The sequence below is a fragment of the Passer domesticus genome, chromosome 1 (assembly GCF_036417665.1).
Source record: "Passer domesticus isolate bPasDom1 chromosome 1, bPasDom1.hap1, whole genome shotgun sequence".
NCBI lineage: Eukaryota > Metazoa > Chordata > Aves > Passeriformes > Passeridae > Passer > Passer domesticus.
This window is the reverse complement of record NC_087474.1, coordinates 151,225,536-151,297,624: the sequence shown is the minus strand read 5'-3', so window position 1 is coordinate 151,297,624 and position 72,089 is coordinate 151,225,536. Positions and strand designations below refer to the sequence as shown.

At 41.3% G+C, this 72,089-nt stretch overlaps 1 long non-coding RNA gene across 5 annotated transcripts; it reads left to right on the top strand.

Moving 5' to 3' along the window:
* The first annotated feature begins 15,860 nt into the window (after positions 1-15,860).
* On the top strand, positions 15,861-49,956 carry LOC135284962 (uncharacterized). 5 transcript variants are annotated; one of them, XR_010350019.1, is made up of 6 exons: positions 15,861-16,318; positions 16,490-16,580; positions 19,418-19,577; positions 19,946-20,093; positions 21,228-21,316; positions 21,923-22,049. It is a non-coding gene; the product is annotated as an uncharacterized LOC135284962 (long non-coding RNA). The 5 variants fall into 5 exon arrangements; XR_010350024.1 differs by lacking the exons at positions 21,228-21,316; positions 21,923-22,049 and adding an exon at positions 48,652-49,956; XR_010350023.1 differs by lacking the exons at positions 21,228-21,316; positions 21,923-22,049 and adding an exon at positions 42,821-44,170.
* The last annotated feature ends 22,133 nt before the right edge of the window (positions 49,957-72,089 follow it).

Sequence of the window (72,089 nt, the reverse complement as noted above, 5' to 3'; positions counted from 1 at the left end):
CCTGAGACCCACACTTTGGTGAAGATTTGGAGCCAGAGGCCAGATGGCCTTTGCTCAGCTCCAGGAGCTCTCATCCTCTTGCTTGCTATTGACTATATGGATTTCTGCTGGAATGCAGATCACATAATTAGTGCCATACGAATGGAGAAGGGATTCATCATGACCATTCCTGAACCCGACAGGGTCTTCAAAACGTTTCTGAAAGAAAACAGGAAGCTGCCAAAAAGAAGTGGACATCTCTGGTCCAACAGTTGGGTCCTTTGTTTGAAACCAAGAAAAGCACCATTCAGGACTCTAATTGATTAAAACTGAGTGCAATTGCCAGAGCACCAATAATTGCTGGAAGAGGGCAACGGTCACTCTAACGCGTTGTCACTTCAGAGGAAGTTGAACACTAACAACCGATCAAGCAGCATTAGTTAAAAGTAACCTTTTAATGACCCCTGATTTCTCCTTGAGGAAATACTTCCTACAGAATTTGCATTATGGTTTGCAATGCTAGTGCATTTGTCTTTGAATACCTTATTTATTTTAAATTTTAAAATATGCAGAACTCTTCACTGCTCCATTCTGGCTGTGCACTCTACATGCCTTCTGTCGTGATCTTAGGATGAACCCCAGGAATTTTGCAGCTCGTCTAAATTTGTCCCATCCTTCCTGCTTGCTCACAATAAAGCCACTTCTTTTGCTAACTTTTCTGCAGCTGCCATTTCTTCTGCTTGTCTTGTTTTGCTTGATTACTTACCCACAATTAACTCACTAACTTTTTTATAGCTTTTTTATTCACTGACTTATGTGTAACATACACATCTCCTTGTCCACAATGTTATGTTCAACACTGCAAGAATGTTACTGATAGTCCCATAAACTACGTTTTCCTTCCAGCCTGAAGCTTGGATTAACATGTAAACCCAGGAATCACCACTCTTATTTACAGAAGGAAAAAAAAAAACAACCCCATATTGCATTTCAGGCTTTTTCAGTAAAGATATAAAATTTAACACTATTTCAGAAAACCTGTTACAAGGAAAACACACTCAAAATATTTCATTGAAAAAAATTACCATTTTAAAAAGAATTTTAAGTTCTGTGGAAACATATCTACCTTTCAGGTCATCTGGATTTTTTGGTTTTTAATTAATTAATTTTTCAGTTTTGCTAGAATCTATGAAATTTTGATACTAGCTTTGTTTTATTTTTCTTCAGTGACACATTTCTTACATTCCATTATTCTGCTAGGTGATGTATGCATATTAAAATACTTCTTTCAAAACCTCCAATCTTTATTACAAAGAAGATTCAAACCAAGAAAACATATAACAACATCTTGGTGTACCAACATCTTGAATACCAACATCTCTATATTCTCATATTTTTCTACTTCAGATTGTGCCTTGGCCTTCTTTTATGGCTTACAGTGTTGTCTAAAAATATACAGCACGCATTTAAAACTCTTTTATATGTTGCCAATCACCAGACACCTCCAGGAGACTGTGTAAATATCAAAGTATTAATAACTAAACATTAATTAAAATATCAATTAATAAAACCTCTTTTTACAAGTGAAAAGTGGAATTATAGGAAGTAATCTCACTCTGTCAAGACAGAATAAAAAAAATTAATGAAAAGGCCTGTAATTAAGTAGAAATATCTGGAAACCCAGGGAAACCTTGTGAAGAAGGGAAGCATTTTAAGTGCATTTAAAGAAACTGAATAACCAAATTAGAGAGGCTTCAGCCATGAGTAGAAGTACTTCACCTCTGCCCTTCCCTATACCAAGACCAACTCACAAAGCAGAGGTGATCCCAGAGCAAAAATGGGACAAATATTCTTCCCCTACAAGCAGGAAGGACGGGAAGGAGACAAAATATGAATTACTAAGTAGGCTGGAGGTAACTGACATCAGAAGAGATTGGATGACACATCTCAGAGCTTTGGGAGAGAAGAAAACAAATAACCTCCATGAGAGAGGTGTGATTCAATGAAGGATGAACAAAAGCATCTATATTTGGGGGATTGTGTACTTGTCCAGGAGTAGGCAAACTTGTCCACATTATCATTTTGCCCTGAACATCCTCCATGGTGGACAAGAGGCTGTGCCCCAGCCTGACCAGGTAAGGTATTTCAACACAACCAAACTGAAATAAGAGCCAAAGGTCCCTGGGAAGTATGAAGGATAAGGAGATTTTTTGCTACATTCAAGCATCTCTGTGCCTAGAACTAGGAGAAGGAAGGATTTTTTTACTTTAAAAATAGACTTTCATGTTGGGCACTGCTGTCACCAATGCATGTGTGCAGGAGTGCTTGTCTACACTAAAACTTTATCTTCTGCCTGCATCCAGGTGTGTTGCTTTTTCCTTGAAAAGATTTTTCAAAGTGCAAAAATACTACTTTTGTCATAAAAAAAACCTTGTTTCCCTGTTCCAAGTTGACCAGAAAACCTTGCAAATTCTCTCCTTTTCTCTCTGATCGTAAAATAATATTGGACACTTGTGCCTGTCTTTCGTCAGCATCAAAGTGGCACATCCCCTCTCTTCAGGACTCTATGTTTTAGCTCCTTTTCTTAGTTGAGGTAGATGATGTATTTGAGATTCATTTGTAACCTTCAAAAGCTTTTAGATAACACATCTGTTTTGTAAGAGTAGCACAAACTATCCTTAAGTGTTGGGGAAGGAAGGGAATATTGGGCTGTTGCAGACTCTCTATAAAGGGGAAGCAGTCATTCCTCTGGGGTCAGAGTCCAGAGGGTTTGCACTTTGTTCATTCTCTCCTGCCTGCAAACAGGGAATCAGGAAACATAAATACCTACAAGATAAAAGCAAAACCTAAACCTAGAGAAACAAGCAGTGTTAATCTAACTCTGGATTAGACCCTTGCAACATGCACTGGAGTCTGCCATCAGCTACTGTGGGTCACACTACAATGAAGGAAGGGACCTATTATGTTGAGAATTACCTTTGCAGCCAAGACACTAAAAATCAGTCACAAATCAGACACAAGGAAGGGTATGGGATAACAAAACAATGCTATTTGACTGTGAGAGGAGCAAGAATCTTTATATGAAGGGTGTAGCAGAGAACGTCAGGTATGTACATAAAATAAAAGGTTGTTGCAACAAACCCAGAATATTTTGCTAATCTTCACTGAGAAATCAGCTTGAAAAATTCATTCTTGCAAAGTCAGTTGGCCCTGTCTTGTCTGTTGCCCAATCTATTTGACTCAAACCACGATAAAGAGAAAGGTAAAAAGGATACTGATTTCTGATGGACTTCCCTTGAGAACTTGTTGCCCGAGGGGAAAGGTCTGGCTCAGCAGACAGTTTGCAGAGCTCTGCAGCTTGGTGTCCATGGGTTGCACACGGGGAATGAAGACATCTACCGTTCTCCCTCTGCAAGTTTCTCTCAGCCTTTATTCTCTTCCTCATCCATTGCTTTGTAGGCCTGGTCTGTTGGCCTTTGGCCCCATTTAGTCAAAGCTCTTGTAGTGATCTGGCTTATCATAAACCTAGTCATTCTAAATTTGTCTGTTCCATCTCCTACCAGCATCACATTGGTGTCACTGAGTTCAGATATTTACTAGCTCTGTAAGCCTTGATGTTCATCTCCATTTCTCTGGGTGTTTAAAGGAAAAACTCATCCAGGCTGGAATAGGGAAGAAAAAATCTGAAAAGTCAGGAACAAAAAAAGAAAATCAAAAATGGACCAAATAATGAGTCTTGAGAACTCAAAGATGAAATTCAAGCAATGAACTCCATTTGCCCTTCAGATTGGCCTTCACTTGATTATATGACACCATGCTTCAGCCTCTCTTCTGCTCTGTGACTCATTTGTCAGGTCCTGGTTTGCCTGGGGACAAGTAGGAGAGATGCTGTGGCATTGGGCTGCAGCCCCTGTTCCTGGGGCCCTCAAAGCCACCTCCTCTACTGCACCTTGTGCCAGCTCCATGCTGAGGCACACCCCAGATGTGCAGTCTGCTTTGAGACTGGATAAATTTGAGAAGTCAGAGGGCAGAATGAGCATGAAGGACAGTAGGTAGATCCTTACATAAACATCATCTGCCAGAGAAGAAAATGGTGTCTTCTGCTTTCAAAGAAAGCAGCTGGAATCAAGCCCAGAAATTTTCTGCAGCTATCATCACTCAGCTACACTGCACAGAAACTTGAAGACACAGAAATGATACAGTTTGAAAGTGATAGAAGTGCTCCAGTTTGGCTTAAAATTGCACTGGGAGTTGGAATTGTGCATTTCTGAGCTATGTGTATGCTTCAGCTCACAGACACCACATATTTATAGCGACTTCCTACAGATAAGGTTGTTAGAAAAGGTTCAGCAAAGTGGTAACATGCATGAGCTCTCTCTCCAAGAGCAAGATCTTGTGAAAGTATAGGCTTCCCACTGGCTTTATGGAGAATTTTTCTTTTGGATCCTTTGACAGCCTGCAGCTCCTAACCCTGTCAACTGGCTGTTCTGACAGCAGTTTGTATTTTAATATATGATGCAGAATCACTCTATCTTAAGTCCTTATGCTGCCTGCTGTCTTAAAGAGCTGCTGTTTGTTTTCTCTGAGAGGATGCATTTCAGTGTCAAGAGAATAGATTCCAGTACAGCACAGGCAGAACTCTCCACTGCTCTCTGCTTTTCTGTAAGCAGCTGCATTCCTGCAAGGTGGGTGTGGAAGGCTGCCAGCTCCTAGTGGCTGTCTTTCAGCCCTCATTATGTGTGTTATTACAGTAGTTTGAAGGCAATGACGCTATCAGATGTATATATCAGCTTAGGGCTGTATGCATACTTCAGGAACCAGTTTAACAATAGCTGGTGCTTATGCATTTGATTAGGAGCTCAAACACAAGCATGGAAAGAAAAGGAAATGCAAGACAGTCATGAGTAGTTGCTCTTACGAGTGGCTGTGATATTGCTCACCAGGGCAGTGCTGGGTCAATTTACACAGGTGATCTGGCTCTGGGAGCTGGTGGCTCGAGGAATGGTATGAAACAGTTATATTGATGTTATCTCTCCAACAATATTTTAGAGACAAAAGACGAAAGGCCAGAAAGTCTTTAAGAAGCTGCTTTATCAGCATGGTATCAGACTATTGCAATCTACAACTGGGGTACCAGAATATGCTTGGTAAGCATATTTTTGCCTTTTTAGGGTGGTCAAAGATCATTTGCTTCTTGCAGTAACTTACTGAAAAGAATGTAGAAGCACAGAATACTAAATTATCAGTATAGTACAAAGTTATGTATTATTTACAAGCACAGTGTGAGCTGTCAGGTCAGTTAAATCAATTATTCACCATTTGTTCAATTTAGCTTTGTGTAAATCTTCATTTTCTCACTCAGCAAATTCCAAATTTACTACAAAGCCTTATGCCATGTCTGTAATGAGAACAGACTGAAAAGTAGAAAAAGGCAGACAGCTTACTAAATTTATAAGCAATTGCTTGAAAAAAAGAATGATCAATGTCTACAATTTGCTTTATTTTATCTAGAGTGTGATTTTTGTGTGTAAATCATATATGATATATATATATATAAATTTACATTTTGAGATAGAAGTATTAAATTCCATCCATTTCTTGTCTGTTACCTACAGCAAGAGATTAAGACATTCCTGTAAGTACTGAGAGATTGATTAGAAGAGGGATTCATGGACTTTTAAAGCTAGAAAGGTCCATTATGGACTGTGACATCTTGGATCACATAGACCATAAACTTCACATAGGAATTACTGTAACAAGCCCATGTCTTCTGATTGGACTAGACTGTATCAGAATAACTTTTTCTATTTAATTTGGCCATAATGTGAGCTTCACATCAGTGGAAATATTTATATAGACCAAGGTAAAAAAGAAAAATTTGCTTATTTGGGTAACCAGAGAACCAGCAGTCAGGCTAGATCTAAAATCTGATCTGCTATATGATGTACAACCAGAATGCATTGCTTGGAGAAGTTATTTACATTAGAGATTTGAGTGCAGTATTTTTCAAGTAGTGTAGAAACAGTGAGATTATGTATCTTACATACAGACCTCTACTTTGCCCAAGAAAAAACGCTCAGCTGAGAAGATAATTCAATCTCTGTCTTTTCCATGCCTAGCTTTTCTTGAGAGGACCCTGGCTATGTCAGTGTATTGGGAAAAGGGAAAATAATAATGCACGAAAACAACGGATTTTTAAAATTATTGATTAAAGTTTACCATTCGTTAGCTGAGCAACGGGAGCTGGCCATATATACATTTAGTGTGGCTCACTTGTGAACGAAAATGAGCTGGGTCAAACCACAGAAAAGCTCATATCTAAGGCTAGTCTGCTTTTCTACAGTGGTCATTACTCATTGATTTCTGTAGTGGTCACTGTTGTACTCACTGAAATGATGTATAATCAGGTCTGGTGTAGTAAATAAGATTTTTTTCTCTCTATACTCCTCTCTTGAGAAAAAAAATATTTAATGAGGAAATACTAAATCATGCCTGTCTTTTTTCTATGTGCAAAATTTGAGTTGAACAGAATTCTTCAAATTTGAAGTGAGTGCTCATAAGAAGGTTCAGGCTCTGCATTTGTTTACCATGTTGTAGGAGGTAGTTCTAGCCCCAGCTCCTTCACACAAAAGTTTCCAGTTCTATGCACACTGAATTAGGCCTCTGTAGCTGAGTCGTCTTTACGGAGCACAGCCGTCCTCATGACCTGTCCTTGTCACCAAGTGCTTTGAAAGTGAGTTGTGGTACTTTGAGTAGAAAATGGAAGAGGAACTAGCACTGAGCACATGAATTATAACCCATGGAAGACATCCCCAGAATAGCAGGAAGAAACAGTTGAAATCCACAGGGTCAAAACTCTTGTATTTCATTCACAGTGTCATTCTATTAATTACAGGAGTTTAGAGACAATGAAACAAGTAAACTATGCAATCTCTTTGGTCATCTGGGTTTAAATTTAGATTAAAAAGGGCATAAAACTTGCCAAAAAAGGCAATATGAGTTTAGTTGAAAGATAGATATATACATCCAAAGTGCTTCCATTTCTGATTGTCATAATTTCTATTGCTCCCCAAGGCCTCTCACTACCCAAAATGATAGTTTTTGGAGCAATGGGGATTTTGTTTCTGTGTAATGAGGTGGGAACACCTGGGGATCACCTGAACAGAAGCAACACAGTTCAGCTGGTCTATAATGCATAGCAGATAGATACTGCAAAAGTGTGAGACGGGCTGTTTGCTTTTGAGAGACCAAAACACAGGAGAGGTTTTCTGTGCTCCATGGTGAAAGAATACTGAGAGGTGAGTGGTAAAGCTGTTTTTCTATTGCAGGTGTTTTTCTGAATTGTCAGCCTGTCATTGTGTTTGACTGGACCAAAAAGCACCAAACGGGACAAGTCATTCACTGCTGCAGAACAAGCTGCTCTCTGTGTCTCAGCTACCACCTCACTGTGGGGCAGAGTGAAACCTGGGTAAACAGCCTAAGTTACAGATGGGCACTTGGAAAATATAAATAATACAATCTCAGATCTTTCCTTGGACAGAAGGACTTGGAGAGGTCTTTTAGAAGAGGTGATGTACATCAAAAATTGAGTGCCTCTACATTTTCTAAAGGAGTTTGATATGGAGAGAGAGGTGTTCAACTTAAAGCATGACAGATGTCCTGTATTATACTGTAATTGACTTCCCATTCCTGAGTAGCCACTTACATTTTTGTGCCTTTTGTTTCCTTGCCAACAAGGACAAAGGGTGTCTCTGAAAAGTAAGGAAATATTATGTGCAACTCTGAAATAGCATTTAAAATTTGTACATTTATTTGTTTCTAATTTTGGAGTATTTGGAAGGAAAAAAAAATAAACCATTAGGCATCCCAACAAAATATCAAAAGTCTGCCTCAGAAAAAATATGATAATGAAATCATTAACTATTTAAAAGTCCATCATCTTAGTTAGTGAAGAGACTTGCTCCAGAGAGTGTCCTGCAAGACGTTTTAGCCCATAGAATTTAGCATGCCAAAATATGTTGCAAGTATAACATTTTTTTCTTGTCTATCCATGCAAGGTTGTAATCGAAGAAAAAACTAAATTAAACATTCATGACAGAAGCTGTTTGAAAGCTGCCATAAGAACTAACACTAATGTGTCAGCTTTCCAGTCTGGTACCCTGCAGACAAGCTTTGTCCCTGACTAGTCTGCCTATGTTTCTCAGCTATTTAAAAAGTATTATTATTGAGAGAACACTCCCTGTTACTTAGCTAGGAATTGATTTCTTCCCTGACACTTCTAAAAATGAGAGATTTTTTTTTTTATTACAAAATCTGCCTATGTTGAAGTATGTATATACACAGTGTTGTGTAGCCAAAGGAGAAACTGGCCCATAGCCTCAAAAAGACTACAACCAGTCCCTCAAAATCCTCTTAAAAACAAGAGCATCATAGAATCACAGAATGGGCTGGGTTGGAAGGGACCTTTACAACTCACCTAGTCCAACCACCCTACCAGGGCCAGGGACACCTTCCACTAGACTAGGTTGCTCAGGGCCTCGTCCAACCTGTCCTTGAACCTCTCTAGAGATGAGGTTCAGAGCCTCATCCAACCTGACCTTGAAGGTGGGGCACCTACCTTCTCTTTAGGCAACCTGTGCCAGTCTGTCAACCTCAGAGTAAAAAATTTCTTTCTCATATCTAATCTAAATCAACCCTTTTTCAGTTTAAAGCCATTATCTCCTGCTATCTCAACAGGCCCTGCTAAAACATCCATCCCCATCTTTCTTATGAGCTCCCTTTAAATATTGAGAGGTCACAACTAGGTGTTCTTGAAGCCCTCTGTTCTCCAAACTGAACAACCCCTACTCTCTCAGCCTTTTCACACAGGACAGATGTTCCAGTCCTCTCATCATTTTTTTTGGCCCTCTAGATTCCTTCTGTTTTTTTCTTCTACTAAGGACTCAAGAGCTGGATTCAGTGCTCCAGGCGGGCCTCACCAGAGTAGAGTACAGGGGGAGAATCACCTCCCCTGATCTGCTGTTCATACTTCTTTGGATGAGCCCAGGGCATGTTGGCTTTCTGGGCCATGAGCACACACTGCTGGCTCATGTCCAGCTTTTCTTCCATCACCATTGCCAAGTCCTCCTTCACAGGGCTGCTCTCAATCCTTCATCCCAGCCTGTATTGACAACAGGGATTAACACAGCCCACGGGCAGGACTTGCACTTGGTCCTTTACCTTGTGAGGTACAATGCTTCCCTTTTTCCAGTCACCAGAGCCTACACTTGACTTCAAACATCATGGAGACTGGCTTGGCAGCTACATCAGCCAGCTCCCTTAGCACCAAGTGTCTTGTCAGGTCACACAGACTCATGTATGTTTGGGTTTCTCTGGTGGTCACAAACCTGATCTGGTCTTATTGTGGGAAGAACTTTGCTCACCCAGTCCCTGCCTTGTGGCCCATCCACTTACCTGGCAGAGCACCTGCCTTGTGAAATATACTGCTGTCTTTCAGCAGTTTCTCTGGGAAAATATTAGTAAAACTACATGCATTTGGCACTTGCCATTCATTGAGTTACTTGGTGCAAGTTGCAAGGAAAAGTTAAAAAACAGCTGCTGGTTCTCACTGGGAGAAATATTCCAGGAACAATGCTTCCCAAAAATAACAATATAGTCCTGGATACTGTTTCAGCCTAGGTTTCTATAGGGTCAAGCATCTGAAGCTATTCAAAAAAGAGGATCAACTCCATGACCCAATGCAAACATTGTCACACTACACTGCCTGGATTCTTAAAAATCCTGCTTTGTTAACAGGCAGGTTGGACTTGTTGCAAGTCCCTAGGAGGGAGAAAAGGGGAAAGGATATTTACGTCAGTGCTCCCACTTGAAAGACAGCTTATGGTTTTCTGCAGATTTGGTGGATATAACCTTGATGGAGATGAAAAAAGCTTTTGGCTTTTTGGGCTCTGACCATTAGGAAGGGCTGGAATCAAAAGGCTTTCCAAGCAAAGGCTTGACAAGCAGACATTGACATACTGTCATCTTCTCATAATTTGATGAAGAAGGGGTATCTCTGAGGAGTGATTTTACACCAAAAAAAAAAAAAATTGAAAGAAATTAGAGCAATACAAAAATTAAAAGAAAGAGCGGCTCTGAAACCTGAATCATCAGGAGAAATGAACAAATCACTTTTAGTGTGGGTGGTCACTGCTTAACATCTACAACACAGTTCAGGAAATGGACCACTGTCCAATACATCGTGTTCTTCCTGAGCCATAGAAAGGTTTTTATTATTCTAGTTAGTTTTCTATTCCTGTGTTCTCTGTCACCTCTATTAAGGCAAACCCATGTTGTGGAGGATATTTTTCCATGAACCACCTTTCTCCTCTAAAGGATCCTCTCAGGGCATCTGTAACTCATCCTGCAAAGGCTAAATATATAAGCGCTGATGTAAGAGTGTATTTACAGAAGTGTTTAGCAACAGAAAATCATATGAAGATGCTATGCAAGAGTAATAAGTTGATAACATTTTCCAAATCAATCCACTCAGGACAAAAACAACTTCCCTTTTTTTTGGTAATGTCAAACTAAAGGATGAGTGTTGCATCAGCAGACTTTCACAACATATTAAAAATCCCAGAGTAACAATGCATCACACATGAAGAGCTTCCTACCAGATTCATGCAGCTAATGAAATTCTACACAACTTCTTCCAGGAAAATGGCTTGCATACTCTGAAGCTATATCCAGGATTTTTACAAACTGTTCTGCATGATTCATTCAGTGCTCAGTAGATTAGATGTTACTGAATTCACATGAGTTCAGGTTAAATAAATAAAATGAAACACAGCAGCTGGGGCTACTCATCACTCAAGCACATGACACCTATTGCCAAACCCAAGAGAGACTCAGTGGTGTTGTAATTACCAGGCTGGGTCAGTGGTGAAGTAGAAAGTGGGAATGTTATAATAACAACTCCATGGATTATCTGTGATCAGAAAAAAAATATCAGAGAGGTCTGTAGTATATGGCAAACAGCAGTGTTCCAGGAACCATTACAGAGAGGGGCAGCATTTCATTCTGTAAAATTCCATTACATGGAAAAGGGTGAGTTGGAACAGTCCTGTCCCATATATTATAGTGAATTGAATGGCCTGTGTAAGTGCCACACATGCAGAAACCCAGCAGAGATTAGGAAGCACAGGTTTCTCTTCCCATGGTTTCTGCCCAAATGGCTGTTCACAGCTCTGTGCTTGCTCTGTGTTTTGACAGGACCAGGCACAGGAGCAGAAGCAGAGGAAATTTAAAAAAAGGAGGTATGTGAGTATAGAACAAGTGTCTGTCAGGGAAGGACAAAGGCTTGAAATCAGCATGGCCAGGCACAAGCAGGACTGATTTCACACTACAGGAAAGAAGGAAAGAAGGAGATGACAGCTCTGGACAGTTCAGGGCTGTTTTATTCATGTTAGGTCAGGCTCCACAACAAAGGTCTCAAGCCTCTATCCAGTGCAGGCTAGAAACATTAATGTACACCAAGTGGAGTTAGGGGAACAATGTGACTAGCACAGCATCTGGCTTGTTTGAACTTTTCTACCCTGCAAGAGCAGGAACAGCTGGAGAGAAGAAGAGAGTGGCCTTTGGCTGCAAGACTCAGAATTTCCATTCTACAGCAGGACACCTTCACCACTCAGCACCCCACCCCTGGCGTGTGCACACTCATTCTTTGTTTTGATAAGCAAATCAGGACATACTTTAATGTATTTTACCTGGGGGAATTCGACTCAGTATGTTGAGCTGATGTTCCAAGAGAACGCAGTTATTTTTGACGCCACTAATTTGCTTTTTGTTTCTCTTCCAAATAGGACAAGAAGAAAAAACAACAACAACAATATAAAAAAAATCTAGCACTGGATTTTTGCCTGGTTTCCATTCTAAATCACCATTTATCCCCTTGCTCAGCTGATGCCACTGGAAACATCAGAAAATCTTTATCTTGCAAACTATCATAAAGAATAGAGAATCATAGAAAACAAAAATAACTTAAGTTGATATAGCACCTTTGTCACGGCATTCTGTAATGCTCACAAATTTGACCCCTGGAATGGCAAATTGCCCTGCCTCACAACCACCTAAGGATGCACATGCCTGGATTCCACCTAGGATCCAATTCACAGGTTGCAGTACACACCCTCTGCTCACCCTTATCTGCCTGGCAGCATCTATAATTCTGCATGTGACTCAATTTTCACCTAGGGAGTCACCTAAAATCCACCTTTGTACATATGCACTTTTCCTTCAAGAGATAAGCAATGAGAAGTCATTAAAAAAAATTAAAGGCTTTGGAAATTAGTTAATCCTCACTTAAATGAGAAAATAATCTCATTTAGAAATGTGAACCATGCCCAGAATGAAGGATCAGCCACACATTCCTACAAGACTCACTCCTGTGGGATGCTGAACTGGGGCATTGATGATTGTAACAGTGAATTACAGGAGAGTGACAATGTCACCATAAGCCGTCTCTCTAACATGCTCCAATTGAAATAGTCCATCATAAGAGTTCAAGTCAGTAACTGACTGTTGATACTAGCAGCCATACAGAAACACCCAGAGCCGTTTTCCCCCTGCTCAGACTCTGTCTTCAAATGTTTCTTAATTTCTCTGCTATTGTAGTACAGGCTTGAGACAACTCTCATTTCTGATTTCCAGTTATTCATCCCCTAAGAACACAACGCCAAAGATGGGAGACTTTATCAGGCTCTTTTAAGCAAAACTTTAGAAATTTTGATGGCAAGGAAACGTGGGGATCTAGATTTCAAGTGTAACCTATTATAGCTTTCATGGAGAGCTATTTTTAAGGCAACCAACTCAGTTGGAAGGAGTGGAACAGAGCCACAGAAAGGAAAGGACCCTCCTAGAGCTGAGTCTGTCACTTTATACAGCCATGCTGGGTCAAGGAAGAGGGAGAGGGACCCTCCCCAAATAGTAAATGTCTCACAGTTTAAAAATCACTGCAAGCCTTTCATTTGAAACAACTAAAACAAGGGTACTGAGAAGGCTGAAACTTTGAATATCCCTTGTTCAGCAAGCTGTCTCACTGGGCTGGAAACCTGTTGGAGCTTGCAGTCCTGGAGTTTAACATGCTCCCTCTGTTTGTTTATTCACTCTTCCATGATCTTATAGCTGCTTCATAGAAGAAGCACACAGCACCTTACACTGCTGGCTGTGTGTAGAAGATTTTAGCTGCCACTCTAAAGTGTAGCTCGGCTGGTACTTTTTAAAAAGCTGCAATATTCTCTTTTCAGTTTTCATTATCCCTCTAGGGTATTTCTGGCATTTTGAGGCAAAAGATATGCAGAGCATCCAGATAAAGCAATTTTGAGTGCTTTTGCGTTTTTACAGGAGAAAAGTGAACCACACCCTGGAAGATTTTCACTAGAGCCAAGCACTGTCCTCAGATATGTCATACACAGGCAGTATTCAGCTCCCCCACAAGACCTGCCAAGACTCATGTGCCAAAAGTGAGATTCACACAGCCAAATCCTCCTCCTCCAGATACTACTCATTCCTGGCACCTCCTCCTGTGCCTCCTGCATTCACAGCACAGCCCCTCTATTCCACTGCCTCCCTCCTGCTTCGGGACCTGGTTGGTGACTGTGGATTACCCAGTCTGCTCCATCTCAACAGTGCAGCCCCAGTCCTTGAGTGCATGTGCTGCAGGGATTTATTTCTTTTTTCTCACTCAGGTCAGTCATTCACTCTTCAGTGAGTCTTTCCCTGTGATTTGACAGCAGATAGCACTGCCTTCTGCCTCTAAGACGAGGTCTGCATTCAGTTGCTGGCGATGATGGGTATGACAGCCTTTTCCATCTGTGCTGTTACTAATCCCATTTTATTCAGGTCAATATGTGGTCAATTTTGTCAACTCCATCTCTCCTGGCAGTAAGCACAAGCCAAGTGACCAGTACTAAGGTGTACAAGGGCCTCAGAGCTCTTTTAACGAAGCCTCTGCAAATTTAAGGCCAGAGGGGTGTCTCTGGCTATCAGATCTGACCTGAATGATGCAAGACACAGGAATTCATGTGGTCATTTCCTCATTCAGCACTGTCATGGGTCATCTGTCTGTGCAAGAAGTGAAAAGGGAACCATATAAATCAGATGATTTGACCACGGGGAGGTATCAACACGGCAGGGAATAGGGAGATCCATTGCTCCAGCTTCTACCCTCTGAGACTACAGTTAATTAAGTTTAATGCCCATGGATATAAGCAGCTGCTGCAAGACACATTCCCCCAGCTCTCAGAGTCCAAGGGGGAAATTCAGGATGGCTCCTGTGTGATCCTGCTTTTGGCAGCCACTTCTGATAGACTAGAGGGTGGGAGCAGATGAGGAAGCAAGGGTAGGCTGGACTACTGCCCAGGGGCAAAGGAGTTCATTCCTTCATGTTGTTATAAGCACAAGTGGTAATTACAGGATAATTTGGGTTGACTTTCAAACTGCACTAAAGCCCCTTTATGCAGCTTTGGCAACATAAGGTGACCTTGCCGAGGGGACAGAAACAGCTCAAGAAGATGGCGTGGCAAGGGCATGGGTGAGGAAGAACAAGCTGGCCCTCTCGATGCCACTCTAAAGGGCAGGGTCAGGACAAAATATATCCAAGTTCTGCTGGCTGCTGGTCTCTCCCTGAAGCAAAAGAGGTTTGCTGTTTGGTCTGGGATGATAGGTTGAGTTGTGGCCACTGGTGAGCAGAATGTGCCAGTGACAGAAGAAGGGGATGAAGTGCAGCAAACACGTCCCAGTGCAGGTCCAGCCTAGCACAGTGCTCCTGTTGCAGGGAGCAAAGTGACCCAGAACAGAGCTGATGTTGGATAGCTTTGCCCCACTTTGGCTGGGAAAGCCTAGAGGAAGGCTGGAGGTGGAGGAAGCTGCAACTGCAGCCCAGAGTGCTCTGGCTAATCTCTTCTCAAAGCTGCTCTGAGATCTGGACAGCCCCAGGCTGCCTAGGAGCAAGGGGAAGGGGAAAGGTTAAAGAAAGGCCTGTCTGTCCTCTTTTTTCTCTCTTGCCCCAAGCATAAGAAGCAGACTTGGGCCTGCTGGGTTTCTACAAGTATGACATGTTTCTTTAGCAGCTCTAGCTCTCTGCTCCATAGAATCATAGAGTTGTTTATGTTAGAAAAGTCTTCATAGCACAGTTTGGAAGAAAATGCATATTTTCTCGTGCCTGAAGGGTGGGTGTGTCAGGATCCCCCACACCCAGAGCTTGGTCAGGGGCTGCCAGTTATGGGGAAGCAGCCACAGGAGACACCCTGGGGATGCTTTAGGGGTGCAGTGACCGAAGATCTGCTAAACACTGGCTCTGTTGTGTCACGGTACTTACCACTGAGTACTTCAAAAATAAATAAATAAATTAAGAAGAAGGGAAAAAAATAAAAAAGAAGAAGAAGAAGAAAAAAAAGGAAAACATAAAACTAGAGCAATTTTATTTTCATTCTGCTTTTAAGGAGGACTTTGGCGAAGGAAAACGCTAACTTGCGCCTTGCCCGCGCACTCCCCTCCTCCCGCCGCCCTCTGTGAGGGGCGCTGCGGGCGGGGCCCGGCGGGGCCGGCGGTCCCTGGCGGGGCCATGCTGCCATCCAGCGGCCTCCCCGCCATCCAGCGGCCTCCCGGCCATCCAGCGGCCTCCCCGCCATCCAGCGGCCTCCCGGCCATCCAGCGGCCTCCCCGCCACCGCCACAGCCCCCGGCCTGCTCGGGCCGGCAGAGGATGGAGCCCCTCAGCCGATGGAGGTGCGGGGGCTGTCCCCGCTGCCCCCGCAGCACCTCGGGCAGGCAGCGTGGAGAGGCGGTGCCCTCCAGCTCCCGGGCCCTTGGTGCCCCCTTCACCCTCCTGCCCAGCTTCCCTCCAGCCAAGGGCTCCCCAGAAGGGAAAGGGGAGCAGGACTTCCCTGCTTAGGTCCCTTTGCTGTTTCTTTTTCCTCCTCCCCCTCTCTTTGGAAAGGATAGGGAAGGACTTGATTTGTAAAGATTTATAAGAATTTTGAAAGCTCTTTAAGTAATGCCATTACCCAATTTATCTCTCCTTTTTGAAACTAGTGATCCTCCCAAATCAGTTAGAGTTTACAGCTGTGGAGATGAAAGTCAAGGCAAGTTGATGCATTTAAATAAATGCCTGGAATGCCTAAAACGTTCATCCACAACCACTCTCCCTATTTATCTCTCAAGCTGAATCTTAGAATGGCTTGGGTTGGAATGGAGCATTTTAGATCGTCTAATCCACCCTTCCTGCCATGTGCAGAGGGACATCTCTCACAGATCAGGCTGCTCAGAGCTTTGTCCAACCTGACCTTGAATATTTCCAGGTATGGAGCACCTACCATGTCTCCACTAACCTCTACCTGTGTTTTACCATCCTCATTGTGTAAAACTTCTTTCTAACTAACCTAACATATCCCTCCTTCAGTTTAAAACCATTGTCCCTTGTCCTGTCACAACAGGCCCTGCTGAAAAGTTTGTCCCCATCTTTCTTATAGAGTGGAAGTCACTATGCAAGACAAGCCTGCTAGAACCTGACACCATGGTGTGACACACATCCCACCACTGGAGCTGGGGATACCAACCCAGGTATTCCTGCCCCATCCACTGCTCAATCAGCCCTTGCTGCTTTATGTCAGTTTGACCCCTAGTTCTGTCAATCTTTTTAAATTTCAAATGGGTTTCTTCCTGTATCCAAGTCACCAGGTAACTGCTAGAGACACCAGCTTGATTGAAGAGGTCATAAGATATATCAGGGCAGGAACTAAACTGCATCCTGAGCCATATGGTGTCCGCTACATGGGCTAATGTTGGAGCTTGCAGTGAGGTACAGGATGGTTTCTACTACAGGGCTCCTAAATACAAGGATCTTTAAAGTGTCAGATTTCCAGAGCAGCTGAGTACCTTGAGCTGTCTACAACTTACAAACCAGCTTTCTGTCTTGCACATGAATTAAGGTGACACCTCCCACCTTCCCAGCAGTGTAAGGCAACAGTCAAATGGATATTTGTGTGCACCTCATGAAACCTGACAGTCCCGCATGACACAATGGGTGTCAGCTTTACCTGTGACTGTAAATACACACATGAACACTCATTACTGATGGGTCAAGATCTTAAACAGAAGACTGTGGGCAACTGAGGTCAGGGATTGTCTATGACTAAGGAATATAGAAAAGGGTTTTGGGTTTTTTTCCTCTCAATCTGTGAACTTTGAATAGTTTTTAACAGCAAGACTGGACCTGGAGAGAGTGTGACAAGTTATAATTCCAAACTCCATCTGATATGCTGACAAATTCCATCCTGCTTATCATGTATGAATGTAGATCAGGGATGAAATGTAGGTCTCTCTCAGCCAGACCAGCCAACACACTAACTAACAAACCCAACTCAACATGAAGGGAAGGATGCCTCCATTATGGGGAGTAAGAGAGAAGATGGAACAGGGACGTTTGAGGCCATCAGTGGTGCTGTGGGACCCACTGGTGTGTAATGGAGTAGAATTTGCTGGATGTGATCTCTGCTCATTACAAATTTCAGATGAGTGTCTTGTAGCCCTGCATGGGACTGCAGCAGATTATACCTCGTTTTTCAAACCCTCCATCAGGAGGGCACCTTGACTGATGCTTCTAAAGGACTCTCTTGTCCAAACACTGGGTTTCTCTGCACTAAAACTTATCAAGCTGCAGTCTGAGATGTTTTTTTTGTTCTACACTTTCCTTTGCTTGCCAGTGTCTGTGATGAGGGACTTTGCGGTCTAGAACTGGGGACTCCCACGCAGTTCAAAATCCGACATAAATTCATAGGGAGAGTTTTCAGCTAAGTTGAATTATATTTTGCACTTATTTTCATGGGAACCCTCAAAATTGTTGCCTTTCTCTTCAGTGTCTCTGGGGGTTTAAATACAGTGTGGTGCATTGTTATTTTGGACTGCCAAATGAGTGGGGAAGATTGAGGCCACTGAAGACTATGTTCATAATTAGGCTTATCCTCCTACAGTAATTCTCCTGTGTGCACTGTCCTCCCACTTTCAGAGAGGAAGTAGGGAACACCTTGAAGCAAGCAGAGATCTAATGGGATCACTCCTCTTCACAGACAGTGTCAATGGGAATGAAGGAACAAAGGTTTAAATGTCTCCTCACCATCTGATCCCATCTGATCCTGGGAGATAACCACACATACATGGAGAATTCAAAAGGAAGAGTGAGGGCTCTGGGATTTCAGGAGCATACAGACAGATAACTATTGTCTTTTTATTTCTGTTCATTTTCAAATGCATGTATCTAAAATTCTGCTGATCCCAGTTCTGAGATTTCTGTCTGAGAAATTACACTGTCACATTTGGGAACGGGAGAACAGGACACTTGACACCACCTCAAATGGGCTAAGGGAGGGGGCTGTTTCACCACCAATTTTCTCTCCTACAACCACTTTAACTGAGGTTCTCAAGGGCCTGGTGATCAAAACATAAGTTAATTCTGTGGGTTTATGTCAAAAATTGCCCCTCTCTGCAGTATCATTCCTTCTGCCTCTCCCCACCTCTTCTGTGCATTTGAATCTGTTCTCAAGCCCTTTACACCCCACTTAATCCCCCCTCCTCATGGTAAAATCAGTCCTCCACACCAGGCTTCAGCTGTTTCTTGGAGCTTGTCTACTCACATCACTGAGCAAGGGATGAAGTAATGAAAATTACAAGCTGTGGAAATTTGATCTCTCTATTCTGTAATTACTGCTCTCTGAAATCTGAGAATATATATTTACTTTAATATTCTTGCAGAGGAGGGAGGTATCCCCAAGGCATAAAGGAGAGAGACAGAGAACTAGGAAGAAGGAATAGCACGAAACCATTTGTACTTGATTAAATGTTATATAGAGTAGTGAGTGGATCTTTCCTTTAAGGCTGACACAAAATCACAGCATTGAACTCATCTTGGTATTTAGAAGCAGTTAGCACTTCCTCTTTGCAATGTACATTTATATATAGTCATTTGAGAGTGAGGAGTTGTCATCTTCTGCTTTCCTAACACATAATTACCAGTGTTTGCTGTTTCATGATGATATGTTGGCATTTTGCTGAAGAGTGTAGATCCTGGAGTCTTGTAAAATGCAGTAAGAATCATAGTTGTCAGTCATAAAATAAAGTGAAAGAAACTCAATTTATTTGTCTTAAAAAAACTAGAAAATATGATTAGACTAAACCCTAAAGGGTCAAAATCTTAAATTAATTAAAACATCTGCTAGATTTTGTTTTGAACTTGTATAGAACTTCTAAAAATGACATGATTTGGGGAAAACAAATTGGCACATGCTATGTCAAAACTACTATTGCTGTTGCAATAATATCTAATTTGGTAGTTTCTATATAAAACAAAGTCAGTCTCTGCCATGAAAAGCTTAGACTCTATCTTCTATCTTTTTACTGTTCAGATAAAACCATAGAATAAACATGAATGATGAGCTGGGTATCAAGTTGACCAGGACTAAAGGACTAAGGAAACTCTGGCCTTCACTAGTGTAAATCTTCAATGTTTTGCTTTGCTGACCCTCCAAAACCTGTGAAGGAAAATGTTCTACAAATGTCTTTCTGGTATTGTGTGCTTTTTCTTTCTTATAACATTCTTCCACATATGTGTTCATTGTGTCCATTGTCTTCCTGGCTCTATTGTCCCTTGGATTTCTTTAATGAAGAAAAAATAATTTAAAAATTGCATAACCAAAATATACTGCTAAAAACAGCCTTGTGTTTCAGAGCTATCTGAATGAAAAGACCTTATTTTTCTGTTCTGATCCAATCTAGTTCAAGAGTCATTGCCTTCATCTGCTTCACCTACAATAAATATAATCCTCGCTGAAATATCAGTTGAGTAACAGTGAAAGTCTGGCAGCTGACTTGCTTGCAGAAAGGCAGCCAGATCAACCTCCCAAGATTTTCTCTACTTCTTTTTTCCTCTCCAGGAAAATTATGCCTTGAAGTAGTGCATCTTGAGGCATTTCAGAACTGTGTTGTTTGAACCCTCTTGTTTCTGGTAGCTTGGTATCACAAAGGCATGAGAACCAAAACAGGGAATATTCTGGAACACAAAGAAGAAGCTTCTGACTGCCGGTGAGTAATGGCTGATGTATTTCAGGGGGGAGCCCATTGTTCAAGCTATTCTGTGTTACTTACCCTTGTGCTCGGCACACCATGAGGAGTAGGGGCCTCAGTGGATGCTGTGTGTCCTGTGTCACCCCCTCAATGCTCTGTAGGTGCTACAAAGACTTCACTAAGAAGTGTTGCTGCAGAAAATATTTTTCATATGTTTCTATTTTTTCTCTTGGTTTATTAATTATATGAAAGGAGAATATGTTATCTCTTTTCCAGTTTCCTTTCTCTCAATGTTCTCAGGACATTCATTGATCTAGCCAAGTAATTAACACATGCAGTTGATTTAATTTCATGTTTGTCTGCTACCTGCTACAAATTTACCCTGTAAGCACTGGGCCATCCCTTGAGAGTAAAGCTTTTGTTATAGCTTTTGCTTTTATAACTTTCTGCTGGTATTTAGAAGATTTTTAAGTTATTGAAAAGTCTTACAGACCAAGAGTTAAGTCTAAGTGATATTTGAATTCTGCCTAAGTTAGGCCTGGGCCCACAAATTGTTGCAGGGAATTTAGCCAAAGTACTAAACTCAAAATCTAAAATGAAGTGATTTTTTTCATTATCTAGTCAGCAATGCTGTGAGAAGTTTTGGGTTTTCTAATATTCTGCCTTACATATTTTTGAAAGTTATCTGAAATTTGCATGAAGTTTTTTATAGCTTTGGGCTAAAACATATTTCTTGTCCCTGTCTTTCACCAAAGAATGAGAAGCAAATTATTTTAAATGCAATCTGCTTCTGTCTGCTTGTAGAGTTGTCTCTTTAGTTTGAATTATGAAAATCTATCATTCACTTTTTAATGAAGGGCAAAAACCAGATATCTACTCTCCCTCTGTCATAAGTGCAGAGGATACAGACATTTCCAGAGAGTTTCTGGTCACCAGCCGTAGCTACCTGCATCCCAAGGCATGTAGGGAGTCTAGATGAGAAAAAAAATTGGATGCTGAACTTGCAGATTGCTTAAAATAGGTGAGATGAGTCATATCACAAGATTCTTAGAGTATGTACAGCTCATACCCACTTCTACACAGCCAGACTGTTCAAATAATTGGTCCTTTTAGGAGTAATACAAGACACTATTTGTACCTATTTGCATTTAGAATTTTTCTTCATCTGTGGGCTGATGGAAATAAAACCATTTGTGGGATCTTTCCTAGAGCTTTCACCTGCTTCTGAAGTGATGACAACAGTAAGTCAATAAAATCCAGAGCACCCCAAAGGCCCTAAGGATTTTGATTTCACTGTCTAATCCACGGTTAGAATGTCTAAAATAACACAGTGAAGAACAAGTTTGTTATAAATGGCTTACTACATCCTCCTGCCACTCCAGCCAGAGCCCACATCTGAGATAAACCTGAGAGATACAAGGGCCAAACTGCCACAGGTCACTTTTCCACCCCCTAGCCCGTCTCATTTCTGACAGAAGGCACTTGACAAGGCAAGTTAAAGCCAACAACACTGGAAGTTGCCTCCCTGCTTTAGGGAATTGGATAAGCTTCTTTTGCAGCTGTTCTGGTCCATCAGAGCAGAACAGAACAATTAGGGTCTGTATCTGATGGATCCCTGTGCAGGAAATGTCACAGTTAATAGAATCCTTTTTGCACATAAGACTCAATATTTACTCCTGGCCTTATTTATATTAGTCCAACAACCAATAGTGCTTCTACCTACAGTAAAGCTGTAACTGGTTTTAACCCACAAAAGTGATCTCAGAGTCATTGAAATCAGATGTAAAAAAACACTGAATAAATCACTTTCCTGACTAACCAGAATTACTCTTTACTCTATATTCCAGTGCCCAGGCTGAATACCTCTCCTCCACAAAGATTCTGTGTAAATTAAGAGCTCAAGAGAAGCCATTCCAATCTATTGGATCAATGGCACGGCAACTAAAACTACATTAAGTAGGGCCTTGATACAATAAACTATGACAACTAGGAAAGGAGTTGTTTGACTTTATTGGAACATTGATTTGTGAACTAAAGTTTCCCTAAGTTATGTACTGTAACAGATTGCAACACCTACTTTAGAAACATTGCAAAGCTCTTCTGGGTCAGTGATCTAAAAAAGTATTTCTAAGCTGTAACCTTGAAAGAATCTTCTTTAGTCACACAGACGCAGCAAAACATACATTTAGTGGACTACCTTTAGTTGTAATTGTTACTTTGCATAAACTTACATGTGTTCCACTTAAATAGGTTGCTGACCTTTCCTGATATTGAATATTGGATAATCATTGAATGTTTTGGGTTGGAATGGACCTTAAAGATCCAAACCCCCTGGCATGGGCAGGGAACCTTCCACTACATCACATTGCTCAGAGCCCCATCCAGTCTGGTCTTGAACTTGTCCAGGGATAGGGCCTCCAAAAGCTCTCTGGGCAACCTGTTCCAGTGCCCCACTACCCTCACAATAAAGAATTTCTTCCTAATATCTAATCTAAACTTGCTTTTCTTTAACTTAAGGCCATTCTCCCTTGTCCTACCACTACATTGTGAAAAGTCCCTCTCCAGCCTTCTTGTAGGCCTACTTTCAGGTACAGGAAGGTTCTATAAGGTCTCCCCAGAGCCTTCCCTTCTCCAGTTTGAACAGCCCCAACTCTTTCATTCTGTTATGAGAGGCACTCCTGTCCTATGATCGACTTAGTGTTCCTCCTCTGGGAACAAGTTCCATGTCTTTCTTGGAATAGCGGCCCAGGAGGTGGGTGCAGGACCCCAGGGTGTCACAAGGGCAGAGTAGAGGGGCAGAATCGCCCCTCTTGACCTGCTGGGCATACTTTTTTTTGATGCAGCCCAAAGTGCAATATTGAGTCCTCTTGAGTTTTTTGCCAACCAGCACGCCCAAGCCCTTTTCCCCAGGGCTGCTCTCAGTCCATTCTCCACCTACCTGGGGATTGCCATGGCCCAGGTGCTGGACGTTGCACTTGGTGTTGAACTTCATGGGATTCACACAGCCCCACCCTCCAACCTGTCTAGATCCCTCTGGATGGCATCCTGTCCCTGTAGTGACTTGACACATCTTGGTGGGGTCAGAAAATTTGCCATGTTGACAACAATAAATTCAATATTCTTTAAATAAAATCCAGTATTATTTTTATTATCCTTCTTCATGAAATCTAATACCTTAAAGCTGGTTGTCTAATTAAAAAAAGCTAATTGTCAAGGTTCCCACTATTTTAAAGACAATGTGAGGAACATCTGCAGTGTGATTTATTTCACCATCCTTAATCAAGATGGGCTGAATTGCTTTATTGAAGTAGCTTTCCATAGGAAAAGTGTTATCTTGGAATGACTGACTTTATATCTTCTGTTGCTTTTTATCTCTTTATAGTCCTTCAATATATTAACTCAGCCTCAGCACTAACTCTGGGCCATGAGTCATTGTCCTGTTATTGCCCCCAGGTGTTAGGGTGTTGTAAACCATTGAGTTGCCTTCGAGTTTGGTACAGTATCTTTCCTGTGCACTCTGATGTACCCCAGAAAATCAGAATCCGTAATGGTTGATGAGACACGTAGTATATTCATTAAATTATAGATCTGTTTTCTTAGCTAGCAACTTCATGCACATAGTGAGGGATTTCACCTGAATGGCCAGGACAGGTTTTGCCAGCCAGTTTACACTCCATGGTGACCAGGAGTTGGGCACCAACTGAAGAGCAATTCCTCAGATGATAAACCACAGCTCCCTGATATGCACTCAGGTCTGCTTAGGTGTTAAAATCAAATGAGTCAAAGTGGAGGACCTGTGTTTTGTCACAGTTTCACAAGAAAGTGAGGGAAGGCTGGGCAGAGAAGTCTGGAGTTACACTTGGCTTTCTTCCCCTTCTCCTACAAACACTAGAACTATCCCTTGCTTGTGGGTGGTGGCACATTCTCATAGGTGTGTAATGTGTGGACCGGTAAAAGAAATAATACAGTGTGTGTTCAGAAAACACCTGTACTTATTCACCAGTGGGCACCAGAGAAATGGAGAGAAGACAGTTAAATGCCAGAGGAATGTTCACCCAGGGGCTCTGCTGATGCGTGTTCCAGGCAATGAGTTATAAGGCCTCTGAATTAAAAGTCCACCTTATGGGAGCAGATGGACTTTAAAAAAGTGAATAAGATTTGCTGTGTATGTTACAACATGATCATTTTTGCAGCAGTTATTTTTCATCCTAATTTGTATAGGGCATTCAGAAACAAGGTATGGAAGACTTACAGGAAGGGAAAATTGTCATATAGATGGTTAAAATAGCACAAATGTTTCCTACAGATCAGCTAACACAGTTCTCACCTTGTGACTCCATGATGATAAATCCTCACTTGTTTACATAAAATATGGAGGGTGATAATATCCTCAGATGAATATCCATCCATTGGATATCCACTTACTTCATTGGTTTTGACAAAAAAAAGGCAGAACTTTTCCAGTCATTTAATTGTTCTATCAATCCCCTGAAAAAAGAGATGCTTTCTGATAAAGGAACCTGCAACTCAAGTAGAATCTAAATATGCAGTAAGTGATAACATCTAATCATTTCCCAGGTAATCCAAAAATCTCTGTAGGAAATGATACATAAAATGCTAAGAAAATTTAACAAAGTAAGCTGGAAAAGAACAGGTGAATTTCTAGACACAAAGAAGATGACGTAGGATTCATAACTGAATTCTTCTCTTATCTCTGATAACAAAAATAAAACAATCTAGGCAAATTCCAATCAAATACTACAAACTGTAACAAACTGAGTTATCTTACTGTTGTGTACACAGGACCCAGAGTGCCTGCAGGTTTCACTTTTAATACTGAGAGTGTCTTGGTGAGAGACTTATTCTTGTGCCTCCAGCTGGAGGACAATATTACAATTGTAGGTGGATACACTGCAATTGTCTCAGAAGAAAGATTGAAACAGAAAGGCTTTATCTGTTGATGGGGGAATTTAATCATGGTGCATCAAAATGGCTTGTGCAAACATTCCTCTAGTATTCTGCTTCTCTGCCTCAAATTCAAGTTAGAAATTGGAGCATGCACAGAAAAAGAGCAGCTGGAAAACCCATATCCATGTAGCTAGTACTGTTATAGATAATATTATTTTATTATTGCTATGCTATTGCAGGAGTGCCTATATATTTCCTCTGAGATTTGTCTACAGCTGTGTTAGCTGCTGTATAAATAGGATAAGGTGGTCCCTGCTGAAGTCAACAGAAAAATCCTTTGGTAGAATTTAGATCAAGCCACAGATGTTCCGAAGTTCCCAAAAGGTAGCTATTCATAACTCCTCTCTGTCTGTCTAAATTCACAGGGGGGAACTGACAAACAAAAATATCAATACAAGGTTTAACATGATGCAAAAAATCTGTTAGAAGAGATGGTAGAAGAAGGAGGATAAAGGCAGGTGTATCCTGGAAAGAGTGATATTAAACCAGATGCTGCACTTCAGTTTAATGTATTTAACAGCCTGTGGAGCATCCACTTAGCCAGCAAGGTCATTTCATCTTTGAACTCATGTCAGCTCAGACTTGGGAGTTTTGCTTGGTTAAATTTCCATGTTCTCTTGTACTAGTAGTGTAAACATTCTCCACCCCCGAAACAGCCCCCAATGTTTGTCTTTATCATCTTCATATAAATGTCAAATGCTATTTGCCTGCATTTGCATGCAGCCTCTCTGCTTGTCACTATGATTACAGAACTGGTATCACAGCTGCACAGCACAACCTGAGGGGAAAGAAGGAAGAGTCAGTCTTCTCCTCTCAGGCAGAAAATATTGTGGAACTGTTGGCATGTTGGGTAGGTGCACTTGTTCTGGGGAAAGAAGGGAAAATGTGTTCATCAGAATCAGTAACAGAAACAAGTGAAATGATAAACTACTTGTTCCCTAGGGGGAGGAATCTGCACGTCCTTTTCTTCTCTCTCCCATTGACTGATTTTGTAATTAAACATTAATCATTTTGTTCTCTTGCCCAGTGTTTCTCCTTCCACAATTTGTTTCAATCTGTTTAGATCTTGATGTCTTCAAAGAAAAGTTTCCCTCCTATTCTATTTTTATACTGCACCTAGCACAAAGTAGCAGCAGCCATTGTTTCAGTGTCTATTTGCTGAAATCTAGAAGGTTATTAAAAAAAGGAAGTTAAGACGCTTGTGGGAATAGGTAGTAATTAGGAAGGATGTGAACACTTTATACAAAGAACAGAATATAGATATTTCAGATCCCTTTGAATTGCTGGTTAAGGTCATTGAGTAGCAAAGGAAAGCTTATTCTCAAGCCTGTTATGCCTTGCTTTTGTCTGGAAGAACTCAGAGGAACAGTACTTGCACAGCCCAAGAACAGCTGATCTGGCACCAGCCAGTGTTGTGACAGTCTGCATTTTTTGCAAATATCTTTATGTAGTGCACTTGTCAGTAAACTTCAAGTTCCTCCCCTTCACTGCTCAATACCTGAATACCCTGAGGCTCAGACAGCTGGAGTGCAACTTGGGATGACTCCATTTGCCCCAGCCTGGAGGGTGAAAAGGCTGTGCTGGTAAGGGGCGCTGAGTTGGAGGTGGTGAGCTAACAGCAAACTACAACAGCATGCATGGATGAGAGTCTGTGCTACAGTTGTTAGGCAATACAGCCACACATGTAGCTGACTCTGTCCCTAAATAAATCCCTCTTTAACCTGGAGCATGACAGCTTGATATCTCAATGAAAACTCTTGTGCTCTCTAGCAGAATCGTCAATCATCTCATGTTAAATAATTTTAGACTGGTATTTTTGAACATGGGTGTAAAAATTCCAGCTGATGCAAATTCCTGAGCATGAATTCTGGTGCATAATTTCAAGAACACAGATTTAAGAAAAGATCTATTTATGTATGTATTTGTTTTAATTTTGTTAGGGTTGATGCTGTCACATGATGCTGACACTCTCTCTGTAGCATTCATTACAACACTAAATTTTTCTTTTCTCATCTGTATACTGTTGGCTGATAATAATGGTAAGAAATAGCACCCATTTTCATGTTATTTCATATACTTTTTGCCTATATGTTATTCCGACATCCTCCTTTCTCCAAGGGTCTCTATGTGCTCCTTCAAACTCTACAGGAAGTTGTTTTATGAAATCCTTTGTAAATCCATCCCTCCAAAACATGTGGGTTTTCCATTCCTGTGATAATTTCTGAAATCAACCTCTGCCTCTTCCCACCTCCATTTTTGCCACTACTGCTGGATGCAGGCTTCCAGGTAAGGAAGTAATATTTTCTGTAGTATTTTCTGCTCTTTTCCATGTCCATGCTTGCTTCTGGATTGATTTTCAGCTACCAGCCCAAGGAAGGAAAGCAGCATACCAGCAAGCCAAGGCTGCTTCCTTTAGTTTAACAGAATCTGATCATGTGCTTTCAGCATCCTCAAAGTGCCTCTGGGTTTTGCTTTTGGCCAGGATAGAGTTCATTGTCTTTGTAGTACCTGGCATGGGGTTGTACTTTGGATTTGTGCTGGAAACAGTTTGATAACATTGGGATGTGTCTGCTACTGCCCAGCAGTGCTGACACAGAGTCAAGGCCTTTTCTGCTCCTCACCCACCCCACCAGTGATGAGACTGGGGGTGCACAAGGAGTTGGGAGGTGACACAGTTGGGATAGTGTCCTGACCCAAGGGATATTCCATAATGTACATCATCATATAAAGCTGGGAAGGAAGAAATAAGGAGAGCATTTTTGGAGTGATTTTCAGAGCATCTTTTTCCCAGAACACTGTTATGCATGATAGATTCCTGCTTTCTCTAAGGGTGGGTGAACACTGGCCTGCCCGTGGGAAGGAGTGAATCAATTCCTTGTTTTGTGCATACTGTTTTTGCTTTACCCATAAAGCTGTCTTTATCTCAACTCATGAGTTCTCTCACTTTTTTGATTCTCTACCCCATTCCACTGAGGGGGAAGTGAGAGAGTAGCTGTGTGAGGCTGAGTTTCCAACTGGGTTTAAACCACAAAACTCTGTCTTCTGGTTTATCCACAGGACTTTAAAGAAAAGGAATCAACCATGATGCCTTTTCAAAGCAATTGAGCTACCAAACACAGTAAAAACTTTAACTTCCTGGGGAATTTCAAGTTACTTCAGGGAAGAACTGTGTGTAAATTTTCTGGTTTTCACTACTATATTTTTGTGCTAGCTCTGATTTACATAATGTAATTCAGGGCTCTCCATTGGCTGTTTCTATCTTGCACTTCGTTCTGGACATCCAGCCCCAGCTGCTCTCTGATAGCTGGTTGAGATTTGTGCATTTTGTCTTGCACCAGAGTGGTCCAGTTTTGCTTTCAAACACTGTGCCAGGAATGTGCTTCTGTGGAACTCCTTTAGAGAAAATTAAAGTGCTCTATGGCAGGCCATCACTTCTTGCCAGAGTTTAAATCTGTGACTGAACACAAATCTGACAGCACTGTGGCTGCTGTGGGGCTGTGGCTTCTGCCTACCAATTATCTCATGACACCAAATCAGCCTCCACAATAATTGATGGCAGCTTTATCCACCTAAAACTAACTCTCTAGTCTCAGCTGACCCATTATGTTCTTTTGACAGTCAGCAGAAAGCTTTCAGTGGTTTATTCAGCCTATTCATCTTCAGCACCAAGATTACATGTACATATAACTAAATATTCCCTGGTCTCTGTACTGTTGAGGCCAACTGACACATAAGAGGCCTCATGCCAACTCTCACAAGTCCAGAACAGAGTAGCTGCATAAAAACCATGCTTAGGACCAGTGTGGAGATTCAAGTCCCAGTATCTGGGTACATGACTTGGCTTTCATACATGAATTCATGTTCACGGTGCCCTGGAGTCCAGAAGGACCTTGGATGTATTGTAGCTGTGCAGCTTGGCCTTCAAGATGAAGTGCCACCAGAGAAAAAGTTCTCCTCATCCTAGTTTTTATGGCATAGTTTTTCTTAGGACAACAGATCCCTGTTGGCCTCACACTCACAATTATTCTGGAGATGACATATTATTCATCCTTCCTGTTAAAGCTGGCCCACTGTATGGAAGAGAATTCGAGAATTTTGAGTGAGGTAAAGGATGCAAAAATAAGTCTGGCTCCACAGCCTTGTGAGATTGCTCACTTGGCTGAGGAGTCAGAGTTCCAGCCCTTTCTTCTGGTCTGCTTTGGACTACTCCTTCTCCATGCACTAATCACTTTGCAAAGCATTGCAAGGCCTAAGTCTCCTTTAGGGTCCAGTCTGCACTTTTTATTATGTAGGAAGCCTTTTAATTACTGGATAAACAGAATCACCCATTCACCAAAGAAGATGCTTGAACAGAAGGACCCACCCCATAGGCCTCATGCTAACAGACTATTTGGGTCCTGGGCAACTTCTCATGCCCAGCTGTCTCAGCATCCAGCCCTTGTGTGCCTCTTGCTGCCTGAAGTAAAGGCACTGTCATCCTCCTGTGAAGGATTTGTCTCTGACAAATCAAGAGAAGATGGTCCCCAACACAATCTGCCCAACTGCTGGAACTGTCAGTCCAGCAAAATTCTACTCCAATAAGGTCATTGTAGCCTATTAGAAAATAATTTTTGGCAGCTTCTCATGGTTGTGAATACTAATCATTTGCTAATTGTCTGTTTCTTTGATGGAATGCTGGACTCTGCCAAGAGGCATTGCTCTAGGCACTGCTTTCTACTTAATATGAGAACTCAAGGCCAAAACTGCTCCTGATAGATTCCCCATGGAAACTCATCAGCTTTAATGAGATTGTGCTATTTGTGAACCGGGAAGTAGTTTGGCACCAAGATTCTGATTGTATTGATTCATAAGCTAATAACTACAAAGGACCATTAAGGCATTCTAGACATTAGCAATTACTCTGGAAAGAAAATAGACTTCCTGAAAGTGATGATGTTGATCCAAATAGTCTTTAAAAAGATGTGCCAGTTCAAGAGAAATGGATTTGCATAGAGTGCTTTCCAAAGCCCTACTTGTAAGAGGCTCTGAGCAAACTCACTGCAGTGGGCTTGTGGCAAATTGGGCTTTAGCACGGGCTTGTGGAACCCAAGTCATAGAGGAAGACATCTGGCTTGCCCTGCTAGCAGCAGGGCCCACCAGTTCTGGCTTAGCCACACTGCAGTGACACAGAGTCTACCTGTTGCTAACGTGCTAAATTAATTACCTTTGCCTCATGCTGTTCCTGTGCCTTAGCATCTCCGTTCCAGTTGGCCATGCAATGTTCCTTCTCCAGATGTGTTTCCCTCTCCCAGTTTTTCCTTTAAAAGCAGAGGCTGGAGTTGTGTGTGTGTCTGAACATACAGCTTCACCTTTCTAATTGAGGATCAGCTGAAGGCTGATAATTTCCTTTTTCCCATCTTAATTTAGGTGAGCAGTGCTTTGCTGGAGACAGTGACCTTTACTTCTCTGAAAATGCTATTCACAATTATGCTGCTGTCTAAATAATGTCTGTAGTTATATTGAGGTGAACTGGGCACCTCGTAAATAATTCCACTCAAGTCCATTACTGGTGAAACAAAGAATAGAGAGGAACTTATTTACGGGAGAGATTTTCAATTTGAGATGCTGCCTCATTTATTTTCCTTTCTTGCCTGTCCCACATTAGGAGGAGAAATACAGCATTGGAAAAGAAAAAAAAAGTAAAAAAAAGAAAGTGAGTTTTCTGAAAATATGAGAGCTTAATCTTCACTTTTTTATTCAGGAATATACATTTGGAAATTGGAATATTTTAGTTAATTTAAGTTCACCAAGCTTGTTAAAAAAGATTTATCTAGGACAAGTTCATTTTGTCTATTTTATCAGATATATGACACCATACTCAGAAGAACTTACCTATTAGGGGCAAAACACATTTAATGATAACCTGCAAACCTCTAAAATGGTATTAAGGAAGACAAATGAAACTCAAGGACAACAAATTTATTTCTAGGCAAATGAAATGCTTCTTATGCACATTTTTCACTGGACTTGAAAGAAAAAAATCATTAAAAGCACCCGAATATATGCTTTATTGTTGCTTTGAAATGTGAGTCATTAAAAACAGACACACTAACTAAGAAAATGAGTAGTCTTTGAAGGTATTAAAAAGACTTATACTGTAGATACTTATCTGCAGTTACAGAACTTAATTTAATTCTTGCTTGCCACCATTTTTTAGTAGTTTCGTTTCAGCAGTTCCTTTACAAAATACAGAGTAGATTTTGCTCAGCTCCATTTCAAATGCTTCAGGGAATGAAATAATTTCCAAAACTGTGCAGATCATTCTGAATCTTTCTGTGAGTGACAGGAGTAGTTTGTAAGAACTGGTTTTAATTTTTGTTATTAACATATTGTTAAGGTAAGCATACCTGTCATTCAAAGCAGAATAACTAAGTGCCAATCAACTTGTTTAATTACTAATTGCTAAATGTTGAGTGCAACCTAAGGACTTCATGGACAAATGAACAGTTGCAACAACTGCTTTGTTCATGACTTTTTCTTTAGTTATATCTCCCCTTTGGAGACCAGCACTGATTTTTCAGGATCAGAATCTCTGCATGTCAAAATATAATTGATATCTACTCATGATTATTGATTGTCTGGAAAAAGCCGTTCCAAAACTCTATGCAGTCACCTACAGCTGATAATACAATTCTACTGAGCTGGGGAAAATAACTTTGCATGGATTAGGTCTGCAGTCAGGACACAACCAAGAGCAGAACTCAGGACCTTCTGGAGAAAGCAAGAAGAAAAGCTGGTGTTTGATCTCTGAAAAGAAGCCTCTTCAGTCTGGGAGAAAGGAGGCATTGGGAGGATCTGACAGCAGCTTTCCAACGCTTACAGGAAGGTCACTGACAAGCACTGCTGTCTTTAGGAATTCTGCCAGCCCCAGGAGGACATTTGACAATAGATTAGGGGGTCCAGGGTTCTTCCTACAAGAATTTTGATATAATTTGTGGGGATTTCTGCGTAGGCTGAATTCAGGCATGATGAAATTTTCAGTGATTTTAAACATCTTATTTGAGCATTTCATATAAGCTCCACAAGTATCAAGCCCTTTGCTCTTCATACACACTTGTATTTATTTTAACTCTTACTTGTCTCATTTAGAGGACAGAAAATACAGGGAACTCTGAGAGTCTGGAAACGATCTGAGTATGGTGAACAAATGTGTTGGGGAACTGTGGAAGCACCAATCTTGCCATCAGCTCTCCACATTCAAATAAGTCTGGCTCCACAGCCTCGTGAGATCACTCACTTGGCTGAGGAGTCCTGAGTTCCACTTCTTTCCTCTGGACTACTCCGGGCTACTCCTTCTCCATGCACTAATCACTTTGCAAAGCATTGCAAGGCCTAAGTCTTCTTTAGGGTCCACTCTGCACTTTTTATTATGTAGGAAGCCTTTTAATTACTGGATAAACAGAATCACCCATTCACAAAAGAAGATGCTTGAACATTTGTAATATGTTGAACATCATCTAAAATGACCACTGTTTACTTCTAATATATGCAGACTGACTTCACCAATTGCTGGCCGATTTATAGTTTTCAGTACTTCATAAAGAAAAGAGCAAAATCTAAAGTGGTCAGGAATCACATCTGGACATATCTGGACATATAGGCAAGCATTAAGTTGCCTTTCTAGGGAAGTCCCGGCACTTACTTTCTAGAATAGCTGTTAAAAAGTCTCTCTCAAACAATTTCCTTATAAATTCACATACGCCAAAGGTCAAGCAAGAGTCATTGTGAAACAGGCTTTAAAAGAAGCATAAAACTCCTGTCTGACACAGAGTCAGTGGCAATTGAAAAAGCAAAGACTGGGAAGGTTAAAGGCTAATTACTAGAAGAAATCTGGCCTGCTGGCCTGAGGTCTTTTGAGTGGGAGCACAGTCAAATTGGAGTTGTGGGATTAATTGGGTGAAAGACATTGTCACCTTGACATTCATGAAAGTACTGGAGAAGAGCACTGTTTGCTGATATACTGCGGACAGTTCATTTGAACCACAGAGGTAAGATTTCTCTTTCCCACAAAGACTTCACCTTTGCTTTTTAATTGGTGTCAAATACAAAAATTAAAATCTCTGATGTGAGAAACCATTACACATATTTTCTAAAGTTTGTAAATGTCTCTTCCTGTTCTCACTGTAATATATGAAAAGTAAATGTATATCCCAAGGACAAAATTTTCAAACCCTAAGCTTAACAAAATGAAGAGTGTAAAACTTGCAAACTGTAAGTCCCTTTGGAGCTCTTTATGCTGTGGGAACATAATGGGCAGCTCTTTGTGCTTCATATAAATAACTCTGACATCCACTGATCAGCAGCATGACCTCAAGCCAGGCAATTCAGCTCTCTACTTCTCTTTACCCACTAACTGTGATACGATGAATAGGTATCTTATCATCAGGGATGACAGTTTGGCTACAGGGGGATCAGGTACATTCCTATGCCTAATAAATACTGTTTGCTGCAAAACTTCACTGCAGTCATATTATATGAATGCACGGAATTGTCCTTTCCTTCTGCTACTTCATTTACTCATAATAATTCCTTTGCTTCACAGCATAAGATATCTATATCTATAAGGGTAATTTATCCCTTCTACTTTTGAAGCACTGTGTAGGAGATGCTTGGACAGTTTTGTGAACTGGAAGTATAAATTAACACAGCTGATCCCTCCTTATTAATGCTTTAGAAAACCTCAGATCTTCTTATAAAGGCCAATTAATACAGCACAAGTCTCTCTCATTGATAATTTTTTTTTCACTTCCGCATCACACTTCAGTAGAAAATAAATGAGATTTCAAGGGAAATTCCCCAGCTTTCAAATCTGAATCCTGTCCAGCTTTTAAGCCTCACTCCTGTGCAGAAGCATGATAAGCATTAAGAGCCTGGTAAATCCTCAGCAGAGACAGCAGAGATCCACTCTGGTCCAGCACTCTTCATACAGCTGCCAAACCTGCACTGGGTTTCTGTGGCATGATAATCAAGTGATTGCAGAGGAGTCACCTTTCAAGGTGACAAAAACTTTGCACATCTGGAAATTTAGTTTGGTCAAGTATTATGGAAGGACTGGTAGACACACTCCCCCCAAAATTGGACACAGCAGTTCCCTGAATCCAAAATGGAAGAAAAGCTTTGGTCTGTTTTTCAAGTGCTTTAGAAGAGATAATAATCCTTCAAATCCTTATTTGAGTTACAATTCTAGTGAAAAGGACTGGTTATTTTTATGAGATATAATTACTTCACAGTGTTCATCTGTTAAGCCTGCAGTATGAAATACTCACTCTGTTGAAGGTAATCAATGTTTCACTGCCAGTGGATGTGAGACCAGGATTTCAAACACAGAATATCAATGGCAAGTTATGTGGCTTGGTAAGTGAGACACAGCCAAAGACTCTTTGCTTTCTCATGAATTCAGATGGGAATAGGCGCTGAATACTGCATTTTAGTAAAAGCAAGGGCCCTCCTGGAGCATTTCAAACAAGGTTTGACTTTCACCTTAACAAAAGAAAGAAGAAGCAAGCCCATGACCAAGTGAGACTACTTCTGTCAATTCAAAATCTTCAGGAAGTGAAACATGTCCAGTTTGTTCTGTCCTAAGCGTTTTTTTCACTGTTTCCCAGATAGAGGAAATCAGAAGTTTAAAATAGGAATGAATTCTCAGACTATTGATTTAAATGTAATTTTGAGGTTACAGTTCAAGTTCAAAGAAACCATTTGTTGGGCCAGAAATTCACAAGCATGAAAAATCCTATTCAGTCCCAGCCTGCAGATCTAACTTACCATAGCAGTTCTATTTGAGAGCAGACTGTCACAAGGTGAAGAGAAAAAGCAAGAGTGATAGATGCACCAAAAGTCATGGATGCACAAAAGCCAGCACCAAAAAGCAGAGGTGCACAAAAGCCACTTAAGCTAAAAGACCACATTTATCATATCAACAAATGTTTGCAAATTATGCCTAGATATATTTAGTTAGAAAGTAAAAGCCAGTTTCTGTTCTCAAAGGAGTGAATTTGTTTATCAGCCTCCTCAATATGAAAAATGGGAAAAAACTTAATATGGAGTTTCATAAAGGTATAAATGGAATCAGGAACAGCTTCAGGTACACAAAAAGTATGCAGCTGCTAGTGTAGGTACTAGAGTGACTAGAGCAACAAAAAAAAATTGATCAGACTCCCTAGACATCTCTGTTTCAAAGAAGATTTGTGAGTCAAACTTAGGCAAACCTTTTATTTTTGCTAAGAACCTGCCCCATGACCTCTCCTGTCCCAACTGCCAGGGTGGGAGCAGCTGTGCCAGAGCTGCCTCTGCACGAGGGAAGCAGGGCTGGACCATGGGCTGGAGGTGTTCCCACAGCCAGAGGCCTTGGACACAGTGTGGGATGGACACAGTGTCAACAAGCAGTGCTGGGGGGGACAGGGGCCATGAGCTATCTGTGTCTTCAGTGCTCAGGAATGGGGGTGTTACAGAGCAGCCAGCAAAGTAAAAGCTACCTGCACCAGTGGGAAATGGGAACTGCCTGTAGTGGTCTGCAGTTTTCTGTTTGGTTTTCAGTCCACATTCCTCACTTCAGTCCTCATCAAGTCAGTTCTGCCCTAGCCTCTTACATTATGAAAACTGATTTACATATCCAAACAAATGGCCCTCAAAGGGAATATTCAGGCTGACAAAACATAATTCATGCTCATCCTTTTTAGAGCTATCTTTGCATTAAAGAAAGATTAACAAACAAAACCAAGGAGATAAAGAAAGAAATGTCATGGAACCACTGGGAATTTTGAGAAACTATTCAACCATCCGTGTACATTCATGAAGATGGGGCTGGGGGTAAAGAGATTTCCCAGTTGACACGTTTCTCCACTTGTGAACATGCTGAAAGATCACTCATACGTTTTCAATGAAGTCACTGACAGTCAAGAATGCTGGAGGCAACAGCTGTTGGAGATAGATTTACCCCAAGGCTATTTAATCTCTCAGCCTCTCATAAGGATGCTTGCTAGGGGGGAAGGTAAAAAAGCACAACTAAAAATTGTATTGCTTTCAGCAGCTGTTGTTATTCCTGAAAGCCAAGAATGGGTCAAAAAAATGTGATGAAAGTCCTGGTTTGTTATCAGCTATAGGGGTGGCCAGAGCTTACTGCTTCCTTTGGGGGTAGGATTTCCTTTGTGGAATGAAATACAGTAAAATTGCTAGCTCCAAGAGGGCTTAGCTGCCTGGGAGTTACCGTGAAGTGTATATATGCCTTGGAATTTCCAGAATTATAAGTATATTATGTCAGTGTAGAGTGATGCAGGTCGTGAAAGGCGGCCCTTGTGTTCAGTAACAGGAGCTGGGACAATTGAGCAGCAAGAAAAGATAACATAAAACATTCATTAAAATGGTTGAAAAATTTACTGAAAAGCAGAGTGCAGCTGCTATACATGCCAGTTACTATTTCTGAATGGTCTCCTCCTGTGAAGCTGAGTTCTTATTAAATCACACTGTCCAACCATGCATTAGACATGTAAGACATTTGCCCAACTAGCTGAAAACACAGCCCATGCATCTCCCAGCAGAGCTTCTCTCTGTAACCACGTGTTTTCTGTGGTTTGTTAGCAGAACTTTTAAACAGGGATTGCATTTTCAGGGGAGAAGGAAATAAATTAGCATCTTTGGCTCACCAGGGGCTTCATTGCTATGAACATGGAGGATGCCTGGTGGCTTCTTGGATCCCACCATTGGGCATAAAACTTCTGTCTGTTCCCTGCAGCAGTGCAAGCTGTTGAAGACAGTGCTGCATCCTGGGTATGAGCTGTCTACAGCCTGACATCCCTCCAAATCTTTCCAGCACATCACTCAGGATGTATCTACATCAGGGCTTTAGTTTGGATCAAGAATACAGTTTTGAAGCAAGTCTCACATAACCCCACTTATGGTGTTTTGGTTCCCATCACAAATCTGTCTTGGAGACATGAGCCAGATTCCTGTCAGACAAAATTGGAGTGGGAAGTTTTCTTCAGGAGCTTACCTCATTGCACTGCACCAAAAAGAGTTTTGCAAGACCAGATTAGAGCTAGCTCAGAGTAGAATAACCCTGAAAAGTGAATAACATGGACATAGGACCTTCAGTACCTGTTGTTTCATTATGCAGATTCACTCCTACCAGTCCACAAAGGTTGCTGATACCCACATAGACATATAAATATACCAGATAATTAAAATCCTCTTCATAAAGGGAAAAAAAAAAAAGGAAAAAGAAAACCCCCAAAACATCATCAGGTAGTGGAACTATGGATGTAAAAGACACAGTTATCCTGAAAATTATTAAAATCAGAGAAGTGTGTGCATTTTTCATGCCATTGCTGTCTCAGCTGTAAAAGAGTTCTCATGAGTAACACAAATAGCAGCAAAGATAGAGGAATTAGAATTCAAAAATGGAAACCTTTTGTTCCAATGTGGCTAAGATTGCTTTTACTATTCTTCAGGAGCTGAAAAAGAGGACAAAGCCATAGAATAGGTTATAATGCTGAAAACCAGTGTGTTCCTAGGACAACAGTTTATTGTAGAGTGTATTGAGTCACACTACTGCAGCACAGACTATAGATGTCTGTATAGCACTATATAGGAACTGGTTAGCACAGGGCCTTGGGATTATTCCTTAGTCCTTAGTGATCTTGATTCATAAATGAATTTTACCCAACCTGTTTAATATGCTTAGCTCTGAGAAAATTATAAAGGGTCATTTTTGGTGAGTGGTTTTGGTCTATAGGTAAGAAATAATCAAACTACTGAAAATGTGTGTCCCACATGTATTTAAAAGAAACATGACTTTTTGCTGCTTTTGAGAAGTTTTCTTTCTGGACAAGATGGAAATTGGAAAAAGAAGAAGTTCAGAAATTAGAGAAAAATTATTTATGGATTCTGCCCATCAGAATCTAACAGTTGTTCTGCTGATTGCACCAAAGGTTGGATCAAGCAGTTTTGTTACTAGTTTTCAGAACATTTGATAGCCTCACAGTGGTATGACTACATAGATATCCAACTCCTTTTTTATATCCACTTGCCACACAACTGACAGTCAACTTACACTAGTGATGGAATATACAAGTCCTCTACCATGTTGGCCTTGTCGAGCAAGAAGTTTCATGCAAAGATTATTTAATTTCCTAAATGCAGTTTAAAATAACACCCCCCCCAAAAAAAAAAAAAAAAAAAAGAAAAGAAAAAAAAACCCCCCCCTAAAAAAAAACCCAAACAAATAAAAACAAACCCAGACCCTAAAGCTTCTGAGCCAGACATTAGATGGTAATTAGATGGAAAAATGAATTAATGAAAATATTTGATACTTGCATGAATTTACCCTCTGGATTCAAAAAACATACACCTGTACTTATCAAAACTTCCACCAAAGTGCAGCCATTCCTGGTCCATGGATAATAACCCGTGTCCTTAGAGGACCATGGCACAGATGTCTGTGCTCTTTTTTTTCAGTAATTGTAGGCAAAAAATGAAGCTTGAAGGGCCTGACCAAAGCTCCTGCTGACCTCACTGGCTGGAGATCACAGCTTTTCATGGGGCTGTTTCTCAACAACTGAAAGATAAGAGATTTGTTCAATTCCAGCTCCAGTGTTTATAGAAGTATGATTCATTCAAAATCCATCCTCACAGGTCTCCAAGATAATTTTCTTTTTCCTGTATATTTGAACATATCTTTCCACATCTCTTGTGGACATCTGAAGAGACACTGATGCATCTGGTTCCCCTGTCATCTTGCAACAGCAAGAAAGTAGTTGTTTTTTCAGGCACCAGACAAATAAATTTCTATGATTCTTGAAAACAGGGCGTTGGGGGAGAGGGAAGAGGTGTTGCTGTTTTTTTGGGTTTTTTTTATTGGTGGTTGGTTGGTTTGTTTTGGGCACAGCCATGACCATCCTGGCTGAATCCTTCATTCCAACCTCAGTCATTGCAAGCAAAATCAGCTGTTCACTTACAGGGCAGAGAAGGCGACAGGGATGATTCCTATCAGGGCTCAGTGCAAAGGGGGCTGTAGCCAAGGGAGCCCCTGGCTTCTTGCTGTTGCAATGACACACTCAACTCAGGTCACAGTGATAGGTGTAGGCTTAGCAAAGGACCCATTCTCATTATTAAATATTTTAGTGTGTTTTTCCCTTGGTAAGTTATAGTAATTGCTGATACCATTACAAATTAGTGAGTTCAAGATATTATAAATCAGATAACAACCATACTTCTCAGCCCTATTTGTTTCTCTCTTTAGACTAATTTCATAACAAGTGGTTCTATAATAGAACTGTCTCAATCAGTGCTGGAACATATAGAAAAATATAACTCAATTTCTTGAGAGAGTCAGGATCAAGACATTCTGGCAGGTGTCTGATCATTTTAAAGCCTTCCCATTTTAAAACTTATTCCCATATATGATCAACATCCTACTGTAGATGGAAGTCTTGGGGGCAAGAGACAGTTGCTTCTGTGTTGCTCTTAGGTGTGAAAATGAGTAGAGGAATGTGAAAGGCTTAGAACACGCCATCCCAGAGCAATAAATCTCAGCTTGCAAAGGACACTCTAGTTAGGCAATGACAAATTCCTTCCTCTCATTAGAGACCAGTTCCTCAGCATCAGGAGCCTTGCCTGGAATGTGTCTTTGAGCTTCAAGGTCAAGCTAATGATAAAAAAAAAAAGATCCTGATGGCCTAAATTGAAATCCTGTGAAGCACTTTGTCAGAGCCCACAGGCCCTGTGTGAAGGAAAGAGCAGCCTATGAAGCTGTGGGCTGTGTCTTACAGTGCCTGGCGAGGTCAGCTCCTGGGGCAAGCACAGACAGAGACACAGATAAGAAACCACCACACCATTTCAAAATCAGTATCCAGGCAGAACAGTGCTGCTTTCCACAAAACAGGCCAAAAAGAAAGGAGAACCTTTTGTGGCCCTTTCCTGTGGTAAGGCTACATTGAGTGATGGCAAAAAGCAAGGAAGATAATTCAATTCCTGAGCTCTGTGGTACTGCAGATCTTTAAAGTCTCTAAAGGACAGTGGAATCAACATGACAAATGAAAAAAGAAAAATAGAGAAAGTATAAAAGAAACATTTTGATCTTCCCAGCCTCATCACCCATGAATTACAGGAACATAGAAACTAAAAAAAAATATCACTAAAAATGGCTTTCATTGATCTGACCATTCCTCTACATCCAGAGACAATGGGGAATTCAGAGTCACAAATTACAGCTATGACAAAAAGCAAGGGAAAAGACAGGATGAAGAGTTAGTACTGGTCTTGAACATCCTCCCTACAGAAAAACATCACAAATAATTAAGGATTTATAGGAAACATTGTTGAAGAGACTCTTGAAAACATTACTAGTTTTATCCTCAGGCCAAAGAATACAAATCAGCTGAATTTAGGAAAATTATCTTTACTTATTTGCATGTAAGTGCCTAATTAATTGCCTATTACAAAAATTATACACTTGCTTCTAAACACAAGAAGGTTTTGTTCTTTTGTCAATGGCTGAACATCAGACTGGATAATCTAAACATTTCAGGGAAAATCTGAGATCTGAAATTTCCATTCATCTTATGAGATGTCTTGGTCAAAAGAGAAAAATCCCAAATTTCCCAGCTTCCATATCATATCGCTTTTTACTGAGTGAAACATTTTGCTGGTGGAAAAATGAAAAAAAAAAGGAAAAAAAAGGAAAAGAACCACAATAAATGTATAGATAAGCAGAAAGTAGAAACTTAAACAGGTGTATGTTCACTTATATAGTGTTACCTTCTTAGAGTCAGCATGAGTCCCAGGCTGACTGCAATGCCCTTTAAAATGCATTGATCAGACTCGTGTAGGTAGGTGTAGACACTTTCTTCCAAAACACTTCCTCATAAAAATGTCTTGAAGAAGAGATGAGTTTCAAAAGTGTGTGTTTGTGTACCTGTGTCTGCACATGTGATTTCCAACTGGAGAAATGAAGGAGTGCTCTGCCACACTGGGGAATCTCTGTGTCCCAGATTATTGCAAATGGGGGGGAAAATGATAAAAATTAGCATGATGCCTGGTCCTATTTCTCAATTCCTCTTGGAGCCTGGAGGCACAAACTATTCAGCAGCTGGGCTGGGAAAGAAAATTCCCCCTCCATGAAACATTACAGCACAGTTGAGTGCATTTATGGCTGCACAAAACTTTTCATGGCATCAGCTATTTTCTTTTGGGAAAGACAAAATACTTGAAAGCACAGCTCTGTTCTGCTGCTGCAATTTTCTAAAGAAATTTTCTCTTTTGCCTGAAAGAATAGCCAGTCATGAATATGCATGTGTATGTAGGCTCTGGGCAAGCCAGGAGAGCAGAGTGCCTTTCCCAGAGACCCTGCCTGCAGGATGTCCCAGAGGAGCTGCCCACTTCCAGTGACTCCCAGTTCAGCCTCCCAGTGGGCACAGACTCATGGCCTCCCTGTTGGAGGTGATCTGAACAAAGCACACTGCAGTAGTGCATTGCCCAAAATAATCAATTTTAACACTGTTATAAATTTCTTCCTACCCTCTACCACAAAAATCACAGAGAGGAAAGTAGATAAAAAGAAACATAATGCAGGAAGTTTTAACATATGGAAAACAGGAGTGAGAGCTGTCTTGATTGATTGCTGTGATTTCTTTATCACATCTGAAATTATGTTGTCTATGTGGGATGTGGTAGAACAGAAATATATATTTTATATACTTATATATTTTCTAATATTTACTTACTATTCACCTTTCCTTATCCTGAGGTCAGAGTGATTCCAGAGCAGCAAGAAGGCAGTCCTCTGCCACGCCTGTGCTGAGGCTACCAGCAGGGGGACCATGAATGCCACAGGCCCTTGCATCTTCCACAGAGAATCAAATAATATCCAAGCACATTAATACAGAGAGTGTGCATCAGGGAAAAGCAGGAATCATGGGGGTCAGAAGGGGAGTAAGCACCTTTCCAAGATGATGTTAACTCTAAGGGTTCTCCAATGTGCAACAAGATCTTAGGAATGTGTCTGAAAACTGAGTTTGTCGTGCTCTTCCTCATCCTAATTCGACCTGGGCTGGGAGTCATTAGATTACAGGGTTTGTCTTACTACCATAATGTCACCCTAGCTCAAACCCATTGATTATGAAGCCACATAATCCTGTCCTGAAGCAGTGAGATGTATATAAGATTAGGATAGTGAATTGGTGAGATTTTTCAACTTTTTTGTTTTGTTTTGTTTTGGTTTGGTTTGGGGTTTTTTGTTTGATTTTGTTTTGTTGGTTGGTTTGGTTTGTTTGGAGTTGGGTTTTTTTTTTGTTCTTTTGGGGTTTTTTGGGGAGGGGGTTGGTTGTTTTTTTGTTTGTGTCTGATTTTTATTACACAACTCGAGAAATTAATTTAAAGATCCCGTAAAATTACAAATGCTGAGCATTTGCATAAATTGGTTCCTCATATGCCTCACCATATTGTTTTAAATTTTAGAAGCTGGTTTTGAACATACATTTTTAAAACAGTTCCTTTAACTGTCCTCCACTTTCTATGCACCAAATCTCAGCCTTTATCATCACTTGCATAGAAGTAAACTCCAAAGAGCTTTTTCTGAAACTCCTAGCCCTAAAGCAAGCCAAGCCATGGATGTCAGATGGCCAAAGGAAATTTATCTTCATCTGCATGTGACCAAGAGATACATCTTCCCTAACCTGTGGGATTTACAAGAGGTGGAATGGAACAATACATGACTGAACAGTCCTTGTTTTTTTTGTATTCAGCACAATTTTTCCCTCAAAGTGGAGTCCACACAATTGGAAAAAGTGCAGCCATCATCCTCCTAGGAACAAGTAAACCTGAGATACCTGGATAAGAATTTCTCTTATTTGCTTCAGAAGGAATGCTTCAAGGTACTGATTGATCTCATCCTCCTGTCTGAAATCAACTGCCATGTCCATTAGCAACATCTGTGGGTAGAGAAAAGCACTGGAAAAAGCAGAAGGTTAAAAACACAGCAAAACAGAGAACTTGGCCTGCCTGACAAGCTGGACAAGTGACTGCTTGCAGAGCTTTCCCTACTTTTGAGAGAAAAAAAAAAAGTGTTATCTAGAAATGAACTCTTTGTGAGCACAAGGACAATGCAGCCAGGTTATCTTTCTGTCTTGAAACAGTGTTAGGATTAAAGCAGGATTAATGTGGAGGTTTTGCGTTTTTCTGTGGTGTTTTTTTTTTTTTTTTTTTTTGCTGTTGTTGTTTTGGTTTTTTAGGTTTTTTTGTGGGTTTTTGTTTTGTTTTGTTTTGTTCTTATTGGTTTTTTGGTGTTTTTTTTTTTGGTGGGGAGGGAGGGGAAGGGTTTTCTAGATATAGCACTGTAATTTAGGAGACTAAGAATTTGAAGTCACAGTGCTGGACTCCTCACCTGATGTGCGACTTTCAAAATACCAGCATTTCAATTCCCATTCTTAGTCTTGACAGATAAATGGTGTAATACATGGAAATGTTCAGATGTTTACTCTGGGCCCTGGAAGATATTTAGATATTTGAACTAACCTGAGTTTCAGCAATGTAGTTCTGCTGAAGACATATCTGTTTAGGTTTGTTTGTTGTTTTTTTTCCTTTTGGTAGTGTCTAGGGAAGAGAATGAAGATGTCGGACTCACAGCCCAGACCTACCAATTCAAACTTCTTGTTCAAGAATTTTTTTTCTCTTCCTCCACTTACCACTCAGGTCTCAGAGTTTACCAGACTCATACAAGGGGGACCCAGTCCTTTGTCAGTGCTTTTGACTTGAATGCTGTCCAAGCACCTGTATTTAGACTGCATTTTGAGACATCTATCCTCCAACTACAGAATCCTTAGTAACAATTTTCCTAGCAATGTTTTTGACAACTATTACTGTATTGTAAAACTGAAGTAGAAGTACTCAACATATTTTCTAATATTGATGGTTTGGTATTTCTTCCAAATAAGCAGCTTCAGAGATGCTAAAAGCAGGATTCCTCAGACTGGACCTGAGTATTTCCACTGCAAGCGTCTATGTTTATGTTCACTGTCTAAGCAGTTTTTAGTCAGCAATGAGTTACTTGATGTAATTTAGAGTGTACTTTCAAAGTAAAATACACTGACATCTGATCTAGTGGATCACATCCTGAATGCAATTGATTTTACTGACTGGATCTCTAACGAATTTCTCTACCATACATACGTCCATACATATGCATTGTAGGCACCTAAAACTCGCAGATATAAATCCCACCTTAGTGTCTCACTTTAACTAATACACAATAGAAACACACAATAGAAAGGATACTTTCTAGACAAATCTATTTTTTATAATCAAGGCTAAAGCTTGTCATTTGAATTCTTGTTATTAAAATCTAAAATGTAAATTTCCATCATTCCTTGCACATAACTCATCCCTAAAACTGTTGTATCCATAGTTTTGTTTTGCCTCCTCTATACATTGTTGGTTGCAGTTTTAAGAGGAAATCTGGTCCTTTCCTGAAGAGATATTTTTCAGCACTGCAAATTCAGCTGGGATTAACCAAAGCTCTTTGGACTTTTTGCGAGATATTCATGCAAGTGCTGGTTCTCTTTCTTCTTCTCCTTTTTCAAAGAAGTTGGCACTGCTTTATCTCACATAACCACAAGAAGCAAAGCAAGGGGAAAAGCTCCCAAACACTGTGATGAGTTCTCCCTTTCAAAGAATTCTAATGTCAACATCAGACTTTGATCCTCACAGGCAGTCAGAACTGTTTCAGAAATATCTTGTTATTCAAATATTTAAGAACTTACAGTGAAGATCCACAGCAGGTGACATAATTTAGAGGTTGTAGAACTCTGTTCCATAATAAAACATACTGCTGTCCTTATATTTAGCTGCACCAGATTTTGCTCTCAGAACAAAGTCAAAGGACCTCTCACCCCAGTATAGATCTGGGATAACCCTGCCAAACTGAACAGTATTAAAAGGCTGTGAAATAGAGTAAATCACAGCCACAGCAACTCATTTAATTTTAGCAGAGCTACTCCAGGTTCCCAGCAGTCTGACTAATTGCTTGGCCTTGTTCCACTTCCCCTAAAGACTGAAGCATACATTTTTTTTTCTATTAAATATTAACAGGAGCCTATGTATCACTTGTCAGAAGATGCTTAGCAAACTGAACATCCTCCAGCAGCCCCTCTGCAGCCCACTCCCAACTTTAGCTCTAGGCTTTGTCCTAACCCCAATTATAGGTCAAGGCTTTGAGTGAATCTCAGCCCAAGATCCTCAGCTATGGTCCAGAAGGAAAAGTTTTCATCAGAGACTTCTTTGTGCAGTCTACCCTTCATTTGGCAGCCCCTGTAGCCACAATATGACTGAAGTTGATTTTTATTCAGGACAAAACTAAAAGGTGTAAAGTGATCAAAGCAATAGACACAGAAAAACGTACCCAAGAGTAAGGTGACCAAGGCAAAACAGACAAATACCAGCACATGTGAATGGTAGCTGGGAAGAATAACTGGATAACAGCAATAAAGCAGTGTCCTAACAGCTGTTATCCATTCCATACTTTTCATCCTATTTATCTTTCAATAGGTGACATTCCCTGTCATGCCCTTCAAACCTTACAGGTTTATTGCTTTTTCTACAGTGTATCTTCTATTCCCAAAGGATATATGCCTGACAGGGGAAGTGTATGTACAAGAGATTTTCCCTGTATTTCCCTTGCCACAAGGAGGCTGTGCATCTTCCACTCAGAAATGTGACAGTTTGGAAAACTTGCCAGGGACACTGGTGGGCTTTCGGGCCAAAACAGTCGAGTGAAGGACACTGAGACACGACAAGTGTGACACCAAAACCTTTTGCGTTGTGGCTCAAGAGGGCAGGGCTCAGTCTCAGCATGGGCTGGGAACAAATTCCAGACTCGTGGGAGAGAGGCAGATTCTAAAGTCATTTGGTGCCCTCTAATGGCAAGGATGCTTTTAACCAAAATGATCCAATGAACGCGCTTAACCCCAAAACTATCACTGCCGTCACTGGCAAGCTCAGTTCAACTGGCACAGTCCTATTTTCAAACATTAGTTTAATTGGCTGTCTTGACTGATAGGATCTCTCTCGTACCAGCTATTTTATATTGTTTATCATATAGGCTTTGTAGAGGCTGTAATACCTTGTGAATTCAAATAAGTGAGATCCCACTAAGCTGGATGAGGACTGTGAAGACACAGCCACCCTCTTAGCTCTGCCACATCGGGAACAATGTCTGTTTGCCCTGTCTGAGATGTCAGAAAACTTTCCTGGTGCTGTGGTGGGGACATGCATGCTCCATCTGCAGTGACCAAAACATGCACTGGGCAGTGCATAACATGTGCATGCCTTTTGTGCAGATGAATTTTATGAGCTACTGAGTATATTTCTTAAAGATTCAGAATTTAGTGGAGTACAATGAGCAGTTCAGTGTTTCCTGTAATCCTTTGACCATTCACCTTCTGGAGTCAGATCATGGGTGTTAACCTGAAAGAGGAACACCACTAACCACTCATCAGGCCAAATTGCCTGAGAAAATGGAAAACTAGGGAAAAACAGAAATATTTATAAATCCAGGCTTTTCCTTTTTCTGGTGGTCTCTCACTCCAAGCTGGTGGTATTTTCTCCAACAATTCTCTAAGCCCTATCAGGGTATCCTGAGAGTTTTTATAAGGCACATGCCCATGGAGCAATACAGGAAGCTGCAAGTTTCTGTGCACCTTGTGTGCTCTGACAGAATGCAAACTGACTGTCATTTGTTCACGTGTTGTTTAAAATCAATAAGCCTTGGAAGAGCTATGGAAGAATCACAGATGTAAAGTAGCTGGGTGATAACATAACAATGTAATTCAGTAAAGATACATTTAAGGTTATGAACAGAAACAAAACCAAACACAACTCTATCTAGATAGAGTGATAGCCTTGAAATCAGATTTTACCACTGAGAAAAGTGATCTTGCAGTAATTGTTCATGCAGTGACTCTGAAAAAGGCAAATTGAAAATCACTGGGGAAAAAAAAAGCAGATTAAACAATATCATCATGACATTATGTTCAAATTCTTTGGTGTGTCTAGAGCTGTCTTTGGTAGTCTCAGCTCAGCCACTGATGTTAGAAGTAGAAAACATTCAGGGAAGCATGGCAGAGATGATCAGCAACATGGAGGAGTTGCCATACAAGAAACAATTGAATAATCAAAGACACATGGAATCACGGAAGATGTGAAGAGAACAGCTGAGACTCTCTGTTTGTTTTCATAACACAAGAAATAGAGGGACTAATTGCTTTTTAACCACAAGTTTAAAAGCAAAAAGTGATCCTTTTTCTCATGTGCCTCTCCCCACTAAATGTTGAAATTAATTGCCACAGGATTTTGGTGGAGCAATAAAGATGAGATAATCCTATACCTTAGGAAGGGATTCATCAAGGTCTGCAGCAGCATGATAGACCTTGAGTTTGGGGATTTCATATCATCCATGTGGGGGGTGGAAGAGACAAATTGTTCATAGAGGCAAGAGAGAAGAAGGGCAGTCAGAAGTTTGACTTAGAGACCTATTGCTCTGCAGGTCTTCCAGATTTTGTCTGCCTTTTCACTGCTGAATATGAGAAAAAGAGCAAGTGAGAGAGTCACTTGTGGCTGAAATAAAAATAAAGGTCTGTGTTCCCTGAGGCTCAATCAGATATTTGACTCTTTTCCTGAAAATCACAAAACAGAAGAAAAAGATCTGATATTTATTTTGGCATTTATGAATAATATAAAAGCTTAACATTGCTCAAAATATTTCATGTTGAAAACATTCACTAGAATATTCAAGTACTAATAAAAACCAGTTTAAAGCTAGGATATGTAAGTTCTTATCTGGCACCCAAAGACTGCTTTTTCTTTCCAGCTGCCCTTGAATTTTTTCTACTGATTTCTCTTTGGCATCTGTCTGTCTCCTAGAAAGATAATAAACTTGGATATGAGGGTATTAGGGTTTGATAGGTCCACTATTCTCTTCAGCGCATTCCAACAGCAAATCTTAATATTAAAAACACTTAGCTAATTATCCTTTGAATTTATCTTGTATTTTCACTCAACCATGAATTCCTGCTATGCCTTTTTCTACAAAATAAAATTCCAAACCTGGTGCTTTTCTTTCCTGAGAACTGATCACACAGTGACCATGTCTCTTACTGTGATATTTGCAGTACATGGACAGAAAGCTCTCTGCAGTACAATGCTGCTCTCATCCTCTTGCCCCTGCACCAGTTAAGCTGTTCCCCTGACTGAGCCCTTCAGAAGGATGCTCTGTCAGCACTCTCAACCTCCCTTTGGGTAAACTAAGGAAAGAGAACTCTTCAAGTTCCTGAGTCCGTCAAGAAAAGCATCATTCTTCAGACATCAAATAGCATTGATGGTTCCTCACGACCTTGCCTCACAACACTCTTTTTAAAACCCTGACAAATTAAATTACTGCCGTATCCCTGTAGCACCAGGAGAGGTGCCAGAGGCAAAATGCTTCTACTCCCCCTCCAACATTTTTGTACTATACAATTACACCAGGACTTCATGCCTTATTTCTTGCCCATTATCTCTTCTTTCCTCTTTTTTTTTTTTCCAGAGACCCTGCTATGGAAGATACGGATCCAGTTTGGCAGCTCCTACACAAACAGCCTGGTCCTAAATGCCACAATTACTTTGAAAGCCAATTACTGCACAGTAGTTCATCAGATTCATAACTTCTAAAAAGAAATCAATATACAGGCTGGAAAGTATCCCAGAAGAGAGATTAATTTTCGATAGACTGAGTCTTGGTATGCTTCCATGGGATTTACACTTAACCTCTGACCCAGCTGAAGGCTGTGGAGGGACCACGAACAAAAGCGGCCTTCTAGTTCCTGGCGCATATAATTTATATCCCAAATGAATATCTGGTATCTGCAGGCACCATAAATTACAATTCAGAGGGTTGGAGAGAAGTTCCTGGTGTCACAACAGAGCACCCTTCTAGGAGGGTCACTTAGATGAAAACAGGATTAAGGTGATAATGCCCTTCAAAGAGCTTTCTCTCCATGCATCAGCACTTTGATTACATTGTGTTACTACTGCAAAGAGAAAAAGATTTTAAGCTTTAGAGCTGAGAAAAGCTTCATTATGGTTCCACACCCTTAGGCATGTGAAAATCAAGTGCCTCTTCAACACGTTTCAGGATTAAACTGATGAAGATGAGAAGCAAATACATTCTGGAGCAATGAGCTGTTAAAATACCAGATAAATAATTTAAACAGAGGGATTTTCTTGGTGGGCTTGAATATATTCCTGGAGAATGGTTACCTATTTCATCCTTGCTGTACACTCCTGCACTAATGACTAGTATTTCAGAAGGTAAAAAAAATATAACCCTGCCATAGCTCTCCTGCATGTCAAAATGCTTTTCCTTCAGGCTCTCAGCTTAGAGTCTGGTATAAAATGCACAGTCTGAAATAGCTGCCTTAGTCTGCTTGCAGCCACATCTGGATCCACCATATACAAGTTCCTTACCAAAATCACAGAATCACAGAGCCACTTAGGTTGGAAAAGAACTCTGAGATCATCGAGCCCAACCTTTGACTGATCACTACCTTGTCAACTATACAATGGCACTAAGTGTCACGTCCAGTCATTTGCTGAACACCAGGGATGGTGTCCTTGTTCTGGCCAGGACAGGGTTTATTTTTTGCAGGACCATGGTCAGGCCCCAGAGGCTGTTCTACACCACCTCATGTCTTTGATGGGGTGATGGTGAAGCCTGGGCTCTGGATACCACTGAGTCCCACATGATGAGACTTGTGTGAATCTATCATGTACACTCTGTTATGAATATTTTGTGTTTACTGTTTGTTTTCTTATTTCATTTGCTGTGTCGAGTAAATTATTTTAATCTCAACCTGGGATCTTTACCTTTTGTGCCTCTGGTTCTCCTCTCCCTCCTGCCTCAGTAGGGAGCAGGAGGTGGGAACAGGGAAGTGTTCCAGTGGGAACATTAAATTGAGGAATACCATTCCTAAACCATGACAGATAGTGACTCCACCACTTCCATTAATCCATTGCACTGCTTAACAACTCTTTCTGGGATGAAATTTCTTCTAATATTCCAGCCTGAACCTGCCCTGGTGGAGCTTGAGGCCATGTCCTCTTGTCCTGTCACTTGCTACATGAGAGAAGAGAGCAACCCCCATCTGGCTACAGCCTCCTTTCAGTGAGTTGCAGAGAACAATGTGGTCTCCCCTGAGCCTCATTTCCCACAGGCTAAATACCTGCAGGTCCCTCGGCCATTCCTCATAAGATTTGACTTGTGCCCTTTACTAAGGGCCACATTCAGGAGTTCATTATAACTCCAAATAAAGAGAAGAGTTTGGGTTTGTGAGAAGAAGGGGAAGAATAAGACAAGGACTGTGACAATTTCTTAATTGAAAAGCCAGAGCACTTCACCAAAGATCAGAATAATCTCATCCCTCTCTAACCACAAGAGAGATCTGGCAGAAGTCAATGTTTAGAAAGCTATTATAAAAAAGGACTTTTCTTCTGGAAAGTTCCTATTATTTGAGTAGGGATGAAAACAATATTACAGCAAAAGAAGAATATGAAATGAGATTCCTGCTGTTATTCAAACAAAAATCAGGGTGTGCAGCCTTCTGTACAGTGACCTCCACACTGTTTCAGACAAGGATCTTTTAAGGTGTTGCTTTCCACACAGTCCTAATGAAAGCAGAAACATTCCTAACTGTCCTAGATACCTCACAGGAACCTCCATTCCACCAAAAAAAAAAAAAAGCCCCCAAAACCAACCAAACAAATAAAACCAACAAAAACAAGCTTGCCAGGAAAGCTAGAACAAAGCAGTGTTATCCTCTGCTATGCTCTGCAATGCTTTCCTCTAAAGCATAATATCTGCTTTGAGGAAGATACTCCCTCTATTCCCAGCAACAGGGACAATCATTTTGTGTTTATTACATGCTCATCAGAGCAGTGTTGGTGGCCAAGAGCTGTAAGGTGTTTGTGACCACAATAACCACATCTCCCTAGTTTTAAAACATCAGCTCCCGTTTTCCCAGCTATTCAAAGGCAGTTTGTTTTCCTGGCAATGACCACACGGTGGTGATGTATTACCATCAGTTCAACCTTCAGGCCTGGCTCCCAGGAGCTCAGCACTTTGTTAGAGGAGCTGGCAACTCAGAGCACTGCTCTCTTACAGGGATGTTTGTAGAGTGAGCCCTCTAAGCCTGCTTTACCTCACAATTTATGCTCACTGTTTAACTGTTTCGTTCCTGGGGTTGTGTAGCTTTCTAGCCAAAAATATCCTACAATTTTTCTAAGAGCAGGTGTATCTCTCAGCAAGTACATCCAAATGCAGCAGTATTTGGAGTTATTCATAGTGAATTTAATTTATCTGTCCATCTGATTCAGATTCCAACCCGTTTATTTGTTTGTTTGTTTTTTGTTTGGTTAGTTGGTTTGGGTTTTTGTTTGGATATTGGAGGTTTGGTTGGTTGGTTGGGTTCAGTTTGAATATTTTTTTTTTGTTGTTTGTATCCTCCAATACTGCATCGACTTCCTGGGGGGGAAAAAAATTAAAAAAGAAAAAACCACCACTTCTGCAAACTCCTTTAAAGTCAGATAATGATGAAAGCTCATTCATCCAAATTTCTTCCTAAATGTCTTCCTCAACAAAGTTTTTCAGCCACTTTTCACCAAGGACAGGTGCTAAATGGAATGTGTACTGCATGTTCATTGTCCTTTCCCCTTCATTCACAATATGGGCCTTAAATTAGCTACAGTATGTCCTTGGCTGAATGTAGACAGTGACAGCCTGATCTAATATGCAGTGAAGTCAATGAGAAGCTTTTGGTTTTCCTTCACTTGGCCCTGAACCAAGTTCAAAGTTGTCTGGTTCTTCTGTGCTTGTACAAGGATGATTATTCTCCAATACAGATGTAGGTTACAGAAAAATCGATTACAACTTCGTGCACAAAAGGAGCTATAAGTAACAAAGACAGCATGTCTCAAATCAACAGAGAGATTAGCTCCAGCTTAATTGGTTTAAAACAAGGGCAGATCGTCAACTGGGACAGGAGAACTGGTTTGGACTTAATAAAAAATGCATAATTTCTCACTCACCAATTTTACTGCAAACTCATACTGAACTTCTAGAATAAAAATTATTTTAATGATTATTTTGTTATGGGTCTTTCTACTTTTATATTTTGTCAAGGATCCAAGAAATATACACCACCACAGAAAGAGGGCTCTTTTTGCAAAGGGAGTGACTTAATACAGGAAATATAAGAAATTACATAAAATATTGTATTCAGTATATATTCTAGACCAAATGCATACAGGCTCTGACAGTTCATACAGGCCACCCTAGTAACATTTTGCCTTCTTGACTGGAAAAATCCTTCTGTGCTTCGGAAGTGTGTTTGGTATCACACCCCTCCACTGGTATGGACAAGTCTCAGCATGCCCTCTTAAAATCTTTGGAAATGGACAACATATTAATCCACATTCACCTGTTTCAAGTATTTATTAGATACTTGAAGTCTCACGCAGCTGCTGCCCACCCAGGAAGAACTGAAATTCCCTGCCCTTTTTTGCTGCTGAATGTTTGTGGATCCACCCAAGTCCTCACAATAAAACAGAGATTAATATCTCCTTCCTCTGCCCACCCTGACTTTAGACAACTCCACTGCTATTTCCATAAAACACTGAATTAGGCCTCTCTGAAAGGCTGGCATGCAGGACTTTCTGCCTGCAGATGAAGATGAAACTTCATGTACTAGAACTGTTACTGGGATCTCAGATTCTCTTTTTGCTTTGGATGAGACCTTGAATCAAAATCTTAGAACCACAGAATCCTAGAATGGTTGGATTGAAGGAATATTTAATGGTCATCTAGTTCCACGTCCCATGCAATGAGCAGGGACATCATCAACTCAATCACATTCCTCAGAATCCTGTCTATCCTGGACTGGAGTGTTTCCTCACAAGAGTGAAGAGATCAGTGTCTGCCCTAGCATCTAGCACCTCCCTGTGCAATGTTCCACTGTTTCACTACCCTCATCCTATAAAATGCCTTCCTTATATCTAGACTAAACCTACCCTCTTTCACTTTCAAGCCATTACCCCTTCTTCTATTACAACAAGCCCTAGTAAAAAGTCTGGCCCCATCTTTCCTATAAGATACCCTTAAGTACTAAAAGGCTGCTATGTGGAGCCTTCTCTTCTCCAGCCTGGAGAGAGTTGAACAGTCCCAACTCCCTCAGCCTTTCCTCACAGCCCTCTGATCATCTTCATGGCCCACCTCCAAACTCCCTGCATGTCTTTCGTGCACTGGGGATCCCAGAACTGGATGCAGCACTCCAGATGGGATCTCATAAGCACAAAGCAGAGGGCCAGGATCACCTTCCTCAACTTGCTGCCCATGAGGCTTTTTATGCAGTCCAAGACACATTTGGCTTTCTGGGCTACAGAAGCACAATGCTGTCTCATGTCCAGCTTTTCCTTGACCAGTAAATCCAAGTCCTTCTTCACAGGGCTGCTCTCAATCCCTTCATCCTCCAGCCTGTATTGTACCAGGGGCGGGTCAGACCCACTTGCAGGACCTTGCACCTGGCCTTGTCAAGCCTCATGAGGTTCACATGGTTCCATTTCCTGAGCTTGTCCAGGTCCTTCTAACTGGCATTCCATCCCTCAGGTGTGTCAATTACATCCTCAGCTTGGTGTCCCCTGCAAACTTGCTGAGGGTGCAGTCTATCCCACTGTCTGGGTCACTAATGAAGATATTGAGTAACACTGATCCCAATACAAATCCTTGAGGGACACACTGGGCACTGACCTCCATCTGGACATTGAGCCCTTGCCCACTGTATCTGGATGTGACTATCCTACCACTTCCTGATCCACCAAACACTACACCCACCAAATCCCTCTCTCTCCAATTAGAGAGAAGGATGCCGTGAGGCAGTGTCAGAGGCCTTACAGAAGTCCAGAAAGATGCTTTCCTACTGCCCAGAGCAGATCCAGAACCTGGCCAATATGGCATTTTGGAGAGTTGTTCACTATTTTAATTGCTCCTCACATAAATAATATAAACATCAAGAAAAGGATTGGAAATATCTCTAGAGCCCACGGTCAATGTTGTTAGCTGAGAAAGCAAAGAACAAAGTTTTGACCTGTCTTTCCTCAAAATCTATGAGAAATTAAGCAAGTGAGTGATTGTTATGGTTTGGAAAAGAGATATTTCTTTATATTCATGACTGGGTGTCTGATTCAGATCTATCAAGGATCCTAGAAACTGAAAGCTGCAAAACAGCTCAATTGTCCCTCAAATTAGACAGAAAATGTAATTTATAAAGTACAATATGGCAGAAATCAGATCAGTTATAACGGTGACTAAATTTTCTCTCCCTGATTTTTTGAAAACTTCTGGCTTGTTTTGTTTTGTACTTAGAAGGGATTAGGTGTTCTATCCTCTTCGTGAAGATACTCTGCCCTCTCTGTGTTCTACACTTGACCCTTCTTTGGTCATAACATGACCACTGCAATGTTCAGAACATAAAGTTCTTCCAGTGCTTGTACTACATAATCTAATGAAATAAATAGGGGTATCACCTACCACAACTCCAATGACAGTCCCATAGTGCCTTAGTGACAATGGTTACTTTAGGGACATGGAGATATTATCTTGGCTTTTCCAGAAATGACAGAACAACATTTTACCTGGAATTACACAAGGAGATCAGCTGGGGTGAGACACCCACTCCGCTGCTTAAAATCCTTGATAAACACAAGTTGAGACTGTGTAAACCAAAGCAGAGTTTGGTTCCTCAGCTGCATAGCACCAACCAGCACATCCTGTCCTTCTGTACCTTCCCGTGGCACCACAGGCAAACACCCTGTTCTCCAGTGGCTCATCTAGGAAGCACTCATTTTATCTCCTGTTTCTTCTTACTTCTTCAGTTTGGGAGGATTGAAGCACCCACTTCATACTTCTAATTTTTTCTTGCTCCTCAATCTGCTGGTGTCTGCCCAAAAGAATTGGCATATTTTGCTGCTTTCAGTTGTTAGTGTCTATTGCCTATTTATGGGGAACTGAATGCCAAAGGTTCTGTGATCTCTTACAATGTGGGTGGAAGAAAATTTGAACCAGCTAAAATCTATGCTTTGATCCTGAATTATCCAAAGACAATTGTCCTAAATCCCTTGACCCTTTGTGCCAGCTGGGGCAGTGAATGAAAAGAACAATTTTGCTGCAGATCAAACATGGCGTCTGAGCTAAGCTCTCCTAGGCCAGTGAATTACAGTGGCTAAAAAATCTCATCTGAGCACAGGATCTGATTAAAACCTAGGTAAAATGGTAGAATTAACAAAATTATTACTCATTACATTATAACAAAATGCTTAGCTGAACCTAGTCTCAGAAACACTACCCTGTATGGAGCAAAGATAATCTTTTGTTTTCAATACTGGGGCCTGTTTGCTGGGCACCTTCAGTGATGTTAGTTAAAAATAGAAATTGCTGCTCATCAGTCAGACCTTTCCCTGAACTAACACCAGAACATCTCCCTTTTTCTCTCTGGGAAGTATCTCAGACCTGGGAGTGCAGGTGTGCACTGGGCTAAACAGTTAACCCACCTCCCTGCCTCAGCACATTGCACAGCACTGATAACCAGGACTGGAAGCGATAATAAGAAAGTTCACAAAAGTATGCAAAAATGGGAGGAGCTGCTGACTCCCTTGAGGGCACAGAGGCCCTGCAAAGACACCTCACAAATCAGAGGACTGGGCAATCACCAACCATGTGAAGTTCAACAAGGGAAAGTTCTGGATTCTGCACCTGGGATGGAGCAATCCTGGGTGTATGAACGGATTGGGGAATGACAGGCTGGAAACAGAGCCATGAAGAGGAACCTGGGAGTCTTGATCTGTGAAGAGTTGAACACAAGTCAGCAGTGTCCTGGCAGCCCTGTCCTGGGGGACATCAGGGACAGCATGGACAGCTGGGCAAGGCAGGGGATTGTCCTGCTCTGCTCTGCTCTGCACTGGGGCAGCCTCACCTGCAGTCCTGTGTGCAGTTTTGGGTGACACAATGTAAGAAAGACATTAAACTGTTAGAAAGTGTCCAAAGGAGGGCAACAAAGGTGGTGAAGGGCCTTGAGGGGAAGCCACGTGTGGAGCGGCTGAGGTCACTTGGTCTGTTCAGCCTGAAGGAGACTGAGGAGATCTAATCACAGTCTAAGGCTTCCTCTTGAGGAAAAGAGGAGGGGCAGACACTGATCTCTTCACTCTTGTGACCAGTGACAGGACCTGAGGGAATGACCTGAAGTTGTGTCAGGGGATGTTTTGGTTGAATATTAAAAAAAGGTTCTTCACCCAGAGGGTGTATGGGCTCTGGAACAGGTTTCCCAGGGAAGTGATCACAGCAGTAAGCCTAGCAGAGGTCAAGAAGCACTTGAACAAAGCTCTCAGGCACATCGTGTGACTCTTGGGGGTGTCCTGGGCAGGAACAGGAGTTGGGCTCGATGTGTCTTATGGGGCCTTTCCAACAGCATATTCTGAGGTTCTGTGATTCTGTGCAAAAAAGTTTCACCAAGAGACATAAAGAGCAGGGCTCCTCTGACCGAATAGAGATTATTCCAATATCTTCAGTGAAAATTTGAGTCAAAGAGAGTCAGGGACATCTAGATCAAAAGGAATCTTCAGTGAATCTTTATGTAAATCAAAGTCCACTTGTTTTGTGGAACTCACCTGGCCTAATATTTGGCATGTCTGACACAAGTGTCTATCTCAGGTAGTGTCTGTCTGTGAATGATCAGTGGAGATTAGTCAGCACTGTCAACAGATATTTTGATGTGATTCATCTAACCAAAAACAAAGTATAGTTCAGAGGTGAACTGCATCATAAACACCACTGAGTCTGTGAAGGGACCCCAGGGTGGCTTGCTCAGCTGTATATACACCATCAAGGCACTGCCAGGATATGTGAGTTGGAAAACGCACAAGACACAAATTGTGCTGAGCTCTAGATTGCCATATTAATTTCTTTTTACAGTTGCCAGTCAGAAATGAAATAGTATATTTCAAACCACACAGGTACAACAACCCTCCCCTTTGAATCTTAAGTGCTTCCTTCCCCTTAAAGGAGGGTCATCACAGACATATTTATTGAACAAATTTAGCAGTGTTGAATAAACCTGTCCTGAGTGACTGCTGTAGCATCACTCAGAGGAGACCCTTTGCAATATCTGAGGTGGAATATTTTTAATGAAAATTAGAAAAGAACAGCCACTACAAACTGATTCTGTGGATCTTCTTTCCACCCCTGTGGATCTTCTTTCCACCCCTGTGGATCTTCTTTCCACCCCTGTGGTGCTAATTTCTTTTTGGCAGTCTATCACATGTTAACTGTAGTACCTGGAGAGAAGAGATTGATTTCAGAGCCCGAACACAGCCCCAGAGGAGCACCCTGTGTTTCTCTGCTGAGTCCCTGATTGTTCCCTGGCTGCTATTGAGCATGGGGGCTATGCTAGCAGCTGGTGATTTCCCTTTAACATCCTGCTGGAAGAACTCCTGCAAATCCAGACATTAGACCGACTAATAGAAGTAATAAAGCTGATACCAAGAACATTTATTTTAACTATACAATAAGGCACAATGTTAAAACTGCAAAGTGCCAGCCTGGTTTTCTGTAGTACATAATATGTCTTGCATTTTTTACAGTAACCAGAAAGACATAAACATGTCAGAGAAACTACCCAGGATGCAGAAATATTCCTTGCAGAGTCACATAAGGAAAGGCAGGCACCATTCTTTAAAACCAAGCATGCACAATTAACAAGAAAAATATTGCCAATAAAAAGGGGAAAGATGGCCAGTGAGTATAATTAGATGGGATAGTTCAGGGTGTGGGTTTGGCAAGAAAATGACAGCTAGAAGTAACAAAAGCACTTTCTAGACAACTGATGCTTGTAGCTGCAGTTTTACAGAATCTTGTGTGTAAATAGATCTTCATAGAGGACTTGTGGCTGAAGCTCATGCTGAGTGACTGTCAGAAAAGAGTTGAATGGGATCCCAGAATGGTCAAAGGTTTGGTTTTCTATGGAAAGAGGTCTCTTTGCTGTTATTTGGCTCCAGTGAAGGGTCAGGCTCAAAGGTGTTTAGGTGGCAAGGTTTCAAAACTGGGATGTAAAATCTAGTTTGTCAAAGTTCTCAAGAATTCTTTGACTAAATATTTCTGAGTACCTGGCCCTAACTAATTCAAAACAGGACAAAGGCAAGCAGTATAGAGGGACTGGAATACAACATTTCTCATGGGGTCCACATTCTGTGAATTACTCTTTACTCACGCACTGATCAGCTGGAACAGCCACCCACATCCCCTGACCCCTGTCCCACCAGAACCAGCCCCCTGGTCATGACATGCCCATCCTCATGGAATTCCTCCGAGGCAGGAGATCATGAACTGCCCCACTGGGATCTAAGATACAGTTCAAATGGCCATATGGAAATGCTGTGGCCAAACAACACTGAGCTGTGCTCCTTGCCTTTGTTGGGATTCCTTTGTCACCAAACTCTTCATCAGCTCATCGTATTTAAGAATACAGATCATCTCTGTTCTCTATATTGCCACAATAACAAAACAGCTCAATCTCAGTGAGTTCAGCTCCAGAAAGCATCCATATGGGAACATTCAGTGAAATCCAAGGACTGTGTTGGAAACAGCTGGCAAATATACAGAACTGGAGGCAAGACTGCAAGCAATACAGCAGTAAGCACCACAAATTCAGTATGGAGAGTGTCTTTTAAAATGTAAACGTCCTTGGTGCTTTGCAGCAAGAAGCAATAAATGTTTTATAACATTTTAATTGAAAGCACATAAACTGAAATGATTTGAAAGAAAGAATCCATGAGTGTATATTCAGTGTTGAAGAGACATAGAAGCAGATTTGTGTCAAATTACATTTAGAAATGTACATTGAATGGGTTGATCTCAAAAATCCTTGAATTGCACAAAATTGGCCTGGAAGAGACCTCAAAGACTCACGTAGCCTAGTCATCCTGTCCCAGAGCACAACTGAGGAAGCTCAAAAAAACTCTTTACCATTGTTTAACTCCTCCAGTGAGAATATCCTAGGGTCTTCTTAGGCAGGAAAAAAGAAAAAAAAAAGGAAAAAAAAAAGGAAAAAAAAAAGGCAGTTCTTCCATGGAGAAGCTCAAAAACTCAAGGTCAATTTACAGTATACCAAGAGGAAATGTAAATGTGTGAGATGCCTTCCTTCAAATTTCTTCCATCCCCACACCTGGCTTTTGCTGGGTTAAGGCTGGGTTCAGAGCAGGCTTACTGAGTATTCATCATCTGATGTTTTTTTCTTTGTCAACACACTTGGCCACAAGGCTTGTAGATTATTCCAGCTGAGGAAACCAAAACAAGAAAAGGTCTTTTTAGTTAGAGAGAAATGTGTCTTGTCTGTAAAGCTTGAAAAGTGCAGTAACATTCAAAGTTGGTTTTCATCCCTGGGGGAAGCCTGTGGGGTGCCCTGGAGAGAGGCAGGACAGATTATGTCAGTCACAGGGGAGAGCATCCACTCTTACAACCAGAGAGAGGTTTTGCTGCAAAAAAACTCGATGTATCATAACCTATATTTTAAAAAAAACTGTTTGCAATTGTAAAAAGGTCTGACCTTAACAAAACTTGGATAGGATAATCTTTGTTTTCTAATTTGACAGATTAGTAATGATTATATTATGCCAGAAAACAGAGTTGGGCTACAATTAACTATTCTTTTATTACACAAAGTGCCCTCCTGTTTTATTTAAGTAATAAGGGATAACGACTCTTTCTAGCAAACTGCTGTGCTCTGTTCTGACTGCCAGGTTTAATTGACTGTCTGCTTCTTGCCCTGCCCCCAGGGCAGTGCAGCTGAGCTCTATCCTGTACTGGGCTGGATTGCAAGTTTTACTCCAGCCTGCTTAGTAGCTGAATATAGATGAGTTTAATGTGAAAGCTCTGGTAGCGATTTCTGAAACAAGGCATGTTTTGCTCTGTAAGAAAACTTGAGGGGTGAGAAGACATAAGCTGTCTTTGCTATGGACATCTTTACTGTGGACAGAGTATGTGATTGCAGGACTCCAGGAGTACCAGAACAAGGGAAAAGAGGAGTCACTGTACTCAGTCAGATCACTACTTTCCAGCAGTTTCCAACCTGTGTAATTGGTCAAGATCGTTCTTAGGGAAACATTTTAATCGTGAGGGCAAACATGCTACCTCCCCAAATATTTAATTACCTGCCAGCAGTTAGCAGGACAAAATCATGAGAAAGCAGTCACATCTTTATGTTCAGTAGACCTTAATGGATTTAAGTCATTCTGTTCCTCTCTGGTTTCACATGATCTGGTAGTCAGCTCTTGAACCCACAACAGCCTGTGGTGTGATGCTCCACAGCTCAGACACACAACACCTGAAGAGCCCTCTCTTTCTGTGCACTTTGAACTTGTCATTTTCTAGCTGCAGACAGTGCCCAATAATCCTATTCTTGGAAGAGACAGGGAATGATAATTACCTATGTACCCACTTCTGACCACTTATGGTTTTATAGAGCTCTATCATATATCCCTTCAATAGTCCCTGAGGTCTCCTAATCAGTTTAATTGTTCCTTGCAGAGAAGTTGTTCCATACCTTTATTATCCTTGTTGCCTTTTCCTGAACCTTTCACAGTTTTGTTATAATTCCCCTGAGACAGAGCAGCAGGATCATGAACAAAGATGTGGTATTTATATAGACACACAGTGCTGGTTTTGGCTGGTGCAGAGTTAATTTTCTCTGTTGTACGTGGCATGGGGCTGTGTTTTGGATTTGTGCTGGAAAGAGTGTGGTAACACTGGGATGTTTCATTACTCCTGAGCAGGGCTGACACAGTCAAGGCCTTTCCTGCTCCTCACCCCAGCAGCAGGAGGCTGGGGGTGCACCAGGAGCTGGGAGGGGACACAGCCAGGACAGCTGACCCCAGCTGACACAAGGGACAGCCCACACCATATGGTGTCATGTTCAGCACATAAATCTGGGGAAAGAAGAAGAAAGGGGAGGAAATCAGTGTGATGGCATTTGTCTTCCCAAGTCACTGTTATGTGTGATGCAGCCCTGCTTTCCTGGGGGTGCCTGAACACCTGACTGCCCATGGGAAGTTGGAAATTAATTCCTTGTTTGGCTTTGCTGGTACATATGGCTTTTGCTTTACGTGTTAAATTGTCTCCATTTCAGCCCATGATTTTTCTCACTTTTGGTCTACTGATTCTCTTCCCCATCCCACCAGGTAGGAGTGAGAGAGCAGATGTGTGGGGCTGAGCTGCTGGCTGGGCTTAAACCATGACACATACTCATCTACTCTCTTCATTAGCCCTTTACTAAAAACTCCTAGATTAGATTGGTTTTTCCAAGTGTGTGAGCACTGACAAAATGTTTATGAAGGTAAAATCTTTGTAAACAAGGTATCCAGAGATCATGTTCCTGAGTGGTAAAGTCATATGAGCTCATCACTCATTCAGGAAGCTTTGGACCATTTTCTGTGCATTTGTATTATTTATTCACACTGAATTTATCTGCCATAATATTCCCAGAGCAATACCTTTTGCAGTTCTTTAAAGATGGACATTGTTTTTCTTATCTTAACTTTGTCCTTCTTTCCTAGATCATTGATAAATATGTTGGGCAGAATGAGCCTTAGCAATCTCCTTGTAGAAGTCCACTCCATGATGACAAATGACCATTTATCATATGTCTTCTATTTCCTATCTCTTATCCAATTCTTTTGTCAGAGAGCTCATGCTGAAATTCGCATGCCTATATGAGCATTTTAGGGATTATGTCAGGCAGAAGAGTTGATTTTCATCACTGGTTTCTACCTGATATTAATTTTAAGTGAAGACAGATCCCAGCATTGGCTCTCTGAGGTTAGAATCTGAATGTGATAGTCTGGCAGACAGCATGTGGGCACTACGCCAAGATAAAGATCTTCCCCTTTTCAATGCCATCTTCCTCTCCATCTCCTTCCCATCTTTGGAAAAATCACAGTATCACGGAGTAACTTAGGCTGGGAGGGACCTCAGGGGGCCATACACCCTACTCAAAACAGGCTATCTTTGATCAGATTATCAGGGCCTCGTGTACCTCAGTTTTCCATATCTCTAAGAATGCAGAGACCCCATATATTGAACCACATTACATATGAGGAGAGAACTGCCACACAATTAACTGCAGCATGTATATTTGGGGTTTCTCTAACATAAGACACAGTTAGATTTGTATCACCACCCTTTGGCTCTTAGTGGTGATGTATTTCTCCCAGCTCACCTTTACTGTTCTACTGGTGCTGCGTAGATGCATATTAGGACAATGTTGGTGGGATTTGGTTACCTAAATATAGATATGTGCAATCTGAGAAGCCTTTGTGTATTCCTTTCAGCTTCTAACCCAGGCTGCTGAAAAACACAGGTGTCTGCTTTCTCCTGTATTATACTGGCCAGCCCCCCAATGTGTCTTAGACACAAAGGGCTCATCAAATAGCACAGACATTTATGTTTTGTCAACTAAATCATCTCAGTGTAAAAATTCAATCTAGGCAAAATCCATTTAGGTTTGGCTCTTTGTCAGAAGGGAAGAATGTTCAACCACAGCTCTCCCCTTAAAGCATCACTACTATCAACAGAGGCAGGTCAAAGTTAAATGTTTTCCTCCTACTGTGCTGGAAGAGCACAGCTTTTCCTCTGCACTGTACCTGTGTATGCTACTCTCTTTTGCATTATAAAACAATGCTTCAGGTGATGGGGAGTGAGCAAAGCATAGTTCCTAGGGCAGTGGGGCTGGCTGAGGGACAGCTGAGATCCTGCTTGTCCTTTCCCTGCACAGAAGCAGCCTCAACATGCATCTCTAGTCCAAGTCAAATAATATACAAATAATAATACAAATATTGTACAAATAATGTCATAATAAGAAAAAACTACGGGAAGTTCCACCCCTTGTGGATGGGTTACCTTACTCACAAGTTACAAATGAAACAGGAAGTGGGAAACCCATGGACCACAAAGCAAACTGTTAATATAAAATGAGCTGGTGGATCCAAAGTACTTCTTTTAGTATTCTTCAGTAAAAAAATTTCATTGACATCTTCTGTCCATGCTTCAGGCAAATGTTGCTTTTTACTTCATTGTGACAATCTTTTTGAAACTCTGTTTTTCTTTACAAAAACCAGATTCTGCATCACATGATATGTTAAATGAAGGTTGAGTACTGTGAAAAGGTTGTGTTGGCCTCTGAACAACAGAGAAACAATTTTGCATCAAATGGATTTAATTACATAGAAGTTTGCGTTAACCAATGTGAGTTGACCTATGAAACAGTGAAAATGTGAATCTCTGCTTTGTTCCATTAGGGTAATGTCAACAGAAACTAACTTACAAATTTCACTCCTTTAACTAACTCAACTAGCTGAACAGGGTATTCCTTCCCATTTCTCTCTGCCACTATCTGAAAGGAGGTTGTAGGGAGGTGGGTGTTGGTCTCTTCTCCCAAGTGACAAGTGATGAGAGAAAATGTTCTCAAATTTTGCCAGGAGAGATTTAGATTAGATATTACAAAAAAAATTATTCACTGAAAAGGTTGTCAAGCATTGGAACATGCTGCCCAAGGGAGTGATGGAGTCATCATCCCTGGAAGTATTCAAAAACCATGGAGGTGTGGTGCTTAGGGAAATGGTTTAGTGGCTGTGACAGCGTTAGGGTGATGTTATGACTCCATGATCTTAGAGGTCTTTTCCAAGCCTAATGATTCTACAATTCTCACAGATCACACAATCCCTTTCAAAAAGTAGCAGAACTCCTTCTTAAAACTGTTTTTCTATCCTCTTCCCATATGAAGAGAACACTTCTATTTTCCTGATTAATTTATTCACAACCAGCTTTTGCCTATTGTTTTCATGGCAGTGCTGTCCTGAAGGCCAAGCAGCTCCCATCTTCTTCCTAGTGCTTGCCTTCATGTTGTGTGAGCAGACAAAAACAGATCCTGTCAGCCTTCTTGGTACCTGCAGAGCACTCAGCGTTCTCCATCTCCACAGTCCTTTTCTGTCCCTTTCCAGGCCATGTTCTTCTTTTTTGACCACGGGTGAGTGGTTTTACTGTCATAGTGACCAAATCCCTCATAATGTGCAGTGTTTTTTTAAAAGATGAGCAAATGCTCAAATCAATGGAAAAACAGGCAAAGGACAACCAGACATGATGGTTGCCGTGCTGTAAAATGTTACCACCTTGGCAGCCAAGAGCTGATCTCTGGCAGCATGTGTGTTCCTTGTCCCTTCCAATGGCAATCTGGTTAACCACTGCAGCTGCAGAAACCAAGCTTTATCCCAAGTTTATTTCCCATTGTAGTTCACTGGGTTCATGGACAAGGTGGTTCTCTGCAACTTTGCTCTCTGCAACTTGCATGGCAATGATTTTCAGTTCAGGGCCAGGCTGGGATTTCCCTTTGCTCACTCAGTGAAGAAATACTCAGACTTCCAAGAGACTGCTCTGAAGAGAAGCAGCCCACCTGCTGAAACATGAGGATGGATAGTCAAGATTTATCTGCAATATCTAATCCCGTTCTTAAACTTAGTAAGAGCCTGCACTTTGGAGAAAAAGCAACAAGTATAAAACTATGAAATTACTGACAAAGCAGTGGCATTAAAGTGGAGCAGCCTGACACTGAGATTTGTTAGGCTCTGGAACCGTTTCCCAAGGTTAATGATAAAAACACCATCCATCATTTAGGTCTTCTACAACTAGTCAAAGCACTAGAAAAAAAATACACTTTCAAAAAAACAATGTTCTATTATCAGGAAGATGTGCTGCATGACCTGATAAATCTCTTCTAGCTCTGATCTTTTGTTCTATTAAAAGCATGGAAAGGCTTCTTCTTTTTTCTTTCTTTTTTTTTTCCCCCCCCAAGAGTAGATCTGCCAAATATGTCTGGTTGGGAGGTAAGGAAGGTAGAATTTTATTCTGGACAATTCTGAAGTGGTGCTTTTCTATCTGATCACTTTAGAAAATATATTTTTTCAGTATCCTTTAATATTCCCTGTTGTAAATATTTGAACTCATCTTCAGAATTCCAGCATGTTCTGTTAGCCCCTCAGCAGAAGACCAGTAGCTTGCTGACAAATGACAAGATCTAGCTTTATACAGTACTGCTCATCTATCACTATCAGTATAATGGACAAAGACACCCATTGGTGATAATACCTGGTAGGGAATAAGTGTAGAGATAACTTCATGGTGTTCTAGTCAGTTCCTGGTGTTCCACTTCTGTACAAAACACAATCAGGTCAACAGATTCAATCCCCATTGGGATTTGCCACGAAAAGCAAAGCAAAACCTTGCCAGGACAGTCATCAGCCAGCTCTGAAAACTGCCCCAAGTGCTATGAGTAGACCTGACACAAGGTAAGACTGGCTTCTAGCAAAGGCCTTTAGGTGATTAACTACTGAAGGCAGTAGGCAGAAAATTGGTTTCAGAAGAAGAAAAATAAAATGCTAGGTCCCTCTCTTGCCATGGACCTTTACCTTAGTATAATTCTGAGAATATTATACTGGTTTGGAATAATTCAGTAACATGATGGGACTTAACAGTTTCATCTGTAATATCTAAGAGAAAATTTTCTCACTGCTTCAGAATTGTAGAGGTCATTCAAAATTCCTGAAGAAAATGTTTTCCATTTAGCACTTCAGACTTTTTTGAGTAATTTTGATAGATGTCCATTATATTTTTCTCTTATTTCTAAAGTGAAATCTAGGAATCTAAGTGATTATTTTCAAAGCTGTAGCAGTCTTTAACATAAAAGGCATCAAGAACCAGGCAGGGCTGAGGTACAGCTGTGTACACTGTGACTTTTTCATCTGGGAAAAAGATTTCCCCATGTGTACAGTTGTGTTTACTGACTTGCTTCTATAAAAATGTAAAACAAGCTAACAGTGAGACATCATCTTTGCCTGGATTGGCAGAGCTAAATCCTGATTTACACAGCTGGCATTCTTTTACACAGAAAACTACCCACACTAGCACTCCCCAGCCTACTTGTCAGATGCTTCTTCCCTAAGCATAATCCTTGTTTTTCTCTTTCCTTCACTTTGTAAGAATTTACCTAATACTAAAGGCCACAAATCCAAGTGTTCCTCCCTAACTACTCCATGGGAAGAGGAATTTCTTTAGAGTCACTTTATTGTCTGCCAATAATTTGCCAGAATTTGGTCCTTACAAGTTTTCTTGCTGGCTTTGAAACTCTCCTACAGCCTGCCACAACCCTGGCTCTGCAGAAAAGGAAAGTTTTTCTGGATCCATTGAGAATTCCAGATCCTCTTTTCCAAAAAGCTAAGCATGGTGACTACACAGAAACACATCAGCCAGGTAAGGGCCGCCTGAACACACATCATGCATAGTCTTGCACAGGCTTAGTGACTACGTGCACATAACCAGACAGGTATCATCAGCAAATATCTCTTCCAGCTCCCACAGCAGACCAGAGAAGGGCTGTGAATGCCATGGTTATTATCCCTGCTGGAATTATCTCTGTATTCTGTTGCTTGGTCCACAAATTAACTAGCCTGACAAAAAGACTGGGCGGCCTGAGATAAAAGTTCCATGATAAGGAGGAGAATTCAGTGGGTATGGTGGTTTAATGAGTTGCCAGGACAACTCTGAGAAAAAATGTTTTTTCTTCCTGCAGAGAGTTCAATAAGCCAGTGTGTTGGTTATGCATGGCCTGTTTTTTGGTAGCTGGGGGGCACACAGAGGTGGCTTCTGTGACCATGTCCAGCAGAGCCAATTCCTGATGTCTTTGAAGATGGACATGCTGCTGGGCAAGGCTGGGTCAATTAGAGAATGACAATGCCTCTGTGATGTTATATTTAAGAAGAAATCAAAACAAAGATAGTGGGGTAGTTTGAATTCCAGCCAGAGAAGAGGAGGAGGTGAGAACATGTGAGGGAAACAACATGGCAACACCAAGGTCAGTGGAGAAGGAGGGGCAAGAGGTGCTCCAGGCACTGGAGCCAAGATTCCTTTGCAGGCCATGGTGAGACCATGGGGAAGCAGCTGTGCCCCTGCAGCCCATGGATCCATGAGGAATGCAGAGATCCACCCACAGCCCATGCATCCATGAGGAATGCAGAGATCCACCCATACCTCAGGGTGAAGGTGCCCATGCTGGAGCAGGTGGATGCCTGGAGGGGGCTGTGGCCCAAGGGAAGACTCAGAGGAGAGAGCCCTTGCTTCCAGGCTGGAGCAGCCTGTCCTTGCAGGACTGCACCCTGTGGAAGAGCGACCCACGTCACAGCAGTTTTGGAAGGACTGTGTGCCCGTGGGAGGGACTCACATTGCAGCAGTTTTGGGAGAACTGCTGCTCATGAGATTTGGGGCCATGCTGAAGGAATTCATGGAGATGTGTCTCCTGTGGGAGGGATCCCACAGTCTCACAGGAGAAGGACTCCTTCCGGAGCAGCAGAAGAAAATCTCGGTGATGAACTGACCAAACCCCAATGCCCTTTCTCCCTGTGCTGTCAGTGGAAAGAAGGGAGGGGTTGTGGGGGAAGGAGGGGGAAGAAAGGTGTTTTAAGGGCTTATTTTTACTTCTTATTATCCTCCTCTGATATTGTTAGTAATAAACTCACTTTCTATCTCTAAGTTGAGCCTGTTTTGCCCTTGGAGTGTTTTCCCCCTCTTGGTCCTTAACTTATGAACCCTTCATTAATTTTTTCTCTCCACTGCCCAGCTATGGCAGGGGACAGTGAGTGAGTGAGTGAGTGAGTGAGTGAGTGAGTGAGTGAGTGAGTGAGTAGCTTTTGTGGGTGCCTGGTGTTTGGCCATTGTCAAGCCACAACAGCCAATTACGGCACAGCCCCCAAGGCAGGTACAAGGGACAGAGAGAAGCAGCATTTTCTGATGCTGGCATTCCCCAGCATTGACCTATGATCTAAGATCCTTCTGTTGTTCCCAAGGTCTTTATTTCTTCAGCCTGAGGCCTCTGGAGAAGATTCCAATAGAAATCCACTAATATTCTGCTTGTGCCCATTGTACAGTTAACAGAAAGTGAATTATGGGGCAGAGTCTCCCTGCATCTGATTGGTAACAGGATGGCTTATTTCTCTGAGGATCAGGAGTGAATGAAAGCCTGGAGTATCCAAGCTGTGACACTCCAATAGGCAGTGAATAATTTACACCAGCTAGTACACTTTGGAAAGGCAATATCCAACCCCGTGCCAGGCTCGATGTTACAGCAGTGACAGGACCAGGAGAAATTGCTTTTAACATCTCTGAAGGCAGAGCTGTAAAGCACTGAGATGCCTTTACTATGACAGGGACACACTAACAGAGCACTCATAAGTGTAAATCACACCTCCCTCATTTCTTGAGGTGTTTTGAGAAGGCTGAGAAGGGAAGGTGTGAAGAAGGGGAATGGGAGTTCCTCATGATCAAGCACTCATGTTCCAAAGGGTGGTTTTGAAGCTGGTCCTGGGCCCTGTTGGCACAGCTCCACAGTGAAGAATGAACATCAGGGCTCAAGGCTCAAGACTTAGGGCAGTGGTGAGGGCTTGAGTCCAGATTCCACCAACAACCAGATTCCACCAATGTAATGGAGATTAAGAGGAAAATGTGACACAATCTCTCACGTCGTGTGCATGGGTTGGGTTCCCTCTTCTGGGGGAATTTTGGCCAGTACAACATAATGGCTGCATTCCTGCCAAGGATGAGAGTGGAGCTGCTGGTACCGCAGCAGAAGCATCTGTGCTTCATACAGATGGCTCTGGCCATCCTATAGACCAGCGAGATTTGCAAATTAGCCCCATGGCAAATTTTTCAACAATGGAGGGTGTTTCAGGTGCTTTAATCTAACAGAGCCCTGACAAGAGCAAAAAAGCACTCCCACACAAATCTTTGTCTTCCCATTTTAGCAAAATCAGTGAAAGCAGTATCAGAACATCCTTTTTTAACAGAATATTTGTCCCCCAAACATTGGAAATGTACATTTATCTATACCTAATTTAGCTCCATTTTACTTCTCAGCATCAAACCCTACAATTTCTCTTCCATTTCTATATACTGTGCTGCACAGCTGACATATTGCTAACCCCATGCCAAAGCACAAGCTGTAATAATACTATCAGACCAGCATTTCAGAGAGTTTTTCCTCTCTAACCTGTGTTTGACCTTTAATTGATAAACAGCAAAGTGGATCTGATAGTAGGGTGATGCAAAAGCTTTATATCTCTCTATAACTTCAACTGATTGCACCTAAAATTGAGATAAAGTGATACAAGACCACAGTGCCTGATATGAGAAAACACATTACTTAGCACACAAGCTGAATGCTGAGGTAGAGCATGGAAAGATTACAAAAGTAGAAAGAGAGAATGTGAAACAAAAATGTCTATGCTGAGAATCTTGGTTGATCTGTCAGAATTAGTCATTCAGTTGTATACAGATTAAAACCACCTTGTTTGATTAATCTCAAGGCTTACCAGGGAATTTAGCCACACAAGTCATTAATTTCAATGAGCAGGTTTGTAGCTAACTACCTTTGTTGAATCTGAAAAAGTGTACATCTTGATATGACATATTTCTTCCCAAGAGCTTCTCATGGACTGAGAGCAGCAACAACGAAGAAAAGTGTTTCTATATGTGTGAGTTTATCCAAAGGGGGTGCTTAATGCAGTGATTTATTTTCAGCTGCTACTGCTCTTATTAAGAAGGAGATAGATATAGAAATATTGTTATAAATAGAAGGCCACGTTCATGACCATGTGCTGTGAGTCATCACTGTTAATTATTCAGATGTATTTTCAAAGATACCTGGGGAATGGCAAAAATGAATGGTTGTAGAATAAGGGTTCAGCTATTTAGCATTTTTACTGGCATATATGTATATGTCTAGATGTGTATCTGCTTGGTTTTCTCCTGTTTACAGTTTCTCTCTGTAAGTAAAGAGAAGGAACTGTATCACATGTTAGAAGTGGCTAGTCACACAATGCAGTGAATAATGAACTATGCATGCAAATCAGCTGACAAATCCCTCATGCTAAGCTTTATTGTATGCAAACTATTTTTCAGGTGCTTGTGACTAACAGATGGATTTTTCTAGTAATCGTGACCAGCTAGTGGACAGATCCAAAAAGTGATGGTATTTCTAATGTGTAGTGTTCTTAGAATAAATTGCTTTCACAGCTTTATTAGCTACACATGATCAACCAGGGAAGTGTTTTTCTTCTGTGCCCATTTTAGTTGTTGAGCCTGCATGTTTTTTGTTTGGCTTTTTTTTGTAAGAACAGTAGCAACAGCATACAGAAAGAGTGAGAATGTACAGGAGTACTGGTCCACATTGAGGTTGGTTATATCAAATCAAGGATAGACTCAGGAATCATTACTTTTTTTGAAAACTAAACAATACAGTAAATATTCCCAGCCTGGAATGGAGTTGTCTACATTGATAAATGTTACAGTAATTCACAGCCTGATTCAGATCTGGGACCACTAACATAACATCTTGCCAAACCATTCCCAGTTGCAGCCCAGCAGCTAGCACCAGTCACGGATCATTCCTGGCACGTTTTGTAGGTGAAGCCACGCAGTTTCAGAGACTTAGGGATCAAGACATCAGCAGCATGGCTGTGAAGTCTCCTACAGGAGTTGTTGTCACTGCCCAAAAATACATTAAAAAATCAGTCTGCTAAGGCTGATGTAACCCCCTGTATCCAGGAAAGATTTTTCACTGTGTACCAATTCCTCTACTTCCCAGATAGGTGGGACACCACCTTTTTGCTATCCTTATTTCTAGTCCCTAGGACTGTAGTGGTTTCATCACCATCTTTATCTGTCCTTGCCTTCTTGCTCCCTGTGAGGAGGAAAGTGACTTGTTCTCTTGCTAAGCCAACCTTCAGCCCCACAGCTCAGCATCTGCAGAAGTTGCAAGAGGGATGCTCTGCACAAATCCACCTTACTGTCAGTAAATATTTACTGGCTCTCCCTTCCCAAACTTTGTCTTCCAATTTATATGTCCTTGTTTTTTAAGATTCATAGAATCATAGAATGTTAGAAGGGACCTTAAAGATCATTTAGTCCCAACGCCACTGCCATGGTCAGGGACACCTCCCACTAGACCAGGTTGTTCAAGGCCTTAGCCATCCTGACCTTGAACATTGCCAGGGTTGTCACCTTCCTGGGCAACCTATTCCAGTGACTCCTCACCCATACAGTAAATAATTTATTCCTAATGTCTAACCTAAATTTCCCCTCTTTCAATTTGTACCTATTACTTCTTGTTCTATCAATCACTACAATACCCCTTATTTTTTACAAATCACTCTGGGACCTTCCAGCACCTTATCTCAGTTCCAAAGTGCTTCTACTCAATGCAGTGAATAACCAGCCTGTCCTCACTCAGCTCATTTGCTCTAGGAGGCACAATCCACCTCTGTTTTGCTCATTATTTCTCCTGGCTACCATTCCTATAGCAAATGCCAGGATTCTTCCTTCAGAGAAAAGCCAAGCTGAGCTTTATCTCAGATGTGCCAATATCAGAAATAAATGATAAAAATAACAGTAAGCAAAAGCAAAGCTGTATCCACTGCTATCAACTATTGTGGTGTCTGATAAGTTGTGTGGACCATGCACACAATGCATGGCACTGTTTGGCAGCACAAATTTTCTCTGAGATCACAGGACAGCCAGTGCTTTTCAACATATAATTCAATAAAGGATTTGTTGAAATCCAAAACCACTAGCACTAAAACCCTGAGCTTCCTCAGTGCTTACAAAAAACACCCTTGCTTTTACATTTGTGGAGAAAGTGTTTACCATGTACCTCCAGAGGACCAGAATTACTTTTGCTGCAGAACAACAGTGGAGCTCAGGCTGAAGGATGGTTTGTTAATACCAAATCTCTGACCCACATCCTCCTTTCTCAGCTCCACATCTCCAGAACAAGCAGAGAGGAGGTTTCCTTG